Source organism: Hydra vulgaris, chromosome 08 (genome assembly GCF_038396675.1).
Source record: "Hydra vulgaris chromosome 08, alternate assembly HydraT2T_AEP".
Lineage (NCBI taxonomy): Eukaryota > Metazoa > Cnidaria > Hydrozoa > Anthoathecata > Hydridae > Hydra > Hydra vulgaris.
Genome location: NC_088927.1, coordinates 11,899,704 through 11,971,792, shown reverse-complemented (window position 1 = coordinate 11,971,792; position 72,089 = coordinate 11,899,704). Strand labels below are relative to the sequence as shown.

The 72,089-nt window shown below is 27.3% G+C and overlaps 3 protein-coding genes and 1 non-coding gene across 5 annotated transcripts; 1 reads left to right on the top strand and 3 right to left on the bottom strand.

Moving 5' to 3' along the window:
- Positions 1 to 1,871: 1,871 nt before the first annotated feature.
- On the bottom strand, positions 1,872 to 1,958 carry trnastop-uca (transfer RNA opal suppressor (anticodon UCA)). The gene has a single exon. It is a non-coding gene; the product is annotated as a tRNA-Sec (tRNA).
- A 21,165-nt stretch (positions 1,959 to 23,123) lies between these two features.
- Positions 23,124 to 23,663, top strand: LOC136083019 (uncharacterized). Its single transcript, XM_065802431.1, has one exon. It carries the CDS (start codon positions 23,124 to 23,126, stop codon positions 23,661 to 23,663), a length of 540 nt encoding a protein of 179 aa, XP_065658503.1.
- A 414-nt stretch (positions 23,664 to 24,077) lies between these two features.
- LOC100206150 (coiled-coil domain-containing protein 137) lies at positions 24,078 to 29,314 on the bottom strand. Its single transcript, XM_065803083.1, has 6 exons — positions 29,158 to 29,314; positions 28,925 to 29,061; positions 25,537 to 25,723; positions 25,280 to 25,368; positions 25,001 to 25,077; positions 24,078 to 24,805 (listed from the first exon to the last, which is right to left on the bottom strand). The coding sequence occupies exons 1-6, from the start codon at positions 29,232 to 29,234 to the stop codon at positions 24,638 to 24,640; spliced, it is 735 nt and encodes a 244-aa protein (XP_065659155.1). The 5' UTR covers positions 29,235 to 29,314; the 3' UTR covers positions 24,078 to 24,637.
- A 1,077-nt stretch (positions 29,315 to 30,391) lies between these two features.
- Positions 30,392 to 61,904, bottom strand: LOC100203136 (cytochrome b-c1 complex subunit 2, mitochondrial). Of its 2 annotated transcripts, none has more exons than XM_065803081.1 (19): positions 61,760 to 61,904; positions 61,407 to 61,493; positions 60,121 to 60,270; positions 57,120 to 57,184; positions 54,313 to 54,369; positions 52,472 to 52,532; positions 46,679 to 46,742; positions 42,820 to 42,853; positions 42,289 to 42,352; positions 42,115 to 42,172; positions 35,317 to 35,479; positions 35,013 to 35,052; positions 34,880 to 34,935; positions 34,461 to 34,503; positions 33,756 to 33,836; positions 33,588 to 33,664; positions 33,373 to 33,445; positions 30,888 to 30,968; positions 30,392 to 30,541 (listed from the first exon to the last, which is right to left on the bottom strand). In XM_065803081.1, the coding sequence occupies exons 1-19, from the start codon at positions 61,820 to 61,822 to the stop codon at positions 30,452 to 30,454; spliced, it is 1,407 nt and encodes a 468-aa protein (XP_065659153.1). In that variant the 5' UTR covers positions 61,823 to 61,904; the 3' UTR covers positions 30,392 to 30,451. The 2 variants fall into 2 exon arrangements, with proteins under 2 accessions (XP_065659153.1, XP_065659154.1); XM_065803082.1 differs by having other exon boundaries at positions 61,407 to 61,490; positions 61,760 to 61,896.
- Positions 61,905 to 72,089: the final 10,185 nt, after the last annotated feature.

Genomic DNA, 72,089 nt, shown 5'->3' with positions numbered 1-72,089 from the left:
TCGTAGATTACGAATTTCATATTAGTTTTATATAAAAATAGAGCTAACCCTATTAAAAATCAGTTTTTAATAATGCGGTTTAGGCATTTTCATAAATTTGTCCATAGCAACGGATTGTTTATTCCGTTGCTATGTAGCTAAAAAGGAAGTTATCCCACAAAATACCATAAAAATTAAGCAAAAATTAGACAAAAAAACTTCATTTGTGGTGACTGCTACTCTAAAACTACTTTTTTTTTATTATTATATGCTTTTGGTGCAGTGTGTTACATGGTTTTTAACGGATTTCTTCAGTAAATTTCTAATTACTTTACAACAACCACAACTTTCTTCGGCTAACTAATTTAGAAGAATTACAATTCAAATGTAGCTCTGCAAAAAAAAATGAAGATATTGTCATCATGTCAATTTTCACTTTTTATTTATTTACTATAAACAAATATTTAATTAAGTTGATAAGAGTTAAAATTGAAACTAAATCGCAAACCAAAAGAAAAACTTTTTTTTTCATGTGTTTTTTTTTTCATGTGTTTTTCTCAGTTCTTTAAAATTCACGACTTTGCGGTAATTATCTCTTGATTCTCTTAACTGATTTTCATAAAATTTTCAGGAGTTGTTCCTTTAGTTATTATGGATGTCCCTTACCACTTTTATTGCATTATGATAACTCGATAAAAAGATATTAAAGTTCAAATATGGTCAAAAATGCCCCTTTTTTGTTTTCAAAATGTTTTTTTTATTTAAAAAAAAACTGTTTAATGTTTTTCTTTTCTTTTGGTACAGGATCTTTTTCATTATATTAAAAGCAAGTCTGAAAAATTTCAAGTTGTTACCATTCATAGTTTTTGAGATATTCTCAGCAACGAAATAACCATATTTTGGGGTTTTCGGGACCAAATTTCCTTATCCATTTAATAATCAAAAAAAAAAAAAAAAATTGTCATTAAAATGTAAATTTTAATCAACTTATATAAAAATAAATTTTAAAATGTAATTTTTGAAGGATATTTTTTATTAATGGTCTACCACATTAATAATAGTACCAGATTTAATAATAGTATTGAGATTTTCATTTTTAGTGATAATTTGATTTAAAAATTAAGGTCATTTTATAACATAAATATTTTCGAAAGTATTTATTGTGACTTTTTAATGAAAAACATGCCTCCCACCAAAACGTTTAAGAAAATTTTTTTTTATCTTAAAGCGGTCGTCAATTTTTAAGACTTTTAGTTTTTAAGAATTTTAGTTTATTTTTTTTTTTGTAAAACCTTTTTATGCATTACCATGAAATAAAATATTTTTAAAAAAGTACTCTCCCAGAATTATTACATTAAAAAAATGTTGAAGTGCTCAGCTTGATCGCATTTATCTTTATTAAAGACTATACTTGCGGCACGAATTTGATGTCGATAAAGTGCAACTAAGATGGATTTTTGGATACTTACCCATGCAATATTACCTTTCGTATAAAACTTTTTTTGTATAAAACTTTGAATAAAAACTTATCTTACGTATGTCTGTATAAAAAGACATATAGGTGCTTAAAATTTTCTTGGGATAATATTGGTCAAGCTTTGTGAAACATGCAAATGTTGCTTCTTGTTTCAGTATTTAAAAGGTTTACATATGATATTATCATCAGTTCACCAAAAACATAGTTGCATTGATTAACATTAAGCTTTTAAGTTTAATTTATTATTTCTATGAAATCTTTGTTTTAATGTTAAGTATGTTGATATTTTTGCTTTAAAAGCAAACTGCACTTTCTGTGCGATTGCAGTTTTTAACGTCACATTTAAAACTTCTTATTTTGCAGGGATTGTTTTTTGTTAAACTAGTTAAAATTTAGATGAAAATATCGATGGGAACGCCCCAAAGGTGGAATTGAACCACTCCGACTCTCATCGGCTACGGGTTTGAAGCCCGCACTCCGGACCACCGAAGATCATTGAGGCAATTGATATAAGTTCCTAATTGTTATATATTGTCGCAATAAGATATAACTACATTACTTGTGGTTTTACTTAAACTGAACAAAATAAAAACGATTTCAAAACGTTATCAATTTTATATATTTGTCATAATTTTAAGTGACAACAATATTTATATTAACTTATATAAATAAATTTTTTGATTGTTTTTTAACATCTACTATGCATTTATTACAGTTAGAAACATATGTATAATATACCGTTACAACGCTTTAAGTCACGTTTTTTAATTTTTATCTTTCTGGGGCCGTATTCTCATCTCATCATCTCCGTTAAACTTAACGGAGCGTTAGTCAAAAACTTATTATTAACTACATTAATAAAAAAATTCTTTAAAAATATAATTTTTTAAACATAAATGTTTTTTTTTGGTATTAGTTTTATTTAAACGAATTTATTGAAATTTTTGTCGTTTCTTTAATTATAAATATTGTAATGAAATTTTAGACAAAAGGTCCGTTAAGCTTAAAGGAGAGACGTGAACACGGCTGCTGAGTAATATAAACAACTATATCTTTAATTTAAATCGTAGAAATAAAATTTTTTGAATTTACTCATTTTAAGGAAAAGATTACTTAATATTTAAAAATTAAAAAATTAAAAAATTTCTAATATATATAATAAACATAGTGACTCTTGTTAAATTTGATCATTTTATTCAATACTTATACAGGTTTAATAGGTTTTACAATAGGTTTTAAGAGGAACATAATTTTAAAACTCTTTGTTCTTGTAAACTTTTAATAAAATATTGTTTACTAATTATCGTGTAGTTTTTTTAGAAAAATATAATAAAAACACTAGTTATATTTTATTGCAGTGTTGATAATCGGCGTAAATCTTCTCGCCTCCACTTTTCTTCCGCAGAAAGACGGCTGCTGCCTCCCGATCAATTTTTAGCGGCAAAATGTTCTTTCTTCCGCAGAGTTCTTTTTTGGAGGCAAAATTTGTTTTGGAGGCTGACGCTAATAGAGAGGCGGAAGCCAATAGTAACCACCTCTAGAAAAAATTTTGGAGGCAAAGCCATTTGAAGGCCGCCTCTAATGGCTTCTGCCTCCTAACTGGCTGCGGCCGCCAAATTGGAGGCGGAAATACTTGCCTTCCGCCAGCGGATGTAATAAATAATAGTTGCTCGTTTGCTTTAAAGCAATTAAACATTAGCTAGAGACAAATGTTAAATACTTGACATCAAGTTTCATTTTATATGACTGTTTTCAAAAGTTTTAAATATTAAAAAAAAAATTTTTTAAACTAATAAATCAATTAGAATAAATTAGTCTTTTAATTATAGCAGGCTTTGTTACGAGATTTCGCTGCGTAGCGAAAACGCGTAACTCAACTCAGTATATATATTTTTCCATCGTTAGAAGTTATATTGCGTCACTAGCGTATTTTCAAGTACCGCATTGTAATTAAAGTTATTTTATTAACGCGTTAAAAATCATACAGTTGGTTTTTGGTTATTTTATTAACTGTTAATAAATTTTTTCTTATTTAATTTGTGAAAACTCTTTTTAATAATGTTTTTAAACAATAAAGAGTTTTTTTTTTGTTATTTATCAGTTACCAATAACATATTCGTGATCATAATTTATTTTCATAAATTAAATTAACGTCATTAAAACTTTACCCTATTGAATTAACAATAAACAAAATATCTTATTAATAAAATATCTTATTAATAAAATATTTACATCAAAATAAATCGTGCATTTTTTTTACTATTATGACTAAAAATAATTTTTATATTTAAAAGGAATTTATATATTTAATTCCTTACGATAAAACTTAAAACACTTTACTTTTTTTAACTAATTTTTAGCAACAACAACAAAAAATTATGAAACAAACTATTTCGTTAACAAAAAATCTATTAGTTTACAATTGCGGTTAAATGCTTTTACTTAAGACTTTATTTCTTCCGAATAAACCTCAAGTTAACGACAATCAAAAGATAATTTAAATATTTTAAATTTTAAAAGATTAAAGTTTTTGCGTAGCGCAAAACTGCTGAACGCGTAGGCAAATCGCCTTTTCGCAAGCAAAATGCGAGCTGCGTAACGCTTCTTAACAAGGCCTGTTATAGAAAACAAAAGTTAAAAGTTGGATCATCTTAATTTTCCGTCTTTTGTAAACCGAATACTTCCAGAAAAAACATTCGTATTGAGACGAGACGCTGAATCAAACATTAATGATGGATATACATTTTCTATGTCTTTTCCAATAATTTCATAAATTTGATTAGCAGCTTTAAGAATAAATTCTTTTACGGTTCCATGTCACACCAAAAGTTTGAAAAGCTTTTCTAAATATTTCATTCTACCCCATGTCATCAGCAAACGTCATTGACTTTATATAATCTCTTATTGTATTGTTAATATCAAAGTCATACTTGACCGTTCTACGTGAAACAAAAAACTTTTTCAACGATATCATGATTTTTGTTTTGAACTCTTTTCTTTTAAAAAGTTTTATGGCAATATATCCATGGCAATATCCTTGTGCTTTGAATGCAAATGATTTTCGAGGTGAGAAATATTACCGGCAAGACTTAAGTTTTTTTCCATCCACGCTTTGCATTTTCTTTTCTTATTTTCAGTCACTTCAAAATATTCTTTACCTCGTTCTTTTTGCGTCTTACTCTATATGCAGCTTAAATTGTTGTAAACAAATTCTCAGAAAAAAAAGTTACTTTTTAGAAAAAGTCATCCTTATTACTTTTTATTAATGACGTTATCTATAATTATAGACAAATTAATGTAATTGTTAAAGGTTGCATAATAATATAATCCCATGGAATCTTAATTATCAATTAAAATTACATTCAAATCTAAAGCATAATTGTATTTAGCTGTGAATATGACACGGTTTGTTAACGGTATATCCAAATATTTACGGTATATCACGTCAGAGTCACGTAACAAAAAAACAGTATTAATTCGATACTTTTAAACATTTTAAAGATTGCTGTTTGTTTCAACCTATTTACTAAAACCAGGTAGTATTTATTCAATGCTATTAAGTCAATAGTGTTGACAAAATACAACGTGGTCGCAAAATACATTGTTACGTGGAAGTCAGAATCTCAAGATTGAGAGTAAAAATTAAAAAATTACAAGTTTTTTACTGTTGAATAAAAATAGGTAAAAAATAGCGAAAAAAAAGTGATAAAAAGAAAAAAGGTGAGTCAAAATATAAAATTAAATTTTTTACTGGGTAATAAAAATTTATCAATAGTAAAAAACAGAGTAGTAATAATCTCATACTACACCGAAATTTAAAGAAGTAAACTTTTTTTTTTATACATTTTGAAAAGAAGTGTTTATAACAAATAATTAAATATATGTCGGTTAGGATCAAAAAATATTTTTGTTACAGGATTTTTGCTTAAAGTGGGTATTAGTTCTGCAATTCTTTACTTCAATGACGGTAAATACGGTCTTAACAGAGTTTTTAATTTCCTTAATGTAAAACTTGACTTGAAAAGTTTATTGGCGTTTCATCAAAAAGATACAAATCGTTTAAAAATTATGCTTATAAAATATGATGTCAAAATTAAAGAAAGAATATCATGCTTATTATACTTAACAGACAATTGCTTTCAAAGTTTAAGCATTACTATAACTTCAAAAATCGTGTTGCAAGTGTAGTTATTAAATGTTTATTTCAACGCGATTTTGACAATTTTCTGCTTTTTTATGAAAGATCCGCATATTTAGCGATATTTACGTTGTAAGATTTTTTTTTTTTTGTGCATGCTTTCTTCATGAGCAGACGTGTTTTTTCAGTGTAAAATAAAAAAAAATAAAAAAAATAAAAAAAGTATTTTTTTTTTTTTTTTTTTTAAGAAAACGTTGAATATATATTATATATATATTGATTAATAATGGCTATTACAATGGATCAAGTAAAAAAAACGATACAAAAAATGTTTGAAGAATTTAAGAACGAAATAGACGAAATGATGAAGCAACATGAAAAAAACGTGTTAAACATATTAAGCGCAAACACGAAAATCATATACGATAGATTAGATAAAGTAGATTTGAAGGTTAATCAGCATGCAAAACAAATAAAGAAAATGGAAAAAGACGTAGAAGAAATCAAAAGAAGCTTAAATTTTCACGAACACCTTTTTGAAGAAAAAATTAAAACAGCTATTACTTCTCAGGAAAAAAAACAAACATCTCACATTGAAAAGCAAAATCATAATTCCGACTATCATAAAATAAAAAGTAAACTAAGAGAGATGGAGGATAGATCTCGCAGAAACAATTTAAGGGTAGACGGGATAAAAGAAAACGAAGGTGAAACGTGGATTGAAAGCGAATTAAAAGTCAGTAAAGTTTTTGAAGAGCATTTGGGGTTAACAAATATTAGGATTGAAAGAGCTCATAGAACTGGTCAGAGAGATTTAAACAAACCCAGAACAATTGTATTAAAACTGTTAGATTATAAAGATAAAGTTGAAATTAAAAAAAAAACATCTTAATTAAAAGGTAAAAATATTTATATTAACGAAGATTTTTGTGCCGAAACTGTCACAATTAGGAAAGCGCTACGGTAACAAATGAAAGTTGAACGAGCAGCCGGAAAATATGCATTCATCTCTTACGATAAGTTGATCATTCGGGATTGGGCTGCGAACAAAAAGTAAAATATTATTTTCGTAACATTTATTTTTACTTATTTATTCATATTTTGTTTTACTTTCTATATGTTACTTTGCTTTATTAATTATTTTAAATTTTACTTATAAAAATGGAGGTCAATCTTTCATTTAATTTTAGTGATGAGAATGCTAGTGATAATAACTATTTTAATGGAAAAAATTTAGAAAGCGAGTATTATTCAATTTTTGAATCTACTCAATATCTCTGTCAGAACAAAAAAAACTTTTCTATATTACATGTAAACATTCGAAGTATTAACAAAAATTTTGAAAATCTTAGACTCTTATTGCATCAACTACACCACGAATTTCAAATAATTTGTATTACGGAAACTTGGCTTAAAACCAATGGAAAAAATTCAAAACTTAAATTAAGTAATTACGTATCAGTTCACCAACCGGGTTTTAACTACGCTGGTGGTGGTGTTAGTATTTTTGTTCACAAATCAATAAACTTTATTTTACGTAATGATCTTAATGTTAATGAAACAGATTGTGAGTGATCTTAATGTTAATGAAACAGATTGTGAGTCGCTGTGCATAGAAATCATAAACAAAACCACCAAAAACATTGTAATCAATTCTATTTATAGACAACCATCTGGTAGTTTAAAATAATTTAAAACTTATTTAAGCAGTTTTTAAACCAAAATTAGCTTAACACGGAAACATGTTTACTTGGCTGGTGATTTTAACTTAAACTTGCTTAATTATGCTTCAAATAAAAATGTTCAATATTTTTTAGATACTTTAACCCAATATAATCTATTACCAACAATAAATAAGTCAACGAGAATAACTAAGACTACATCTTCATTACTTGATAATATAGTTACTAACAATTTTCAAAATTGTCGTTTAGGTTCGGGCATAATCAAAACTGATTTAACAGATCACTATCCAATATTCTTAATTACTGATAACATTACCCAAACTAATCCTCCCTCGAACTCTACAATTTTAATGCGACAGATCAATGAAAACTCCTTATTGTATTTTCGAACTCTTTTATCAGAAAATCTCGATTTGAATCTTATTTTACGATCCCATGAAGTCAATAATGCGTATGAACTATTTTTAACACAATTCTGTAAACAGTATGACATAGCATTTCCTGTTAAAAAAATAGTTATAAAATGCAAGTCTCTTCTAAATCCCTGGATGACCAAGGGTCTAATAAAATCGTCTAAAAAAAAACAAAAACTATATGTTAAATATTTAAGGCATAAAACATATAAAAATGAAATAAACTACAAAAAATATAAAAACTTATTTGAAAAAACAAAAAAACATTCTAAAAAATTTATTATGCAAAGTTGCTAGAAAAAACCAACGGCGACACTAAAAAAACGGGGAATATAATTAAACAAGTAATTGGTAAAAATAAATGTGTAACAAATAATCTCCCCCAAAAGCTTTTAATTGACGGGGAAATGACTTACGATAAAAAAAAAATAGCTGAAAAACTTAACTCATTTTTTCTTGAAGTAGGGCCAAACTTGGCGAGTAAAATTCCACCAAGTACCATAGAGTTTGAATCTTATATCAAACCGTGTAATACTATTATGGAAGAATCTAATTTAAATCTAAGCGAGTTAAGAAATGCTTTTAATAGTCTTAAAAGTAATAAAAGTGCCGGCATTGACAAAATTAGTGTAAATGTTGTTAAATCAGTTTACGATATCATTGAACCGTCATTATTTCATATTTTTGACCTTTCATTAAAACTAGGTGATGTGCCAAAAAAACTTAAAGTTGCCGTAATCACTCCAATTTTTAAATCTGGTGACGAAACTAATATTTCCAACTACAGACCAATTTCCGTCTTACCTTGCTTCTCAAAATTATTGGAAAGAATTATGTATAACAGACTTTATAACTATTTGATGTCAAACAGTTTGCTGTACAGTAAACAATTTGGGTTTAAAAAAGATAACTCAACTAACCAAGCGGTAATTGAACTGATTAATCATGTAACAAATGCATTCAATAATGACTATTTTACCTTAGGAGTTTTTATTGATCTGTCAAAAGCCTTTGACACTGTTAACCATAAGATACTTATAAAAAAACTGGAACTCAATGGAGTAAGAAAGAAAAACTTACTTTGGTTTGAAGATTATCTAGCAAACAGGTCACAATGTATTATTTATAAAAAAACTGAAAAAAAAAACACATAACTTGTGGTGTGCCCCAAGGTTCAATCTTAGGACCATTATTATTTTTATTGTATATAAATGATTTGTACTTAGCATCAAATATTTTAAATGTTATATTGTTTGCAGACGACTGCAATCTTTTTTATAATGACAAAAACATAAAAGTTCTCTTTAATATATTTAATGAAGAACTATTAAAAATAAACGAGTGGTTTACAAGTAATAGGCTTTCGTTAAATGTAGAAAAAACTAAATTTATCTTATTCTCCAAACCTAGTAAAGGTGATGATGTTCCTCTAAAATTACCTAATCTTATAATCAATAAAACATTTATTAAAAGGGAACCAATCGTTAATTTTTTAGGAGTAATACTAGATGAAAATTTGTCATGGAAACCACATATAAAATACATAGAAAATAAAATCTCAATAAATATTTCCATATTATATAAAACTAAACCATATCTTAACACTGCTTCCTTAAAAAAAATATACTTTTCATTTGTTCATAGTTTTATCTCGTACTGTAATATTGTATGGGGTAGTACTAATTATAGTAAATTAAAAAAACTTTATAGTAAGCAAAAACAAGCATGCAGGATTGTATTTGGTGCACACAGAACTTTTCATTGCGAACCTCTTTTAAGGAAGCCCTAAGTATCTATAAACTTAATATACACCAGGTTCTACAATTCATGTTTAAAATAAAACGTGGGCTTTCTCCTATTGTGTTTCAGTCTTACTTTAGTGAAATCTCGCACAAGTATCCTACTAAATTTTCAATTAACAACTTCATTGTACCAAAAACTAATTTAAAACTAGGTTCTTACCAAATTCAATATCGTGGACCGTTTCTGTGGAAACATTTTTTTAAATTTATTACAAAAAAAAAATAATATTCAAAACATCTCTTTGGAACAATTCAGGAAAGAATCTAAGAGTCTCTTATTGCAAAATGACCTTGATTTAAAATATTTCTTTTAAAATAAATAATATAAATTATCTAAAAAATAGTTATTGACACTACTTCTCTTTTGTTGCTGTTTTATTTATATTTAACTTTTGTTAATTTTTGATATATTGCATTATATTTCAACACTTATATTTATATTGTAACTAACGTGTAAAATGCTTATTATGTACTTTGCTACTTTTCTTTTCTTTTTTGTTATATAAGCTGACGATTTTTTTTTCAATGTAAATGGGGCTCGATGATAAGACAGTTTATGTCTTCTGCTTGCTCCAGCTCTCTTATTTATTAACACGATTTATTTCATTGTAAATTTTAATATACGGCAAATATATATTAAAAAAAAAATTAAAAAAAATTAAAAAAAAAAGATATATATTAACTAATTTGAATCAAATGGTGGTTTTTAAATTTTTGATACAGATGTAAATTTTTTTTTTTTGTGGTCATCCTTCTTAAATTCTTAATTTTAATCATTTTGTATTGTAAAAATAATTGAAAAATACCATCTTCATAAAAAATTACAAATTTAGTTTAGTTTGATGTCAGCTTGAATTATATTTTTTTCCAGTAATAAAAACTTTTAGAAAAGTTACATTTTTTTTTGAAAATCAATTTTTTTGCTAACGAATTTTTAGCTTGTGTTCATATGAAGGGTTTTTACCCCGCCTTAGCGGGAACCAGGTAATTCATGGGCAAGACCTCTCCTATGTAGGATAATAATTTTACATACGATTTTACATAAAATTGTATGAGTTTTAAAGGAGAGGCTAGATCTCAGTGGTTTTTTTATCCCAGTTAGGCGAGATGATTTTTTCCGTATGTACAGCCCCTAAGGCGCGTTTTTTATTTTCAATTCTGTAGCAAAAAATTTTACTATCTATAAATAGGGAGTTTAGGCAATATTTATAGCAAATGTAAATATTTTTTATATTAAATGCATTATATTCCTTAATATATTTCCTTTTCAAAATGGTTTCAACCACCTCTGTAGCTTATTTAGTTCCAAAGATATACGTGTTTTAATATTTTCACTTCATAGACTTTTTATGAAATATTTTCTTAAAGTATCTCGTTCAATTTTTGGCACCGAAAAAAAAAACTTTTTTATCTTTTTTTTTTTTTTGCGTAAAAAGTTGCGTAAACTAACTTATAATAAAATTTTATTAGAAAATAAATTGTAAATCTAAATTATTTGAACAATTCATAAGTAGAAATTTTTGGGGGGTTAACGCAGACGTACCATGAAGTAGTCAAATAACTGTATAATATGTTTGAATATGTTTTAAACCTTTTTGACACAAAATAAATCTTCAAATGTTTTAATTTATAATACGTTGAGCGTAACAAAACTTTGATGATAAATATTAACTTAAATTAATTTTATTTTTCTTTAATAAATTATCAATTGAACAACGTGGACCCAAATAAAACACGCCGAAAACGTCAAAATACGTACAAAATAAAAATAAATCTAAAATTTATTTTTACACAAACAAAAAAAGAAATTAGTCAAAGACTTGTTAATAATTTCAGTATTGCTGTAGATTCAAAAAAAGATTTAACCACTTATAGTCTACTGATTCGACTAATTTATTGTTTTCAGCACCTATCATAATATAAAAAATGTTATATTTTTTAATGGGGTTAGGGTTTTTAACTTTTTAAAAATTTTGAAAACAATGAATGAAAAACTCGTTGAATTGTTCTATTTCATTGTGTTTGGCTTTATTTGATTGTGTACTCTCGAGTCCTTAACTCAAGGGGGGGGGGCGTTTATTATTTTTGGGAAACTTTGCCACCCACACTAAGTTATTAAGACCCCCTCCCGTTTATTAATTTTTACTTGTTTTAACAAAAAAATTATATCTAAAAACTAAAAAAAAATCAGTGAAAATCAGCTTTAAAAATCAAAAAATACATACTAGTTACTGATAAGTAATAAAACTTTCAGTGTAAATTCTGACCCTCCCCTCCCCCGGTTCATTAAATCTTGACTAAACCCCCCATCCACTTTTATTACCCCCCTCTTGTATTAAGAAATTGAGATTACATAGATAAACAGACACATGGAAATACTTATACGGATTATCTTATCTATCTATTTGTCTTAAACTTTTTAATATATGTTTTAAATCGTTTTGTCTTTGAAATAAATTATCGCACTATTAATGTACCCAAATTTGACTATATGTTGCAAATTATTTGAACTTTGAATTATTTGAAAAAAATATTTTAATTATCGAATTTCAATTCAAACTTCAGAGTAGGCTGTGTGTGTATTGTTAACAAACAATTTTATACATAATTTGCCTTGGCTATTCCGTTCATAAATTAGACAAAATTGTCTAACTTACTTAACAAAGTGCACCAACGAGAAGGTAAGCCATAGGACTTTGCACTCCATCCGTGAGCTGTCATGTTGCCTAAGGTTAGCCCTCCATTTCTGGATTCTTTCCTTTACTTGATAGGCAGTTCATGTAAAAGTAATAGTAAATTAGCCTAAGGTTAGCCCTCCATTTCTGGATTCTTTCCTTTACTTGATAGGCAGTTCATGTAAAAGTAATAGTAAATTAGCCTAAGGTTAGCCCTCCATTTCTGGATTCTTTCCTTTACTTGATAGGCAGTTCATGTAAAAGTAATAGTAAATTAGCCTAAGGTTAGCCCTCCATTTCTGGATTCTTTCCTTTACTTGATAGGCAGTTCATGTTAAAGTAATAGTATTTTTGCATAAGCTTTTTTTTTTTAATAATAATAATGTGCAGTTAAGCTGCAAATAAACAACAACAAATAAACAAAATTGGTACAGATAAACATATCAGATATGATTCATACTATTTGTAAAGATAAAAACCACTGAACTCAAATGCAGTAAAAACAAACTATTGGAACATAACAATAAAAGAAATAAGATTAATATATACTGTAACATAATTCTAAATTTACATTAAATAAAATTACCTCGCAACCCTAGCTACAAAGAATAAGATCACCTTTTTCAAAATCAATCAATAAAGGAAATGACCATACTTCATCAGGTTCGTTATCATACTTAACAAGGTATGTAGTTCTTCTACCGTTTAATTGATCAATTTGAACCACTTGCGCACGTTCCCAAGATACTTTAAGAGCATCTTCTTCTCTAACACGATGTTGTATAGAAAAACCTACAAAATCAGATGGATTGTTAATAAATTTTGATAAGGAGTGCTTTTTTTGTTGCTCTATTAGATATAATTTCCATTAATTCTTTTTTTTTGTTTTCAACAGCTGCATCACGTATTGTACAAGGCTTTAAATTATTACTTATATTATTACTTAAAGATTGTTTGTTTGGTGTTAAATTTGCTTGAATAACAATAAGAAGATTTTGATATAATTCCTCTGAAGACAAGTTTATTCTTTTGCTTCCTTCTACTTTTGTTTTACAAAAATGTTTTTAGTCGCATTCAACACATAAGATTATGCGATAAAAATTAAGTTGAGCAAGGAGTACTTTTGATTTCAATGGCTCTTCTATATTAGAAACTGTTTTCTCTGCTTCCTCTAATGATATCCATGCCCTTACATTTAAATTTATCAAATCATTACAAGCTGCAACCTTTTTATGTTGTAGTTTAATTTCTTCTCGATTTTTTTCTTCTTGCTTTGCTAGAAGGTGCATAGCTTTATCTTTTTTAAGAGCTTCTTTTCTTTCATCATATTTGCTTTTCATTAATGTTACTTTAGTTCTTGAATATTCAAGCAATTGTTTTCTTTCTTCATCTGATTTACTATTAAGCCATTCTAATGTTTGGTTCTGAGACCACATTGTCAAAGCCTGGATAGTTTGAACATTTGCATTGGGTTTTGTGCGAACCATTAAATCCAAAATGGCAAAGTCGCTTTCTGATGCTTTATTAGTGACAGGGACATTAGAAGCAGCTTCAGAAACAGAATTAGATGGATTCCAATATTTACCACCTGGTAATTGATCAGTACACTGACGTTCCAAAATAACAAGAATTGAGTGGAAAATAATTTCAAGTGATTGAACAGTTAAAGAATCAAACACATCTTGATGAAGAAGATTGGTATACTCAAAAATTTTTCCATTAGCAAAAAATAAAGAAGATGCATCGATACAAAGAGATACAAAGAGATACAAAGTCTAACTTTCAAGCGAAGTAGGTAGGGGTTTAAAAATAATATACTATCAAGTGGATCGATAATTCTCCACATTGGACCAGTAAGTAGTTTGTCAATAATACCTAATGCACGGACTTCAGCAATGAATACAAGATTTGTGATATCTTCCTTAATTGCTTTTAATAAATTATTAGGGTTAGGCCAAGCATTAAGAAATTCTGTTATAGAATCCTTATGATAGTATAGGGCAGCTGCATTGTAATACAAAATATTAAATCGATTTCCAATAAATGGAACAAAATGAGATTTATTGTTACGAGAGGAAAGAAAAGAATTAAACCATGATGCAACACCAGCTTCCTCACTACCCCTTGAATGAAATGCCTTACATGTAGTACGAACTAACCGTACAGCACCACATTCTTTACCACTAAAAGCAAAACTACTATATTAGTAAAGTTTTGCAAAACAGTTGCTGCATCTTTGCCAACCACTTCTGACAGACCATAAGATAAAGTTTTCCCACTAGTTGTAGTAATTTGAAAGTTTTGATAATGCTTATGGTATTTCTGAGTACCATCACCATGCAAACAATTGCCTATATTAGAGTTTTTATTTATCAAATTATTTTCAAGCATTGCTTCCGCAACTTGAAATTGACCTAAAATTGAAGCTTCCTGCATTAACCTACATTTTACAGCGGCTGATGGCAGTCTAGATATGTTCTTTTTGGCTAGTTTGTTTAAAACTACTTTTATGACTTCGTTGACACTATTCATACTCATGTTCATTGAAAGAAGTTTCATTGTTTCTCGAATGTCATCACTGTATCTGCCATCTTCAAATGTTATTACTTCTTCATCATCCAGCAAAGAAAACAATTTTTGAAGTTCTAGATTCTCCTCTTTTAAAATGTTTGTCTTACTATATAACGAAACAACTTCCTTCTCTAAACTTATAACATCTTTCATATTGTTGTCATTAATATAGTTGGTTTTATTTTGCAAAATAACTTTTAAATTACTCACTTTTTTTTGCAGCTTTATTTTTTCATTTTTAATTCAGAAATGTTTATGTCTGAGTTTTCAAGAATTGAATTAATATCTGTTATTTTATTTTTTAATTGCAATATTATTTTTTTTTTTCTTCATTTTTTAACGAATTTATTTTATTCTTTTTTATTACCAGCTGAGTATCATGATATTTTATTTTTTTATTCTAATTTCTAACATTAAATGATTCTTTTTTTGACTTTAATAGCTCTAATTTGTTTTCGAAATTATTAAGCTTTTCTCCTTTTTCGCAATAACACTTTTTAATAAAGTTTAATTCAGCTTCTATTAGAGAGTTTTTTGAAATAAGTATTTTTAGATTGTTTGACATATCTTCAAATCTTTTAGATGTGTAAAATAATTCATTTGTAAATCCATCATAGATTCCATTTTCTTTTTTAAAATTTTATTTTCTTTTTTAAGCATTTTATTTTCGCTTATCAGTATTGTTTCTTCAAGAATTTCGGATGCATTCACTGTATTATCAGAAAAATTTGCCACAGGTGGAAAAAAGGCTTTACCTAATAACAATGCTAATTTTTTATTTTTTCGTTGTTTCTTTAATTTTCTGATGGTGTCAACTAATTTATTTATCTTTTTGGCTAAAGCTTTCTTGCAGCAGAACAGTTCAACTTTAAAATCCACACAATATCTACAATATATTGCATCATAAGATGTATCTTTTAAAGCCAAATACCAATCATAAATACTTTCATTTATCATTTTATCTAAATAAATAAAGATTTTCCAGTCATCAATTCGAAAAAATATATAAACATATAAATATATTATTTTAAGTCTTTTACTTATTTTATATATATATATATATATATATATATATATATATATATATATATATATATGTATATATATATATATATATATTATATATATATATATATATATATATATATATATATATATATATATATATATATATATATATATATATATATATATATATATTGTGATATATGTGTACATATATATATATAAATATATATATATATATATATATATATATATATATATATATATATATATATATATATATATATGTATATATATATATATATATATATATATATATATATATATATATATATATATATATATAAACTTAAAAACTAAGTAAATTGTATAAAAAGAAAATTGTAAGTTACAAATAAGACTTACTGATAAACTGCTGTGATTCAATTACCAAATGGTTAGCAAAAACCACATTAACAACACAAAACAAACTCACTTTAGAATACCTTTAGTAAAAATTTATAATAAAATCTCAGCTATATAAAATATTGAATTCAACGTGTGCAAAAATCTTTAGTCAAGTAAAAGAAGAAACGGCAAATTTACCAAAAATATCTAAAAACGGGGGAAATTATAATAATCTTTACTTAGAAAACAAAAAACCCACCCTATAAGACTACAAAAAAAAAAAAAAAAAACTTATTCACTTTATAAATAAATAGTTGCAGAATTTGTTTTTACGTGGGGACGAAAGAATTATTTTAACAAAACTGAAAGATTTAAAACTAAATAACTTTATCAATTCTAAACCAAAACGTCGTCCCCAAACAAATTATTGTAGTACAACCTTTTCTAAAAAAAATAACATCTACATGTACGTATATACTATTTATTTTCATGGGTGGGTTTTTATTCTTCAACACCCACATAAAATCATTTCTGGCGTTTTTTGAACGAAGTTTTTCAAAAATATATTAACGATTTTTTTCCGCGATAAAATGTCACGTGACAAAACTCCCTACTATGAAAAAAAATTTTTGTTAAAGTTTGGATTATTGGAAAAAGTTCAATTCTAACCGACATCGAAATAAATTAATTTTATTAGTTTATAATAATATTAAAAGATATTGTGTTTTTCAAATATTTTTACAATATATAATGACTAAAATTAATAATTTAATGTTATTGTCCAAAAATTAAAGTTTTAACGTGACGTAAGGGTGACAAAATATCAAAAATTGATCAAAAACTGATAATTTAATAATTTGTCATAAATTTTTTTTTCCGACTTTTTTGCTTAAAGCATGTAAACAAAATTTTCAATTTTTAACATTTGGTTTTGAAATAAAAATTACAAACTTATTCGATAGTCCTAGAAAAACAACCGCTCTGACAAAATTATAAGTTTTTTTTCAAAAAATTTTTTAAATAGTCAATAAATCAAATAAAACAAAACTTTGATGTAGTATTTAGCATTTGTTTCCTGTTTGGACGCAAAATGTTTTGTCGGCCTCCAAAACATTTTGCCTCCAAAAAAGAACTCTGGCTGCAGCAGCCAACAGGAAGGCGGAAGCCACTGGAGGCGGAAGAAAGAACATTTTGCCGCTAAAAAATTGATCAGGAGGCTGCCGCCAACAGCTTCCGCCTCCCAACATTATCAACTCTGTTTTATTGGATAGATACTTAAAATGACAAATCAAATCGTTGGCGTAGCGGAGTGTACATTAGGGTTATGACTTTTTTCAACCTCATTCTCCTGTACTGTAAAAAGCACGAAATGAAATATTATTTGCATATTTTTTGAAAAAAGTTCACCCCGCCATTGGAAAACTGATTTTATGACAAAAAAGGGTAAGGGTCATAAATTCATCAATTTTTTTTTTCAAAAATCAAACAAAAATAAGTATAACATTTTATTGATTTACAAGGATGTTTAGTTTTCAAAACTTTTGTATATCTTATTTGATTGAACTTATTAAAATTTGTTGCTTGGTAACTAATCTATCTTATAAAAAATTATAAACAAACTGTGCGTTGAAATGAATCAAGAATTAGAAAAAATTTCTGGATGGTTTAGGGCAAATAAACTTTCTATTAACTCAAGTAAAACGAAGTTTTCTTTATTTCATCCTTCTTATAAAAAAAGAAGTCGAATCTTCTCTTCCGAAATTATTTATTGAAAATAGAGAAATAAGTAGGGATAATGTTACTAAATTTTTAGGTGTTTTTATTGACGAAAATCTAAATTGGAATAAACATATCGCCTATTTAGGTAGTAAAATATCTAAAAGTATCGGAATAATATACCGATCACGCCATTTATTGAAAAAGTCGCTACTCAAACAAATCTACTATAGCTTTGTTCAAAGTTATTTGAATTACGGTAATACAGCGTGGGGTACTACCTATAAAAGCAAACTAGAACCTCTCTATCGTAAACAGAAGCATGCTATACGAGTAATTAATTCTAAAAATAAAAAAGAACACACAAAGCCTCTTTTTGAACAGATGTCTTTACTAATATTGTTTGAACTAAATATATATAATGTTCTAATGCTCTTATGTATAATAGCAAAATGCAAAAAACTTCATCAATTTTCTATAGTCTTTATAAACAAAAGCCAGAGTATAAATACCTGTTGCGCACAAATAGTACCCTTTTAGAGCCTTCATGCATAGCTAAGCTTGAGCAATTTAAAATTACTTATTGTGCACCTCATATCTGGAATAAGTTTTTATTACTTAATCAAAATACTATTGACTTTGAAAACTTAAATGGCTTTAAAAAAACTATTAAAAAGAGTATTTTAAAGTATAAAAGTTTACTTACTGATTTTTTCTAAATTGTTCACTGCTAGCTTCTTATATAAACTCTTATTTTTTAATATGCTTAAATATATTTTTCAAACATTGCGTTAGCAATAAACGTGGTAATATTAGGATAAAGTAACGATATATGTTTGTATAATTGTTATCTTACATTTTAATACATATATAATGAACAATTTGACGTAAAAATTTTGTAAATATTTTTATTCTTATATATGTATATATATATATATATATATATATGTGTATATATATATATATATATATATATATATATATATATATATATATATATATATATATATATATATATATATATATATATATATATATATGCATGACAAAGTAAAGCGGTTCTTGATGATAAGACCTTTTGGTCTTCTGCAAGTTTCCCACGTTCTTCTTACAGTTCGTATTATAGAAGTTTGTTTATTATTTATGTTTGTGATTTTTTATATTTATATGTATATTCTTAACGAATCTTTATTATGTAATCACGAAAATGAATATTATGGAACAAAAATAACTGATCTATCTTCTTTAAGGAGGAGGTCAACGTCAAATCATACATGTTAAGCCTAATTCAAGAATTTATTAGCAAATAACAAATATTGTGTATAGAGAGCCACGTTATTGGGGTAAATGAAAATTTTAATAATCTTGAATATTGGCATTTAAAACGTGACGATTACAAATTGGAAGAAACTCTATAACAATTCTCAATTTGCTTTTGGTGCTGCATTTTCTCAGGTTAAAGTTGAACGAGATTTTAGTAGTTTTGTAATGGTCGACACTCATTTGAGAACTCGACTTTCGGATGAAACATTAAACGTGATATTAGTCGTGAGACAAAATTTGGATTTGCTTGACAAAGTAAAATTCTTTTAACAACGCACTATGTGCTAATGTCTTAAGATTCTAAAGAGTTATACACCAATCAATAACAGAATAATGAATTTATCAAAGTTGTTGTCCTGCGCAAAACATGTTGACTTGTACAGAACAAGAACAATAAGGGTGCGTGTGGCCAGAAAGTCTTGTCGGAAATAATTCCAGCAACTTGGTAGCGCATTTTTAGAATATATATATATATATATATATATATATATATATATATATATATATATATATATTTGTTTATTTTGCCGTTTAATAACTTTTACAATTTAAAAGTTTATAAATAAAAACACTGGCGGAGCAATTAGAAGACATTAGGGATCGTCCAAAAAGTACGTACGCTCGGAGGGGAAGAGGGGATCTGCAGATGGCGTATTTGAGATGTGAGGGCAATGGGTTGATTAAATATGAAAGGAGACTCTAAATTAAAAAAAAATATCATAAAATGTTAGATAAATAGGTTAACAGCGTAGGTATTTTTAGTCAGGTGGAGGATACTCAAAAAAGTCTATTGCAAAATGTGGATGGGGGGGGGGGGGGTTGATGAAAAAAAAGTGTACGTACTTTGGACGACCTCTTATATGGACAACCCTTTATTTTGTCTTATCACCGAGCCCCAATCGTACGTATTTTCAATAACCGTATAATATATTTACACTTTACAAATTTTTTATTGAAAATTATAAATGTAAAAATAAATAACAGTTACTTTAAGAAATACTTCAGGAACAATATTCATGTTAAGAGTAACAATCAAGTAAACAAGAAAAACTAAAAGAAAAGTAAAAAGAAGAACAAAAAATAAATTAATTTATTAAAGAGTACGTGTTTACAAGATCCACACTATATACGTATATTATACAAATTATTTATTGAAAAATATGAAAATAAAATATATAACAATTGGTAATAAAGTAATATTTGAATAAAGAACGAAAAATTTAAAATTTGTGCAGCCGTGGCGCAGTGGTTAGAGCACTTGCTTTATAAGCAGGAGATTCAGGTTCGAAACGAGCTTTGGACATATTTTCGCGTCACGATAAGGAAGGAGGCGTGAACTTCCTGGTTAAATGTACTTCTGCGGTGCTCTGTGACAGGACCGTTAGGACTTCTTAGGGCAACTAAAAAAAAAAAAAAAGCGTACTTAATTTACTTTAAAAAAAATTTACAGGAGATTTTTTACCTAAAAGTGAAAGTTTAATATGAATATTTTACATTCTTATTCGGTAGTATATAAAAAGTAAAAAAAAACGCTGGAGTAAAATCATACTAATGTAATAGCCACCCTAGTGGACACGGTACGTTTTTATTAGGTTTAAACCTAATAAAAACGTCCAAAGAACGTTTAAAAACACTGTGCCCACTAGGAGAGGTAATGCTGTAGCGGCCTAAATAAATTTATTTTTGCGCTCTCGTTCGAAGAGACTTCTTAAAATCATCTTAAAATACTTTGTTTGAATATTATAACTATTGTGCATATTTTATTTATTCATAGCATTAATAATAATAGTTATTATTTGTATTATAAATATATAAATTATCATTACGAAATGTTTATTAAAAATTTCTTTGTTTTTATTTTTCAATGTTTCTTAGAATACATATACATACATACGTCGACTAATATAGCCGTAGTCACAGAATAGTGTACATAGATTGACTGACATAATTAGAGTGTTTAGACTTTGGCAGCCATCTTTAAACTAAAAGCATTTCAATCTTTATTTAAATAGGATTTAGTGGTTAATAAGTTAATCAGATTTATATTAAAAGTTACTAAGTTAAATTACAGTGGATTTTTTGATGAAATAACCTAAATAAATGATCAAAATTTATGACCATTGGTTTAAAAAAAATTTATAAATAATTATTCGAACACGCAAATAACAAATAATGCTTACAGACATTTTATAGTTTTAAACGTACGACAAGAAATATCGCTGAAGCAATTAAAATATTTAATAAGCTCAATTTAAATATTTTAAAACTTTATAAATTCAATTTTCAATTCTACCTTTTTAAACATTTAAACGTTTTAGCCATTTTAAAGTATAGTGTCAATTTATGAATTTTATTAGTCAGTTTATAAACTTTTTTGTTGTTGTTGTAATTTGGCAAAACTATTAGCGTAATACAGCATGGTCGCATATTTTTAATAAACATTCGCATATTTTTTTTTTTTAATAACTTTTACAATATCCAATTATTAAAAATAAGTATCTAACGTTATGGTGAATGATAAAATAGATAAAAATTTTAGCATGTCGACTTGTTCTAAAAAACTTTTACCAAAATCAGTCAATTTAATTACTTATTATAATTTTTTTTTTTTTTTGTCAAAAAGATTTATTCGCTTATTGCATAGAAGTAAAATTTCCTACTATTAACTTTTGTTTTGTATTATTAAAATATTAATTTATTCTAATTGATTTATTAGTTAAAAAAAAAATTTGAATTTTTTTAAATACTTATAACTTTTGAAAATAATCATATAAAATGAAACTTGATGTCAAGTATTTACCATTTGTTTCTAGTTAATGTTTAATTGCTTTAAAGCAAACGAGCAATTATTTTTCATTACATCCGCCGGCGGAAGGCAAGTATTTCCGCCTCCAATTTGACGGCCGCAGCCAGTTAGGAGGCAGAAGCCATTGGAGGCGGCCTCCAAATGGTTTTGCCTCCAAAATTTTTTCTGGAGATGGTTACTATTGGCTTCCGCCTCTCTAATGGCGTCGACCTCCAAAACAAATTTTGCCTCCAAAAAAGAACTCTGGCTGCGCCGCCAATAGGAAGGTGGAAGCCACTGGACGCCGCTTATCAACACTGCATCAAATAAAAGAAAAAATATATATAATAAAATCAAAGTTATTTACATAATAAATAAAGTTTTTAACAAGTTCCTCATTTTAAATGTTAAATATAAGTTACAAACACGAATATTTGGCCATGCAAGTTAAAACATTTTCATATTTGAGTAAAACAAACAAGTATGAACGTTTTTAATATCTCGTACAACCTCAAATATTCAAAGATTTCAATTTTTACTTGAATATTTTAAGAGGAGCTATTTTTATCAGATTCGTTGAAAAATTTAGAATTCTTTGTTTGGAACATGGTAAGCAATTTTACTATTTAACGTTCTTAAAAATTGCATGTTTTCAGATCTGTCGTTAAGTGTATGGAGGACGCACTTTTTATATAATGATAATGGACTTTATCAGACTTTCAAAATAACAAACTTCAATGAATTCAAAAAATAAAAATAAAAATTTTAAAACCTTAAAACATTTTACTTGTAAAAAAGATGAATACAAATAAAAGGGTACAAATCCAGAATCGACCCATCAAACTACAGACCAATATCCCTTATCTCGATTCCGTGTAAAATAATAGAGAAACTAGTTACGAAGACAAGTTTTGATTGTAGAATATAAAATCAAACAATCTTTTATCAAATAGTCAACATAGATTTTCAGAGAAAAAAGCATGCATTACAAATCTCCTTGAAAAATGGACTTCTTGACAGGAAATATAGCCAGAAACTTGCTGCTCAACTTCAACATGATGTTGACCAAATTATTCATTAGACTACATCTTGGCTCATGAAGCTAAACGCAAAGAAATGCAAGTTCATGCAGTCTGGCCAAAAAAATTAACTCCTTTTAAGTACACAATGGAGGAATTAGGCCCTTGTTCAATAACGACTCGAACTACATTGGAAGCAACCACCTCTGAGCGTGACTTGGGAATTCAAATTACCAATGATCTTAAAGTAGAAATCCAATCCATTATTGCTTCATGTAAAGCAAATCAAATGCTAGGCATCCTCAAACACACTTTCCAATCTTGTGATGCTTCTTTATGGAAACAACTCTACTCCACCTACATCCGCCCTTTACTTGAGTTTGCAATTCCAGCTTGGAAACCTCATTTGGTGAAGGATGAACAAACTATTGAATTAATACAGTGCAGTCCCAAAATACCAGACAAACTGAAAAAGTTCGACTACAAGTCCAGATGTTTACAACTTGGCATATCTTCTCTAGTTGAACGCCGTAAACGAAATGACCTCATCCAAAAATATAAAATTATTAATAACATCGACATAGTCAAATGGCACTTTCCCCTCATCACAATTCCACCAAGAGCAAATCACAGAGAAAGATTCACCGCGAATAGTACAGCGACAATTCAGCTCGTTTCCATTTTTTAACAATCGCATTGCCAATGCATGGAAGATGTTACCAGATAAAGTAATCGGTTTTCCAACTGTCAACAAAGGTGAGCCTCGATAAGTTCTAATGTTACTACAGCTCGCAGCTTTCCTTAGTGAAAGTTGCAATATGAGCTTCACAAAAACTAACTGCAATCTGACAATCTATGATTTGTATTTTGTCAATTATTTTTACTTTTGTTGTAACAAATATATACTACTACTGCTACTGCTACTGCTACTACTACTACTACTACTACTACTACTACTACTACTAATAAATAGACTACAAGGCACATATCGTTAGATGATCAGACAGTAGTTTTGGCCTTGCTCATAAAATGTATTATATACGCAGTAATATAGTGATAAAACGATAAGCATGGTAGAGTAAGTTATAAGTAAATAAAAATATTGTTATAAGAGTGAAAATTTTCAACAATAATTATTTATTTAAATAAATTAACATAATTACAAATATGATATCACAATTCCTATGAGGTGAAAGTGGCGCAGTAAAGTTTTATTACAGATTTTTTAAATGGATAATACATTTTTTTTAAACAAATACTTGTGAAAGAAATACTTTATTACAAGTAATTCCGATTATAAAACTAAAATTCTTTATTTTATTTTTTTCTTTCTTCATAGAATCAACATTTTCACTATTTTCGATAAGCTTTCGATTAACTTGTTTCTTATTTTACTGGCATTTCTAATACATCATTCTTAATGAACGGTTTAGACATAATAAGTTTTCTTTTCGTTTTTTTTTTAAAAAATAAAGATGTCATAAAGTTTGGCTCAGCTATTATGTTATTGGTATCTACTTCAATTTTACTGCATCCTTTGCACATCTTCCATGGGGAGATGCTAACACTTTAGAATTTCGATTAAATTCGAAAAATACGATTATTCTGACAGTCTGTCAAAATAAACTTGATTAAAGTCGAGGCTGATTCTGCTACATTCGATTATACTTTCATTTTCTGCTTCTTTATCATTCTGTATGCGTCAATGGCTTTTTGACGATCATTGTCAAACTTTTGTTGCTCCACAAAAGTCATATCTTTTCTCTTTTTTACGCATTTAACATCACTTTTATCATCCAGAAGTGAAGTAAGTTTAAGGTTGTTTAATTTCTGAAATAAATAGAAAAGAACATTTTTTTAATTTTTTTTTTTGTAACTAAAATATTAAACCGTTGTTTGTAGTTACATGTAATTTAGACCATCATTTTGGATAAACCAGGTCTAATTCATCTTTAAAAAAATAAATATTAAAATCATAACTTATTATGATTATATAAATAATCTTTATAACTTATAAATAAATACCTTATCCTTTGAAGCTCCTCTTGGAACTGCAGATAACGTTGGCGGTCGTTCTGCAACTTCACCAAACTTTATCTCATCTGAGGTATTAAAAACAACCGCTTATATTATTATCAATCAACTCATAGTTTTTCCATTAAAAATAGCAATCATAATAAATACATTTTGATTAAAAAAAAACATCAATAAACTGTTAGTTGCAAAAAAGAGAACACAAAATAAAGTTGATGGGATATTTTTGTAAGTAGCGAAAACGACAGAATACGTATTTAATAAAAATACCTTTAAATGAAGAAAAATCCTTAATTTCAACACTTTGGTCCACTTTCTTTTTTTTCTCTTTTATCTTTTCATCTCGCGCTTTTAGATGTCTGAGTAAAATAGTCACAATATTTTAAAATAAACCGTAATAAGATGATAACTACATAATATTGTTTGTTGTTATTAAACTTTGCTTTCGTAGTATTATTTATACGCAAAATTAGGAAATATAATAAAAATTAAATGCATGTAAATAAATAAAAAAAAACCAACCATACAGTTTTCTTTTTTTGCGCAGAGTTTTTGTTTCCATCATGGTTTTACTAATTGCTTCCTTTATGTTTTCATCTAAACGTTGGAAGTATTGCTTTTTTGTTTCATTTGGTTTCATCACAGGGATACCATTTTTAATAGCATCGCCCTTCACAGGCTGATTACTTTTCAACAATTTTTTTACTGATTGATCTAAATATATTTTTCAACATACATTTTAATTTATATATATATATATATATATATATATATATATATATATATATATATTCTTTTTCTTTCAAAAAGTACACAACGGATGCTCCCACTCTTATCTATCTGCTCTTATTTTTTTCTTCAAAAGTATATCATGTTGGGTCTCAAACGGAGCAAATTTTTTCTTAAATATTTTGAATTTTTTTTTTTTTTGAGACCCTAAAAATTATAAAAATGGTAAAATTGTAATGTTTCAAAACAAAGAGAACTTTTATCTTAAAACAGTTTATTAGTAAAAGTTTATTAGCAATTAAACTTCATTTTCAAAACACTTGAATGGCTCTAGTTTACAAAGATGTTTTTAGTTTGTAATAAGTACTTTATGTTATATTAACTAACTACAGCCTTGCCTAGCAGAAGTTTATAAAAATATTGAAGCTTAAAAGTGACGAGATGGCTCGTAATGAATATAGTAGTATTTTTAAACAAAAAATCATTGAACATTATAATGATGAAACTACACAATATGATTTATGTAAAAAATATAAAACTAGTTAATAAAAATACAACGAAAGGAATTGTTGAAACTAAACATTTAGGCGGCCAAAAAAAAGTACTCTACATACTGATCGTAAAATTATTAGGTAAATAATGTAAATAAGAACCCATTTGCTAGTGCAAGAGATAGAATTGATAAATTTCCTTTATATATTTCAGAAATAACTGTGCAAAGACGTTTATATAAAGCAGGGTTGTATAGCTATCGTGCAGCAAAAAAACCATTTATATCTGCAAAAAACCAAAAAGCGTTTAGAGTTTGGCTCACAAAATTTGGACAAAAGATGAGTAGAAAAAAATATTAAGGTCTGATGAGTCTAAGTTTAACATAAATGGATCAGATGGTAAACGAAATGTTCTGAGGCTTTTTGGTAAACGATTAAAACCAGTGTACACTGTGGAAACCTTAAAACATGGAGGTAACCTATGTTAAACCTATAGAAACTTTAAAAAAGTGCAATGGTTTGGAGGTGCTTTCCAGCATTTTCTGGATTGAGACCACTATATCGCACTGAAGCAATAATGAATAAACACATAAATAATAAAATTCATCACATGTTAACTTTTGTAGAAAACATGCCTCTGAAATTGACATTCAAACAGGATTAATGACCCAAAACACACATCAAAACTAGTTAAAGCATGGCTCAAAACAATAAAAGTTGATGTAACCCAATGGCATGTGCAATCTCCTGACCTAAATCCTATTGGGAATTTATGGAAACAGCTTGATAACAATTACATTTGCGTGGCAAGTTTTGTAACGCAGAAGTATTGTATCAAGGACTTCATAGTGCCTGGTCACAGATAAAACAAGTTCAAATTGTAAAACTTATAGACTCTATGCCTCATAGATGTATTTAGGTTATTAAAAACAATGGATATGCCATAGATTATTGATTTTATACGCTTATGTTTAGCAATCAGTTAACAGATAGTAGTACAAAAATAACAAAAGAAAAAATTCAAACTACAATAAGTAAAAGTATGAGTAAAATCAATAAAAATATTTTATTTTTTATAAACACAAAAGGCTTTTCATAAAATTTTTGTAAAATATTTTTATGCAAAACGTTTGTTTTGCATAAAAATATTTTACAATTATATAAAAATCTTTTGAACAAAAGTTAAAAAGGAAATTATTAGGACTTATTTAAGAAACTATTAATAAAAGAATTGAAATCTTTTATTATAAATAGTTACTTAAATAAATAAGATTGTTTTATTTCTCTACTTATATATTCATCATGTCATGTTTATGCATGTGAGATTCATATACAAAAAGTAAATTCTAATTATTTTAACATAGGAATAATTTGAAAAAAAGTTTTTCTTTATGGGATATGTAAACATGCTGATTAAATTTATTTGACTTGGTACCTGTTCTGCGTGTATGGATGTGTAAATTAGTTCTAAATCTCAGGTTGTTAGTTTTTCCTATATATGTTGTTTTTCCACCACATCCATTACATAAATAAATCTTTTTTTTTTGATTTTTTTTTTGAATTACAAGACATTGATGTTTTAATGTTCAATACTTTAACAGATGATGCGATTACTTTAGCAAAGCCCAATACTTGTTTTGTTTTTAACCTAATAAAAAATGAAAATCAGACTTCAACAACTCAAACATTTTTTAGTTCAATGCAATTACCCAAAAATTAATAATGAAATTTTTTAAAGCTCGACTACAGGTAACAGTACCCTAAGAAAATATACACACATATATTCCTGCTGATTTAGGTTGGCACTGAATTAAAATATTTTGCTCAATTTTTAAAATACTGACTTTATTCCAGACAGTTGTTAGGAAAAAAATGAAAATCAAAAAGAATAATTAAAAAAAAAAAAAAATTTATTGTAATATACAAATGTTAACTATGCTGTCATGTCGATGCCAAAATTAATGCCAAAAACAGAAACATCGAGATTAAAATCAATAAAAAAATAAAAAAACTCAAAAAGTTAATAATACAGTAACACAATTTAAAAAATTTAAACAATTGAAAAGATTCTTAAAAGATCTAATAGTTTAAAACACATTACTAATCTTAATGCTGAACGTGAACATTAAAAAAAGTTGAAGTTTCACATACATTAGTCCACTGCTTACTTTTAATTGGACCTTACAACACTATGACATTTATTATCTTTCTGCCTTCCAATTTTGGTTTTTATATTTATTTTTCTCTATAGATGTGTATGTAAACATGGATTGTTTTTTTTTCCATATATAGCATAACCATGTAGAACATCAACCTGATATACTGTTAGTTCATCGTTTAACTCCCGCTATAAACATATCTTTTTTGTACTATTTATTCAGTTACTTTTAGACTTTACACATGGGTGAGTTTATCAATTTTATTGCATGTGCTGTGTTTATTTTCTATTATTGTTTTTTATAATACGCTTAACTATATATTATTTTACTATGTATTTATTTTGTTTTGAATGTCTGTTCAATATATATTCTTAAAAATTTTTTATCCTTCCTTTTAAATTTTTTCCTTATTTTACTTGGACTTGACAACTCTTTCTAGTGCTTTAAATTATATTTTTGTATTTTTTAAAATAGTTTAAAATACATTAAGTCTTTAACACAAACCTTAATGCAAAATGTGAACATTAAAAACTTACTGTCATTCTCAACATGAACTTTATCTTTTTTTTTTTTAGCAGAAGCTCTATCAATAATTGCCTGATTCCTCTCAAACCTCTTTGAGTTAAATACCTGATCAATTTTTAGTTCACTTTTTTTGGGTGGATTATCAAATCTGAAAAGAAAAGCATTGAAAAACTTGTGAAAATCTCCACATCTAATAATAGGTAAATTTTGAATTATTACTTTTATAAATATATTAAAATCTAACTTATTCACTTCTTTCTTTCTTTGAATTGTAAATGGGTCACACGACTTGTATCTTCTCTGCCTGCTCATTCGTCCCATTGTTTAGTTTTATTAGATTTACTGTTTAAAGATTTGATAACATGATTATTAAAATTAGGATGAGGATAACCATGGTCAAGTTAAGTTTCATTTCAGAGTAAATATAGTAAATGTAATGCAGTAGTTAAATGAGATAAGTACAATGATAAAAATACCAGCACAGTAAAAAAATATACTACCATAAAAATAAAAAACACCACCACAATAATACAATCACAGTAATAAAAACACTGCAGTAATAAAAATACCATCACAATGATAAAAAATACCACCACAGTAATAAAAATACCAACAGTGATAAAAAAAAATCTAAATTTCTCATGGAACATTAAAACTAAAAAAAATAAATGAACATTTCGAAAACATAATAATACACAAAGTTATTAATGTTATTATTCCTATAAATATCAAAACAAATAAACTTTACTATTTGCTATTCTATTTTTATATTTATTTTTGTTGTTTGAAAAATTCTCCTTAATTCTGGTGTTCTTCTCTTTCATAAATATTGCTTGACCATTCTCTTTGATAATTTTTTTGATAACTTTGATATTGCTTGCCAATTCAATACTTGTTTCATTCTACCCTTAGACATGGGAAAGAATGAAAAAAATATCGAAGCAAATCCCCCAAAAACATAAACAGTGAGATCAACTATAATAAAACTCAAAAACTTAAAAGTCAAAGATTTATAGAAAATAAAATGCTTAAAAAGATTTTATATAAAATCATCCAATAGTTAAATACATAAAATATGCAATAGTTAAACACATAAAAATCATTAACAAAAAAACTTATTTTGAAAGCAAATATTAAAAAAACACAAAAAAACATCATACAAAAACCTTTGAAATTTTTGTGTATAATTACTGTCATTTTCAAGAATTCTTTTACTTTTTATAATAATAATAAAAAAGTAAATAAAACTAGAGTTGAAAAGATGTAAAATAATAGCAACCTATGATTAGCTAAAAAATTTCAGTGCCTGAAAAAAAAAAAAAAATGAAACCCAATTTAAAATGGCTGTGAGTTCTTCTATTTATAAAAAAAAAGTATAACCATTAAAACTTAAATTTAAAACAAAAAAAAATTAAAGATTTAAAAATGACAAATGGAGAGAACATAATATAAATGGGATTGTAAGACAAAAAAATTCCTAAAACAAAATGATATTTTCCATTTAAAATGATTATACAAATTTTTCATAAATTATACATCTAACTGAACAATTCATCAAGATATGGTGGATTCGAAGTATTGCCAGTAACAGCTAAAGTAGGTTTACCACTGAATACTTTTTTAGAAACCTAAAAATATTAAATAAAAAACACAATATACTACAAAATGAGAAACAAAGACTATAACATGTTAACCAAGTAAAGAAAACAGTTTCTTTCAGTAATAAGACACTCTTTCAGTAATAGGACATTCTTTCAGTTATAAGACATTCTTTCAGTAATAAGACATTAGTAGTTATTTTAGAATGGTCGACTCTTTTATTCCATCATTACATTTTCATTACAATTAACACCATTATAACTACAAGTAACATTGGTAGGCTAAAAATATTCCTTTATTGATGACACCAAAACTTTAATGCCGACTTGATTTTAATTATACTAAAAACATTATTTCGAATAAATACCAACTTACTTGAATTAGGCTATCAATGGTTACAGCATCAATTTTGGCTGATGCAACTTTTGGTGATATGTATGAACTACTGTACATGACCTTAGTAAGATAAAGAAAATAAATAATAAATATATATAAAGTTAAAAATTGTTACAGGCATAAATTATTAAAAAACACAAAATTTTTATACAAATACTAAATAGTGATTTTGCCAGTTATTTGTTTGGAAAAATGGTTAGCCGTCCCCATTAACTGTCGGTTAACCGACTATCTGTTTTTAAATGAAGTCCTTATGTTTTGGTAATAGTGTACACATGCATTGTATGTATTATGATAATGTAATTATTTTATTATATATTTTGCTGTTAATCATAATGCATAATAAATAAACTGTTTTTCTTAAATTTACTGAAAATAATATATTACACTAGGCTTGGTCGGGAAAGGCCTGCGATCGCACTCTAATCTTGACCACGCATACAATATTTAGTTGTGACATTGATGTTTTGAGATCATTCAAGTTTAAGTATGTTTCCATGTTTGTCCGCATAAAAATTAATTTTTAAAATATACGCTAAAAAATTAACTTCACAACTCTAATCTTTACTTATCTAATGTTTTTATATTGATTTTTATATTTTATATATATAATTTTTTTATATAAAAATATTTCTATATTAGTGAATGTTTTAAAAGCATTCCCTACTATTTGATTATTTGAAAAAGCACTTGATTAGTAAAGATTAAAGTTGTTAAGTTAACTTTTAGCATGTATTTTAAAAACTAATTGTTATGCGGAAAAACATGGAGAAATAATTAAACAAGAATGATCTTAAAACATCTTGTTGCTAAATATTTGCAAACACTAAAAACCCGCCAAATCTACAAACAAAGAAATTCTATTGGTTAAAAAAAATACGCCTACTAAGCGAATTAAAGTTCCAAAGTATTCCGAAGAATTTTTCTTAAAAATGGTATTATTGATATTTGATAAGTTTTTGTCGAGATTTCTGTTGTAAATTGTTATAAGAATATATAACAAACAAATTTTATTTTATTACTTTGGCTCATTCGGAATGAATGAATTTAATACTTTGGCTTATAACTAATGAAAAGTCAACAAAAATGTTAATGTCAAATGATTTTATATTGCAGACGTACTTCCTCCTTTGCATGATACCGTCTCCCCACATACATCAAACAAAGCAACATTATTATCTGCTTTCTTAAAATACTTCCATACAATACTCTTCTTTTGGCTAGACATTATGCTCTGAACAAATTAAGTATCATATTGAAAAAAGTAACCTTTAGATTATATATGTTAAACCTAAAATTTTCGTAAGAACTTTTACGAAAGTTTTAGCAAGTTGAGTTTATCATTAAAAAAAACTTAAAATAGTTTAATAAAATATTATTAGATATTATTATAAAATATTTATAAAGTCATCATTAATTGCAAAAATTAGAAATATTTATAAAGTCATCATTAATTGTGAAAATTTATTATTAAACTCTTTCGCTACCAGCCACTATAATCCAAAAAAACTTTGCTATAACCGCACATTTTTTACAATAAAATTTGGATGACATTACACTGAAAACTAATTGAAATTTGAATAGTAAACTTCATTGAAAGCTTTATAAATTGACTTAATTTATATAACTTTTTAACATGTTTATTTAACAACAAGATATGCAAAGTGCTGAAAACAATGTTTTTTAAATAATAACTATTCCAAATCCATTACAAAAATAATAAGAATGTTTTTTTTAAAACTTATTACTTACCTAAATTCTTATACGCTTCTTCAAGTTAAGTTTACCGTTGAAATACTAAAGCCACTCAAGGACATAATAATCGATTTTATGTAATGTTATTTATATAAAATCGATATGTATATTTAATAATAATTTTACTATTATTATTTAATAATATTTTATATAATAAAAAATCTTGTTTTATGTCTTTGTGCTTTTTTATTTTAGAACTAAATTTAAAGTTTTTTTCATGTATTTCTTAACTTTGTAAAGTGATTTTTTATAACTACAAAATATAGCTCTTATTTGTTATTACTTTTGTCGAGAATTAATTAAACTTTAAGAACAAAAAAATTGTGTCTAAAATAAAAATTAAAGTACAAAAAAGAATATTAATCCTTTTTTGCGAAACATACTCAAAAGTTACTACCAGCGGCTTGCAGTAAAAACTTAACAAAAATCAAAAGCTGCTGTCAGCATCAGCTTGCTTGCAGTTGTGTCAGAGTCTAAACTTAAGTATTTATTTTTTTCATTTTTCGTATTTTAATATAAATTTGTAAATATTAGGACAAATTCGAAAAATTTAAAAGCCGGTTTTTAATATTCGAATATCGATATTTGATATTCGAAAGAAATCCAGATATCCGACTATCCAGCAAAATCACTAATACAAAAGTTAACAGTTTTAATAAATATTTCAATTTTGTAAATACTTTTACGCTTTAACAAATAAATGTCTAACTTGTGTAACAACGTCATCTAAAAGATCATTTTTGTTCTCTGCAACCATCATAATGCTAGCTTTTGCTTGGTTTCTACATTTCATTATATGTAAATAAAAAAATATACACATTTTAAGAACATAAATAATTTTTAAACATATCAAATAAATATTACATAAACAACAATAATAAATCAAGTAACAAGTAAAATCAAATAACAAATGATAACTATTACTTAGCTCTTTCCAGATCTACAACTGAAATGTTTCCTTTTGCAATATTTGATACTTGTGCAACACCTGATTTTAAAACCTTAAAACAAAATAATCATCACAAAAAATAAAAACTATATTATTTAGCATGAAAAAATTTGGAATATCTAAAAAATTTAAAAAACACATACCTTATGGATAGAAGAAGGTGATGCAATCACATTAAAGCCAAACAACCCACAGTCAGAGTAACTCAAATTCAATGCATTTATCTATATATATATATATATATATATATATATATATATATATATATATATATATATATATATATATATATATATATATATATATATATATATATATATATATATATATATATATATATATTGAGGGGAGAAACTAAAAAAGGATTTTGCTACACATGAGACATCAATTGTTATTCTAAAATAACCATCTGCAGAGAACAATCAGTTCACAATCAAGACATTAAAGTTTCACTATATGAAAGAAAATTTTGTGAGTTTTAAAGGTTGCAAATAAAAAAATAAATAAGTAAAATAAGTAGCCTCTCCTGTTCAGGAGAGGCTACTTATTTTTTTTTAGGCTAATTTTTTTTTATTTTTTTATTTGTAACTCCCTCTCAATTTTGAACTTTACACCCACTTATAAGCTAGTAGCCCAAAAAAAAACAACTTAATTTTTTGTACCTAATTACATACAACCAATTATATGTCAAATAGAAAGGGTTGGAAACATGTATACATACATAAATTATGTATCTGTATTAGAAGTTAGAAATATCTATATCTGTATTTATACTACAGAGTAAAAAAGAAAGGACCCACAATGAATATCTGAAATATTTTAAAACAAAAATAAATCTTTATCCTCACTATGAAAGGTGTATCAGTTACTGCAAGAGCTGCCTTGTTTAATCTAAAAACAGTGTTCACGATCATAAAATTATTAATCACAAAACCTTTGTAAAAATTTTTTAAAACTTAAAAAAAGAAAAAGAAAAAAAGAATTCCATTAACAGAAATTATGTTTGCCAAGTGCTGCTAACTTATGCTTCACTTGAGGAGTTTACTCTACATTTTTAGACTTATAATTTTTAGTTTGTTTGAAAACATTAAATTTAATTATAGATATATAAATATAATTATCCCTAAAGTAGTTTCAACCAAAATAATAAAAATTGAAAAAACAATTAACAAACAAATTATTTTATAAAATAAAATTAAAAAAAAAACAAAAAACATAATCAACATAAATTAACATAAACAGTTTGCTTTTAAACATTTAAAAAAACCTTGATGATACAGTATTGCTTCCCCATTTTATATATGGACCAGATCCAAGAACTTTCTAAAAAAAAAATTTAACATTAATTAAAAAACATGTTTACTGTTAATAATATTTCACTAGACTTTAGTTTCACAAACCTGAAGAACCAAGAGAGTTGGCAAATCTTTATGAAACAATCTAAAAAATAAATTGTTAACAATAAGAGAAAAAAAAAATTTTTTTTGTTATTATTATTTTTCTACATAATAAGTAATACTTATTAAAAATATAATTTAAAATATACTTATTAGCAAACATTGAAGTTAAATTATTAAAAATTCCACTATTATGTTTAACGCTTTGACCATTACATAAAAAATCTTTATGTATCATCATTATGTTTTTAACAACTTAATAGATAAGCAATTTATATAATACTTGTTAAAATATATAATAAATTACCCTGCTCCTTCTGCAACAAGAGAAGCATATGTTAATCCAGCACCAGTAAATGTCTGTGCTTCACCTCCATAATACTTTTGTGGAGCTGGTTTAATAGGTTGTGATTGTGGTAATGATCCAAAAAGTTCTCGAGCATATGTCATTAGATCATCATGGTTGACATCTGAACATAAAATAATTTTGTGAAGAAAAACTCCAATAACTTTTTAGCGCATTACAATTGAATTATTTGGCTAGTATAATATAATAATATAATAGTTATATAACAGTTATGTAATATATAATATAATAGTTACACGAGTAATAGTTAAATAATAATTTATATATATATATATATATATATATATATATATATATATATATATATATATATATATATATATAAAATTACATATATAAACAAATTAAATATACATAAACAGTGGCAACAAATATAAAGATTTAGAAATTTAAGAATGCTATTATCAAAAAAAACTTTTATCCGCATTAAAAACAGAACTAAAACAAAAATATGAAGTGTTTTATAAAAAGTATTTCTTCAAAAATTTGACTTATTTAAAAACTTCAAGACTATGAGTTGAATTTTAGCAACAAAACTTTGCCAAAACCACATGTCTGCCCAAACCACAATTCTTTTTTTTACACTTAATTATATAGTTTTGTATTCAAAACCTTGAATGTTAGTATTTTATTTAAAGTCTTGATCCTAACTTGATCATTGGTCAAAGTATTGATCGATGATTTTAGTATATATATATATATATATATATATATATATATATATATATATATATATATATATATATATATATATATATATATATATATATATATACACACACAATGCACACACACACAATGCACAATGTATGGAACCAAAAACGATTAAACTTAGACTACTATGAGCAAAATTCATATATTTAGATCAAAAAAAAAATTTAAAGAGAAATGCAAAACTATCTTAAGTCCACTAGACTCAAGCAAGACTACCGCGCATTTATATGGATTTTTTTAAATGTTATCCTAAACTATTTTTAAAGGTACATTATCTTTCAAGTTTAAAAAACAAATTAAACTTATTACGATGGTGTAACTAAATAATATCTAGTAATTTTCTATAAGAGTTCTACTTAAAAATATTAGATGCTAAAAATCTTTTTTTCTTCACTTTCTTAAAAGAAAAATGTTTATTAATTCTACAAGAAAAATGTTTATTAATAACAGTTTAGTGAACTTTATAAGTTGAAAACTCAAAATAAAATTTGAATAACTTATTTGTAGGCAAGAAGTTTTGAGTGAACTACAGTACAATTTTAATTTTAATTATACATGCTTGATGTTGTTAGTTACAAGATAATAATCTGTTGCAACAAGTAATTGTATTGATCAAGTTAATGGAAATGTCTAGTTTGTTAAACATGTAGTTTAGTACACACTAATAGTTAAAAGCAATAAAGCAGGTTAAATAAATATAAAAAAATAATATATATCGTAAAGTAATACAGTATATATTATTTATTAAATTATAGTAAATATTTACAGTAGTAATTTATTTTAATGCATGACTTATGCTTCATAGAAACTATGCTTTTGTCACCTGAATTAATTTTCTCGCCTGATCAATTTGTAAAAACACGATTATTTCAAAGAGATGACTTCGTTATGTTTAGGGTTTTCAATCTGGATATCGGAATACCTGATTATCCGCATAATTCACTTACTTTTGACTATTTGAAAATCTGGATAATTTCTATAGAATATTCAACAATCCGCATACTTTTTAATGAAACAAAATGTTTTTGTTTTTTCTCGCTCAAAAGGGGGAAAACTACCCAGCAAACATTCTATAGCAGATTTTCAGTGGAACTATTTAGATATTTTAGGTGGTTCACTGTAGTTTTGCTTATCGGTTACTTAGTAGACCATTAGTCCACCAAGTAACCAATAAGCAAAACTGCATTATTATTAACAATGAACCGCTCAAAATGCCTATAGTCCACTGCACTTATAGGTGCACCCCACTTATAATACATAAGTGCAGTGCACTTATAGGTGCACTATAGACACTAGGTCCACTGCAAATCTACTACAATAATGTTAGCTAAGTATAAACATAAACGATAAACGAGTCATTAAATGAATATCATAAGAAGGAAAGCTTAGCATTATAGTTATTTAAAATAATTAACTTTCAAATAATTTCATTACATTTACGAAAAGTAAAAATTTATTTTTATTTTGAGCTTTTGACATTGCAGTTGATGTTAGTGTCAAAACTTGGTGGAATTCATTGAAAACTAGACTTAAGCAAAAAAAAAGACCTACAATTAAAATAACAAAGTTTTTTTATTTGCAGGTTATACTAAAATAAAAATTAGAACTTGCTTAAAACTTCAATCTTTCAATAATATTTCTAATAATTTTTCAAAATATGCATTTTTAAAAATGAAATAAATTTAAATAGTGTATTTGTTTTATAATTTTTTAGATTTGGATTTTTAATGTATACAACTAAAATACACAAGTTAAATTTAATTATTGTGTTAAAAACACCATAATGAGTGATAAGTTTAATCTACCATTTCCATTTCTTTTTAAATTGGTATCCCAATATATCCGAATAATTTGAATTTTGAGTATTTGATATCCGGATAGTCATTACTGCTGGATAATTGGAAACCTTAATTATGTCTTAGAGGATGCAGTAAACGATCCAATTTAAAATATGACCTATCTACTGTTCCAATGAAAATTTTGAAACAAGGCTTGAACAATGGCAAAGAATTCTACCTGACATATAATAGAAATTGTATTTTCAAGTTAGTCAGAACTTTTGAAACTACTACGGAATGAAAGATGTTGATTCTTGATGTTAGGGGACATTGGAATTAATTTATAATTTAAGAGCGTACATGAGAATATATATATATATATCAACCCTTGAAATCGGGGTCAGCATTCGGCAATGCAAACCTAAAAGTGTTTGAGGTCGGCATTAAATTGCCGACCTCATTTTCCCTAATTTCGAGGGTTGATATATAAGTAATAAAAAACTTTAATAAATATCCAAAATTCGATGTTGATAAAAATAGTATTGGTGCAGCAATACTTTGGATAATTTAAACTTAATGACCTTGAAAAATCTGAAGATTTTAACTCCCCAAAAAAAAAGAAGGACCCATCACAATGGATTAGAAACGTTAGAAAATTTAAGGTAAATACAAGTCACAGATTTCCTCATATAAAAAAGAGTGGTCCAAATAAAGGAAAGGAAGTAGTGGTTAAGGGTAAGAAAACGCGAAAATGATGTGGCAATAAATGTTTTTTCAGTGTGTAGACCTCATGTGCAGAAATAGTAATGGTTTCAAATAAAAATAAATTGCTTAAATTTTATATACAAATTTTTTTTTTAAACATCTTCGCTTCCAACAAGGCTGCAAGCAACCACTAATTAAAGTTGAAAGTTACTGGAAGAGAAAAGATGAAGATTGAAGAGCAAGATAACGATTGACGGACAACTTAAAGGATTGCAAATTATGAGTCACAAAAGCAAGATGAAGGAAGCGAATTCCAAAGAACTGATGCTCGAGGAAAAAAACTAGACAAATAAGAGTTTTCGGAGCACTTAAGAACAGTTACAGAAAAAGGATAATTGAATGACGAGTAACACGAGAAGACGAGTAACACGAGAATGAATTTTAGTAGATGGCACAAGAGACGCTAGCTCTTTAGAGCAGTGCTCATTATAGAATTTGTAAAAAAGAGAAAGAGAAGCAACATTACGACGATGTGTTAATGGTTGGAGATTGGCTGCAAGAGCAGGTCCAACTATGTTTACAATGCGTTTTTGCAACTTGTCTAAAAGAGAAAAGACATCATTAGAAGATCCGCCCCAGATACGGCAACAGTATTCCATACAAGGCCAGATTTGAGATTTATAGAGTATTATAGAGAGTAGAATTCAAAGTAAGAAAGTGCCAAGCTCGATAAAAAGATGCAACCTTAGCAGATACTAATTTTGCAACTGATTTGATATATGGTTTCCAAGAAAGATCGAAAGTAAGAGTTAATCCTAGAAGATGAAGAGTAGATGACTCAAGTACATCACCGTTCATAAATATAGGAAGATCTAACTTATTGCGATAACAATTGGCTGAAAAAAATTGAGTTTTATCGATATTGAAGTTCGCTAGCCACTGTGAGCCCCATGCTGTAGCAGAAGTGAGATCCTTTTCAAGCTCAAATGCAGTAGTGGTGTAGTGGTAGAGCGCTCGCTTCATAAGCGAGCGCTCTACCACTACACCACTACTGCATTTGAGCACTACTGCATTCTGAAACACGAACCTTGTTTGTCAAGGTTCGTGTTTCAGAGTTAGAGAGGGTTATAATCACAAGTAGCCTCCTCATCTGTAGTGGCAGGGCTTGTGATGAAGCGAGCGCGATCGCGCTCTGCTCGTAAAACGCGCCCGTAAACGGTATTTTCAAAACGTTCTAGGCGCGATAAACAACGCTCGTTCAGCTTATAACATGCGTATAAAATAACGTTTGTCCAATAGTTCGGGATCATTTTTTTATTTTCATAAAATATTTAAAAAAGATTTTTTAATTAAGATATTCTATTATCAAAGCACTAATATAAAATATAAAAAGTCGTTCTCTTTTGCACTAACGTAATTTTCTTTTGCACTTACGTCGTTCTCTTTTGTTTTAACGTAATGAATGAGCAGTTTGAAGTCGTTAATAGTCACTAGTTTCAATTATGGAATGTGCACGTGGAAACGCAATGTGAATACAAAAATGCGCAAATAAAATAAGAATAGACAATTAGAAAACCGCTATAAGAAAATTGAAACTGCAGAGTATTATTAATCTTGTGAAAATATCAAGTAAGATTTATTTGATTTATTGTTTGTAATATTCCACACATCGTTTATAATAAAAATAAATATTAATAATAGAGTAATTTTTAAATTAGTTTTTGTTTATAGAATAGGTTTTTTATTAACTATTATTTATTTTAACTCAAATTTAAAACGATTCTGTTGTTTAGAATGTTCGCAATCGCATTCAAAAAGGAAACAAAGTAATGACGTCAACATTTATTAAATGGAAAGTTATTATTCTAATTTATTATTATTTCAAATTATTCTTGTGTTATTTTTTTAAGATAAAAATAACGTAATTTAAAAAAGAATTTTTAGAAAAAAATTAAATAATTGATTTGAATAAAAAATATCAAGAAATATAAAAACCATTAACCGTTAATTAAGTTTACAGCGTAACGTTTTAAAATACATATATCAAAACAACGAAGCAAAACTAAGTCACTAAATTATACTTCAATACTAAATCAAGAAGAAGTTGCGTTTTTAGTTGATATTATTTTTCTATTACATAAATAGTTAAAAATAAAATCGCAATCTGACAATATACAAGAAGTTTGGAAGTATAAAAATCTACTTCGTTGAAGTAGTTTCATGAGTATGATACTAATTCAAACATTTTTTTGACGAAAGAATTATGTAACAAATAAAAAAAGATATAAAAAAATAAAAAGCTTTTTATAAGCATCACCTTCAGCAATTTTCATGATCGCACTCGCCGACGTTATTTCGAGCGCACATAATCACGCTCGATGAAAACATATTCTAATTTTACGAGCGCGATATAACACGCTTGACGATTTTCTTCATCACAAGCCCTGTAGTGGCCTTCTCGGCCTTGGGAAGGTGAATTATAAAAAAAAAAAAAAAATTAAAAAAATGCCCCTTCCAAGCAATAAGAGTGTTGGTTTCTTATCACAACAAGAATAAATGGTAGTATCATCAGCAAACAATGCCACCTTAGATGTGAGAATATCTGGAAGATCGCTAATATAAATTAAAAAGAGTATAGGGCCAAGGATAGAACCTTGAGGAACCCATGAAGTTACAGAATAAGAAGAAGAGTGCTGTCCATCGAGGACAACTTTTATACTACGATTGGAAAAGAAGGATTCAATAATCTTAAAGCTGTTGCCATATACAACATAAGAAGAAAACTTATGGAGAAGACCAGCATGCCAAACTTTATCAAAAGCTTTTGAAATGTCAAGAGCAATGGTCTTAACCTCTCGACTTTTATCTAATGCACGATAAAACCTATCAGTTATTACTGTTAGCAAATCAGCTGTAGAACGAGAAGATCGAAATCCCTATTGATGATGAGAAAGTAAGTTATTAGATTTAAGATGAGAGATTAAGTGTTTGTTAATTAAAGATTCAAAAACCTTGCTTATGATAGGAAGAAGACTAATGGGATAGTAGTTAGACGAATCAGATCGCTCTCCAGAATTTTTGAAGATAGGGATAACAGATGCCGCTTTCCAGCAGGCTGGAAAACAAGACATTGATAAGCACTTGTTGAATAGTTTTGAGAGTATAGACGACAGCTCCGGAGAATATTTCTGCAAGACAATAACAGGTATGTTGTCTGGGCTACAAATAGAAGAAAAAGAAAAGATTTGGGTGTTTTAGAAAGATGAAAAAATATTGCTGATATGAATTGTTTGAGAAATCTATCCAATGATAGAATGATTATTGATTTAAATAGTGTGATACTTAAACATCTCATGTTAAATGCAGTTTCAGTACATTCCACCCTTATAGGTTAGACAAATAATATTAAAGCTAAAAAAAAAAAGTCAAAAATGTCAAGGTAACACAAGGTTTGTAAAAAAAAAAATAATAATTTGCGCAGAAAACAAAAAGTAGCTAAACAATTAAAATAATAATTTAACTAAAAAGATTTCATTATTACCTACTCCTACAATAACTAGCTGTTCGCCATTATAATTGTTTTGTGTAAAATTTTCTAGCTGAAGAAAAAAAAAATTAATTATAATAACAAATCAACAATAACTAAAACTAAAACGTATACTAAACATAAAAACAATATACAAAAACATTTATATTTCATCGGCAAAAATACTACCTGATGAGCACTAAACTTTCCAATCAAAAAATCATTGCAGTACAACGAGCAACCAATACCATTTCTAAAAAAAAACCTCACAATTTAATGAGTTTTTAAATTTAGGAAAGATATTTTTTTTATTAAAAATTAGTCAACTAAATTATTCAGCATAATTTTGTTATACTTGTTACAGAGTTATGAAAAGAAAGTTGAAAAATGGGCAGAAAATCTGGGATTGATTTTAACAATCAATAATTTTTACTGGTTTTACACTGAACTCACAGATTAGCAAACCTTTTAGAGAGGCAAGCCTGACTGAGTTGAATTTATCTATTAAAAAAGATTTAATTATACGGTTTTGTTTCTTTTCATTTTACTTATTCAGACCTAAAGTTTACATTACTTGCAAACTCTTATTACTTGCAAAATGCTGGCAAAACATTACTTGCAAATTGCTGCAAATCATTTGCAAGATAATCAAAATAATTATTTTTTTAAAAAAACTCAAAACATATTCATTTTCTATCACGAAATAAAAAAATTTCATACCTAAATGCTGCTTTATGAAGCAGTTCAAGATTGACTAAAAAGTAACAGTAAATATAATTTACATTATATATATATATATATATATATATATATATATATATATATATATATATATATATATATATATATATATATATATATATATATATATATATATATATATATATATATATATATATATATATATATACACACACACGCACACACAAAGACATACACACACACACAAAACTTTCTATGTAGCACAAAATGTAAGTACTTTTAAAATTAAGACAAATTTTCTAGTTTTGTTTCAAATTATTTTAATATTTCCAAGATATGTCTTGACTACATTTTATAGCTATTTTCAGCTAAAATTTTAGTAAAAAATTATAGTAAAAATCACTAGCCAAAAACAAAATACAAGTAAGAAACACCCACTAAAAACCAGGGATGTGGAGTCCCAAAAAAGACTCCGGATTTGAAAGTCACAAAAAGATTACTTTATCCTAGTTTTTGGTATCCAGGAGCTCTAAAAATATAAATAAGTTTATGGGCTACTAATAGGAAAAAATTAAGACTTTTAAGTCAGAGGAACAATCATTTTTCGAGCCCGGAGCCCTTAGGTATAATGGCGGCAAGGACTCCGGGACTCCGGGCTTAAAAACAGTAAGTTTCAAGTCACTAAATCTCATGAATGTTTTTATTATAACAGATAATATGTCAACAAACATGTTTAGAGCTTCTGGACACTACAGACTTGGAAAAAGTAGAGATATAAAGCCGGAGTCCTTTTGGGACTCCGCATCCCTGCTAAAAACTGATATAAAATATCTTAGTTATAAATTTTCAATAAATACCAACAAATTAAAATAGTTTATCCTATCCATAATATCAAACATAACACCAAACAATCCATAGCATCTCCAACATAACAAGAGAATGAGAAATTTTTTTATGAACTAAATGTCATTTTAACACAGTTTACTAGTTTATTTGTATTGAGTTTTTTAACCCTTAATATGCATACTTTCTTCAAATTCTAATTTGCTGAAGACAGAATTCAAAATCAAATCATGCTTATTGATATATTTTATAATGCTTAATAATATATTTTATAGTTAGTGAAACAAGATTTGAGTGCAAATGTTAATAAATATGAGGTTATATAAATACTTACAATAAATTTTAATTTAAAAGCTTTAAATTTCCTAACCTTTTATGAAATTATGAAATTACGCTTCTTATGAGATGACTTTTGAGTGCAAATGTTAATAAATATGAGGTTATATATATATATTTACAATAAATTTTAATTAAAAAGCTTTCAATTTCTAAACTTTTATGAAATTATGAAATTACGCTTCTTATGAGATATACTTTTGGAGAGAAATATTTTTGGCAATATATGGTACCCACACATGTTGTCAGGTGCCTTGATGCAGGAACATTTTTATGAATCAAATAAAACAAATGTGATTTTCTTAATGAGTATTAAATTTCATTTTTTTTCTATTACAGGCCTAAATTTTTTTTTTGTTATCATAACCCTAGTGTTCAAAAACTTGTGCTTTTACATGGTCAATAGTTTTGCCTTTTTAACAGTATAATTAATTATACAAAATTATTAACAGTATTAAGATCCTGTACAAACAAGTTGGTAGACAACCAATGATTTGAAATCTACACAAAGAGGATCTAAATGTGAAGAAAAGTTAGAAAGTTTAGTGAAGTTAACACCAATCTTACAATAAATGACTTACAATGTCTCTTGATAACTGCATGAAATCTGCACGTTAGCTCAGATATTTTCCCAATATAAAAAAATTTATTACAAAAAAAAAAAAAGTTTGCTTGGATTTTATATGATAACAGAACATCGCAATTATCTTTTTTCTATTAGCTAGATGGGAACAGATTACCCTTGAAAACTTTAAAAATATTGTTAATATTGAACTAAAGATCAAAATATTATTTTAAAGGTTCTATCATTTGAACATTTTATGAGACTTGATGAAAGAGAGATAAAGCTGTTAAAGTTGGTGTATAATCTGAAAAACATTTGTTTGTTGTCAATGTAAAGACAACAACAAGAACAAATATGCATGGCTTTCTGATTTTATTCTGTTATAAGATTTAATTCATTTTCTTTCAAAAATTATCCATAAACAAATTGGGTGCTAAATGAGAACTTACAGTCAGAGCTATCTGGAGCTGGTGTTTTTACAAGAAGCTGAGCTGGAGCAGAAACATTTTCAGACAGAGCTGGCTCAGGAGTCAGTTTTAAGCTAGCTCTACTCTTTGATAATATGGAATATCATAGTATGAATATTTTTTTATTAAAGGGATTCCTAAATACTATAAAGTTGCTTTTCTTTTATATAAAAAAAAAACTTTATTTTAAAAATTAAACTGTAATTGAAAAATGTCACTAAAAATGTCATTTAAAGTTTTATGTCTTCTAAATATAGCATTTATAATATTTTGATATTGATATTATATATAAAGATTGATTGTTAAATATTAGATGCTCTCTTTAATCTAAAATCTAAATAATTGTTTAAACTTGTAGTCTATGTATGGCTGTCTCGCAAGCATGTTAAGCTATTTTCTGCTCTTTTTTTTTTTAGATTTGTTTTACACGGAGTTGCTCAAGAGCTGGAGTAGGTGCCAAATATTATAATGAGGCCAGAGCCTAGAGCCTAAACCATGTTTTAGCCCTCGGCTCCAATACCTAACCATAGCAACAACATCAGTTTGGTTTTAAATCTATCATTCGAAAAGAATGTGTTTGAGTCAAAAGAAAGAAAATTTAGTTGCATCATTAACAATCCAAATAAATTTATACAAAAAGACTAAAACTTTACTGTCTGAAGGCTAAACAAACTTTTTTTTTAAAAAAAAAAAAAAAAAACAAACTAAAAAAGCAAAGATTGAATAAAATCTTTAAATCTTTAATAAATACAAAATGATTATTTTGTATTTACAGACAATTTATAATTAAAAAAATTATACTGTTTTTAGTAGATGATTTTTACTAAAATCTTAACTGAAGATGACTTGAATATGAAGATGTCAATACAATAAACGCAATAAACCGAAGAACTAAAATCAAAGTTAAAAGAATAAAAATATTCGTGAAAAATTCAAAAATAAAAAACTTAAACAAGTTATTAAAAGAAAACAAAAATAACATTCTTTAAGTTTTATTAATTTATGTTGTTTGGATTGTTTATTCTGTATTTCTATGTTTTGCTTATACTGTTATGTAATTTTGTGTATCTTTTATATTGACGTGTGTATTGTTTATGTTGACTTTTCTTATTTTTTTTGTGGTCTTGTTGCTAACTATTTTTATTGTTGCTTTTTATGTTTGTTGCTATTATTCAAGTTATTTCTTATTTTTTGTCTAATAATATTTAAAAATATCCTTTTGTTTCTTATTTATTTTTTCCCTTTTTTGTGTTATCTGTAATGCTTTTTTAAATATTATTATTCTTTTTTTATTTTGTTTTATTTTATTTATATAATATCTATATTACTACTTTTGCTTTATTTGTTTATTTTATCAAGGTGTCACTTCAATGACTAGTTTTTAACTATACGAGTGACACCAAACCTAATTTTGCGAAACTATAAATAACTTTGTAATTTTTTAAACTTTATGGTTAAATAAATGGATATGTAGTCAAAACATGTTTTGGAGATACCAAACTGGAAAATTTGTCTTAATTTTAAAAGTACTTACACATTTTGTGCTGTGTAGAAATTGTGTGTATATGTGTGTAACTATCCTAACATATTGAAAAACAATTTAAGCTTTTGAAACTAAATTTAAAATATAAAAATGTAATAAAACTGTAAAACTAAAAAGAATAACCAGCATTTTCATTTGCAGCATAAGTAGCATTTTCCATACGACACATCTTTTTAACTTCCGACAACTATAAAAGAAAATTATTTGTATATCTATGTATATGTACATATAAACACACACACACACTCACACACACATATATATATATACACAAATAATTTTAAATATATTCTAAAAAATAGAGCAATAATAAATAAGAAAGTCACAAATCAAATTTTTTTTAATTTTACGCTGTGTTTCATCTATTAAAACTCATCAGAAATGCTGACAACTCTTTACTAATTTATATATATAAATATATATATATATATATATATATATATATATATATATATATATATATATATATATATATATATATATATATATTTATACAGTTTTAAAAATCTCTGCCATTTTGCTTCTTTTGAGACTGACTCAGAGTACGAACCACAAAATAATTACTATATGAATTTACTTAACAAATATATATAACTATACAACTTATGCAAATATATATTAAATATTAACAAATATATAACTATACAACTTATACAAATTTACTTAACTAATATATATATAACTGCAAAAATAAATCTATGATTTTATTTACTATTGTTTCTATAACTTTTGCATTTATTGTTGTTTTTTTATTGGTACAATTTGACTTAAGCCTTGGCAGGAGAAGCGTGCAGTTTTTTGTCTTGTTTGTCCAGCATAAATTTTTTATTTAGACAACATGGTCACTGCCATTAGCAAGTTTTATTATATTAAGTGTTTCTATACTTGCAGAAAAAACTAAGTTTCAAAATCAAATAAAGAAAAAAAAATCAAAATTGGAATAGGTTGTTTGTTTTTTTAAGCAATGAAATTGTATAAAGCAAAAATAAAAAAGAAAAACAGTTTTAAGTCAACACTAAAAAGGCTGATTTCCTTATATTTTCTTTGTTTTTTAAAGAGGAAAGCAAAAATATAAATTGCTATCTGTTTGAAAAATATATTTGTATAATTTTAATGTAACAAGTATATCTTGTCCCTACATAAATACCTCTACTAATACATGAGTATGTTTATATACACTCATATGTTGGTTCATTCATGTATGCATATATATGTATCAACCTCCATAGGCTTTAATTTCTACATCATTTTTCCATTAAATTTATTTGCTCATCACTGTACGCACATTTAGTTTATTTGGATAAGGCATTTATTTCATACACAAAATGGCCATGGTTCAAACCCTACCACTAACCAATTTTAAATTGTTTTTCTTTTAAATCCTGCTGCTCGTACATTTGCTTGATAACCTTATCTTTTTTTTTTTGTATATAAAAAAATCTTTCTGTGGTATGTTTTTGAATGATACACATCTCTTCACATTCAGATTTCTTATTATTAAAAAATTTTTAAAAGGTGTTGGATATCTGTCTAACACCTTTGAATAATTTTTAATGCTTATTCTAATATAATCTTTTCTCCTTCACTGAGGGCTCCTACAGCTGTATGTGTTCCACTAAAGTAACTGGTTTTCGAGTCCAGTTGCGAATGATATATGTTAATGTAACAAGTATATATATTGCAAAAAAATACCTTTTAAAATACTAAATTATAAAAACAACAAACCGAAAAAAATTAAAGTGTAATCAGTAGACAAATTATTTTAATTTTCTATTATGTTAGTTTTGCTTTCGTTGTTTTTGCCGCTAAGTATTGAAATGCTTAATATAATAAAACTTGCAAAGGACCTGGACCAAGTTGTCTAAATAAAGTTTTTTTGTGGACAAATGAGACGAAAAATTGCACACATCTCCTAGGAAGGCTTGCAATTGATTTTAAATGTTCCTTTATAATTTCTGCCCCGTTCTCTTCCATTTTGATGTGTTGTAGGCTTAAACTACTGCCAATTATTTCAACTGGTTTAAGCCTACAGCACATCAAATAATGGTTTCATTACTAGAATTTTTTTGTCTTATTTAGGCAGCTGCCACATTTTGCTATAAAAGAAATTTGATTTTTCCCACATTTACTTTTATAACATGAGTATGTCTTTTGATTCTGGGTAAACCTATAAAATTTTTTGTAATTTTCCACACTGTATTTGGTTAAATAAAGTAAGCAAAACCCCCAACCTTAAGATTAGTTTTTTCATGGAATCAATTTTTTCATAAATCTAAGATTAGAATCTCATAACCATCTCACCAGACAAGAAAATGAAAATGAGAAAAAGCTTCTGGTGTTGTTGCTAGCGCTCGATAAATTAGAAGAGTACTACAAACACAATTACATGTGGCGAGCTGCTTGCAAAAAGCAACGTTTCATTTAAAAAACATCAGAAAGCAAGAAAAAAGTGGTGTTTAGCTTATAAAATTGGTTTGTGAGCATGTGGCACAACATTCCTTTTAGCAATGATATAAACGTTGAGATTGATTCAAGAAAAAATTCAATATTGAGAATAATGTCACATGAAAAAAAGGACACAAATTTATATATGTATAGAACAAAATAAGGTAGTGCAGTATAGACCTGCATGAACTATGAAGCATCTGGACCTGCATGAACTATGAAGGTGTCAGTTGATTCAAACTATTCAATGGATAGCTTGATTTTTAAAGATATTTAGACATATTGGATAATTGTTGGATGCCTTCTATTGACATTTTCCAAAAAGACACAGGAATTACCTTCCAACAAGATAATGCTCCATGTCATACAGTTGAGATTTGCAAGCAATAGTTTGAAGAAAATAACATTAAAATTACAGGCCTTGTTTTAAAGTGTAAAGTGACGCGCCATTTACATTCGTGTGTAGCCATTTAAAATAAGTGGTAAGCCATTTCAGTTAAGCCAACCTTTATTAATTTTTAATATTTAAACAAGTCTAAAGATAACGTTTAAGTGGTAAGATAAAAAAAGCAATTAACTTTATAAAAACCACTTATGAAGTCTGAAAAAAGATTATGTAAAAAAGTTTGAATGACACATTTGATATTAGCGCTACAAATGTAATAAATTAAGAAAAAGCAAATAAATTTTTATTTTTATCAACCTAACTCTTCCATCAAAAATGTTAATCAAACAACAAAAAAATGCATAAAAAAAACTCATAAAAGAAATTTAACAAAAAAACTTTTTTTTATCATCTTGCAAGCCAAGAATATTTATTTAGGACAATTTCTCCTAACAAACAATAACAAAAATAACTATTGAAGTTAAAAAAAAACAAATAGTTACACATTAAATTTAATTTTATGTTAGCACCACTTTGATATATATATTTTAATTTGTTTTGATATAATGATTGATTTTATCAACAACAAAAAAATAATGAAAAAACATTAATTGTTACAATGACATCTTATAATGATTTTTTTTTTTTTAATTAAATAGAAAACTTCTTCTATGGATAATTCTATTATTAATTTTTCAAAATAATATTTCGAGGAAGTTTAGATTGTTATCAAAAGTAAATATACTTGATGTTATCAAATAACTTATTGAATATATTTATATTTTTATATTATACGGATCTAAACTACCTGATGTATTGTATAAAAAAATTAATAACAGAGTTATATCTATAAAAGTTTTTTTTTTTTAATTAATATAAGTATTAACACTTGAAGCAATATAAATCTTGCAATGTCTTCATTTAAATTTATAAGAAAAAAATAGTTTAGAAAAATAATATTTTATAATAGCATCAGCTTTATATAAATAACAGATTGTGCAATATCAAAAAAAAAAATGAAAACTGAAAATACCTTATAATTTATAAAAAAATTTGATTAAAAATTTAAAATTCTTGTAAACATGTTATAACACTGCATCAAAAAATATTTATAAAGCTTTACATATAACTTTTTTGTCGCAAGGCAAGTGAAAACGCAACAGTATTTATTTTTTAATAAATTGTTCTCGTAAATTTAAATCTTGGAAACTTAAATCTTTGTTCGTCACAAAAAAAAAGTTCTGGTAAAGTAATTAACTTTATTTTTTTTTTTTTTTTTTTTTGCAACTATTTTTGATTTATAATAACTTTTTATTTTTGCTAAACTTTTTAAAAGAAAAAAATTATTATTTGCAAAGCCGCAATTTTAGGATTTTAATGAAAAAAAAAAATTAACATATTTTAATTCATTTACACAAATGTAAAGAAAAGAAAGAAATTAATTTATGTTAAATGACAATAAAAAAATTAATAATAAACTTATTACATATTAAAAAAAAGAAAAAAAATCAAAACAAAATAGACATTCCACATTTACGAAATAACACTTCTAGATTCGTTTTTCTTAATTATTAAATTAAACTTCATTTTATCGCGGTAGTTTAAAAACGTTAATGTCCATAAACAAAATAAAAACTTAAAGATAATTTTATGACGTCTAAATCATAATGCTAAGACGTTTTTATTTAATAAAAGGCCTGAATTATGTCTCAGCCTTCCAATAGTCCAAATCTAAATTGCATAGAAAATTTATGGACTTGGTTAGACCACAATATTGGTAAAATTGAATTAAAAGATCTGGACCAGCTAAAAGAAGAAGATATTACTAAATAAATATTTCAAAAGAATCAGAATTTAGTAAATTCCATGTCAAAACAGATAAATGAATGCTTAAAAGCTAAAAGATTGTCAAAAAAAAAAAAAAATTTATTGCTTTGTGTTTTGTAAGTTTTTTTTCATTATAGTTTGTAAAAAAGTTAAAGTTATTAAACTTTTTAACATTATTTAATAATAAATATTTTTAAATCATATTTTATTATATAACCATTTTAACAATGACCATATAAAACATATATATGGCCATTCAGAAAGTAATTGAAGTTTTGGCTATGTTAACACATTGCTTGTTGTCCCAGGCTCAGGAACCAATCATCAGAAAACGTATTAGTAACGTACTAGCATGTGTCCCCCATGCAATATTTAATTGTGTCTCTTTCATATAAAATAGTTATTCAAATATATTAAAGCTGTATATTGTCATAAAGCTTGAACTTCCTTCTATTAAAACTTATGTTTAAGATTTCATAACAATTAACATAAAAATATAATTTATTTGAAATTTGCAATGGAAAATTATAAAATTCAAAATTTTCAGCGCAAACCACTTATAACACTTAATATTTTTCATGCAAAAATTAATCGCCATGGTTGTCTACCCAACTTTGATAACATTGCCCTAAAAGTACCTAAAACCCCTCCAGCCTGCACTTGTCAATAAAAAATGTCCTTTGCTTCATGATAATGCTTAACTGTATATTTCCAAACAAGTCCAACTAAAAATCAACAAATTACAAGAAATCAACACCAGAAGCTTGATTTGCCTGATTCGGATCCGATTCATAACAACTTTTTCAAGCACCTTGATGCATATTTTGAAAAAAGCATTTAAATTCTGAAGAAGAAATAAAAAATGAAATTTTATCGAGTCCAGAGAGACTTTTATTCAAATGGCATAAAAACTTGTGGAATGTTGGCAGAAGTGTGTAAGTTCAAACAGAAACTATTTTCAATAAATAAAATATATTTTTCTTAAATTCTTTACTTTACCTTATTTACCTTACCTTACTTATATACTTTAACTTATTACCTAAAAACCACTATAATTTTTTAAATGAGCTAATAAATATTATTTAAACATAATTTCATTAGTGCATCCTCCTAATGTCAAACAAATGTAAATAAATAATGTATATTTACAATTAAATATTTTAAAATTAAAAAATTAATAAGTGTAAATATGGTTTTAGATTTTATAGTTGAAATAAGTTAAAAATATTTAGTGCAAAGAATTTTGAATTTTTACTTACCTCCCAATTATAAAATAATGGTCCATTAAATGCAGAAGCCATAATTTGCATCGCATTAACACTAAATTTTTTTTTGAAAAAACATAATAAATAAAAAATAATATTTGAACACCTTATTTACCTCTAAATACACCCTAATATCTCTTGCAACACCCTCCTTATCTCTTACCTCATATTTTAAATTAGAAATAACAAAACATTCAAGAGTTTTAAATAAACATTTTATGAGTTTATTTAGTTGTTTTCAAAAATCTTTATGTGCTAATGGAAATTCTTATTTATCTAAAAAAATTTATTATTATGAATTCTGAGTGAATTCTTGTTATAAATAAAATATTTTTTTAATTTTTTTTTTCATAATTAAAATTTTGCATTAAAGTGTACCGCTTATGCAGTTCAAAGCATTTGGTTCAAAAACTTTTAAAAGATCATTTACAAATGTTTGGGAACTAATGGAAAGCCTTTAAAACTCAAAAAAGATCATTCACCAATGCTTGGGAACTAATAAAAAGCCTTAAAAACTTAAAAAAGATCAGTACATTTACAAATGCTTGAGAACAAATGAAAAGCCTTTAAAGCTTAAAAAAAATCAGTACATTTACAAATGCTTGAGAACAAATGAAAAGCCTTTAAAACTTAAAAAATAATTAAATTTGATTTGCTTCAAGAAACTTAATTTTAATTTAACTTAATTTGATTTCAAATAATTATATCACAATATATATTAAATGTCACAATAACAAAAATAACCATATCAATAACTATGATCACAAAATAATTTAATTTGATCTGATAAATTTATATTTATTTTCACTCATTCAGGATACTAGTGGCAACTCAAGCCTGCCCAAGGCATAGTTAAAATAATAAACACAAGATTGCAGCAATAACAAATCAACTCATAAATATAAATATAATTTATATAATTGGATAATTTGATGAAGATAAATATCTTCATCAAATTATCCAATTAGTGGTTTGGTAAAATGTATACCAGTTACTGACTATTAGCAATACCATAGTCATACTCATCTGTTTTCCAATGGTACACCAGGAATTACAAGTTTTTAGCACTGGTGGAGTCATAAGTTGAGTATAATTGGTTTTTACAATTGATAACAGCAAATAAATAACCAATTATGCAGTTAGAAATTGAATCAATGTTGCTGGTCTTATGCCTTAAATCATTTTTAAATTAAAAAAAAAACGTGCGTACCAAAGTTGGTGCTCTGATCCAAAAGATGCTGCATATACAATATATGCCTGGATAGATAATAGATAAGCAATTTATGCAATGGCTAATGGGTGTAGTGTACAGTAATAATATTATTAAACTAATATTACTCTAGTGTTATAATATTAAGGCTTTTTCTTATAAAAATCTTTATAATATAATTTTATAATATTAAGGTTTTTTCTTATAAAAGTTAAAACTAAAAATAGGTTAGTTAAATTAGTATTTGTATTTTTTAAGTTTTCACAATTAGTTTTATATGAAGGCCTAGTTGAAAGATACAAGTAAAATATTGGATCAATGATCAGGATTTCTAATTGTTTCATATTTGCTAAACTCCTTTAGACCATCGCTGGCATTTACCACTTGATATGTATTTTTTTTTTTATGTTTACTTCTTTTAAATAAAAATAAATGAAAAATATTCCAGATATTTGTGGTAACTCAAACCTTACAAATAAGTGTAATTCAAATTTTATTTTTTATTACTCAAACAGATTTTTATTTATATTTATATCTTTTTATTTACATTTATACTTTCACATTTATATTTTTTTTTAATTTTGTTTTTGTTTCAGCTGCCTTTATGTATATAAAAAAAACTTACAGTTTATTACGCAAGAATGATGCTTGTCTTGTTATTGCTTCTCTTGAACTAGAGCATCTATAGAAACATAAAAAAAGTAATACTTAGTTTAATTTAAAAAAATAAAAAAATAAATTAAATATTATAACTATTAACTCTTAATTTATATAACGCATGTTTTAGTAACTTGTATTATTAAAAAAATTGTTTAAAAGCATGGTTAAAATAAAACTGAAAACAGCTGGAGTACTATATATATGGTACACTTGTATAAATGTAAAGATTTGTAAAATAAGTATAAATTTAATTTAACTTTATATCTTTTAAAAAGAAAAAAGTAGAAAAATATAATCTAATTTTCTTTTTATATCTAAATATAAAAACCAATCTAACTTGCTTTTTTTTTTTTTAAATTTATTTAGACTTTTGCCAATAAAAAACTTATAAAAAATAATTACATTACCAGGACAAGAAGAAGGCAAACTTAGTCTAATCACCAAACCCTAAGTCTTATCACCAAGCCCCTTTTCATATTTGAATATAAAAAAAATAATAATCAGTAATTGTCGAACAATTTATTAAAAACATGATTTAATTATTTAAAAACTTTCCTAGATACCTCATGTGAATCAAGCTTATAGATAAAACCAGCATGCCAGACTTGATCAAAAACCTTTAACTTGCTGCCTCTGTTCTATTTTCAAAAACTTGGGTGAACATTCTGATCACTCCAATTACCACCCAATCAATCTTCTTTCTGTTATTAGCAAGGTCTTTGAGTCCTTGATCAACAAATTTTCACATCCATCTTGAGTCAAATAACTTACTGTCTGATACCGTTTTCCGATCCTCTTACTCTACGGCTGACTTGCTTAATGCTATGACTGAAAGATTTTATCGTGCATTAGATGGAGCCGGAGAGGCTAGGGATATTACTCTTGACATATCTAAGGCTTTCAACAAAGTTTGGCATGCTGGTCTTCTCTATAAACTTGTTTCATATGGTGTATCTGGGAAAGTTTTTGAGATCAAATGCTTTCTTTCTGACTGCTTTTTACTAAAGTCATCCTTGAAGGCCAACACTCTTCTTTATTTCCAGTAACTTCTGGGGTACCTCAAGGTTCTATCCTTGGTCCTGTTTTTTTTCTAATAAACATTAATGATCTTCCCAACATCCTTACATCTAAAGTATCTCTTTTTGTTCATGACTCAACTTTATACTCTTGTCTTGATGAAAAGTCTTCTTATTTTGATGGCTTACAACAGGCAGCCGATCTTGAATCTGATCTCCTTTCTGTAAGAGATTGGGGCTTACAGTGACATGTTACTTTTAACTCCAACAAAAGTTATTAGTTATTGCGATAGTTATTTACTGCAAATATCACAATACTGTTTACCTATATTAATGAATGGCAACCCTCTCACTGAGTCCTCTACTTTACGGCAATTGTTTACTACTGACCGTTCATGGAAACTATATATACAATCAATTGCTAAATTAGCATCTGCTAAGCTTGCTTATCTTTATCGTGCTCACCATTTTCTAACTCCTGATTCCATTCTCAACCTCTACAAACCTCTTACTCGCCCCTGTATAGAATACTGTTATCATATTTGGGCTGGTTTTTCTTATCATGCTCTTAATCTTCTAGACAATGTCCAGAATCGCATTTTAAATATTATTGGACCCGCTCTATTTGCTAAGCTTGAGCCACCATCATCGTAAAGTTGCATCTCTTTCTTTTTTCTACAAATACTACCATGGTCGCTGCTCAAAGGAGCTATCATCTCTAGTTAATCAATCAAACTTTCATTTTTATACTGTATCTGTCCCTAAATGCTCTAAAATCTTCTATTCATCTAGTTTTTTCCCGCACTTCAACCTATTGGAACTTTCTCCTATCATCATGTTTTCCTGGCTCATACAACCTACAACTTTTCAAGTCTTCTGTCAACCTTTTCCTTTCTATTCTTTCCCTAGCAATTTCCAACTTAATAGTGGTTGCCTGCAGCCTTGTTGGGAGTGAATCAGAATATTAAATAAAATAATAATTAAAATAAAAAAAATACTGAACCTCTATTTTTATATTAAAATATTTTCCAATAAGCATGTGACAATAAAGTCTTTGCATAGCCACTACAAAGCAAGCAACAACCCATAAGTAGAGGCAAGGAGATCTAGAATTCGTTATCCTAGGCAGGAAATAACAAAATACAAGTTTACATCTATGCTAGCCTATTAGATAAAAACCAGTGAGAATGGTAAGCCAAAATTTTCTGCTTACCCCTAAAGTCTTGACTAGAAGGCCTTCTACAAGACAGTAGCTGGATGCAGTTAACATCTGTCCAGAATGAATATTTTATTGTAACACTATTGCCTATATTCCATTAAAAGACTTTTATTCAACCTAAATCAGAGTTAACTTCTTCTCAACTTTGCCTACGAAAGCAAATAGTACAAGGTAGCAGGACATAAAACAGATCATATGTTATCAGTAGCAGAGTGATTATGTTGATTCTAATTCTGACCATGACATTGCATTTTTACACAAACTTACAAAATAGTCAAAATAACAACCAAATATTTTTTTAAAAAGAATGTGAGAATTAGAAAATATGTTTATTTTAAGAACTTCATGCTTATGAAGCGAGAATTCTACAACTACACTACAACCACATTTTACTTCTTCTAAAAAGGTTAAAAACAGATTGATAAATAACTGAATATAGAACAAACTTTTTAATTTGAAAAGTTTTTTACATACTACAGTTTTAATTTAATATTAAAATTGTATATAATTTAATATTAAAATTGAAAAAGAATTTACTCCAAGCTGCCACCAATATCTTGCATTTCACGAACAGTACGAAGTGCACTCCTGTCTTTGTTTGCCTGAAACACAAAAAATAAAATACTGCATACTATTCCTTTACCAAGACAGCAGTTTTTTTACCAACAATAAAAAAGCATCACAAAAGACACATCAGAAAATTTTTTTCTCATTTTTAGGAATCATCTAGTAATAGAGAGATCTCTATTACTAGAAAGTAAAAAGAAATAAAATTGCTATAGAAAACAAATTTTGATTTTCTAATTTATGGTGCGTTTCAAAATACTCCAAATTTATATACAAAAAGGATGGCAAATTAAAATGGTCTAAAGGCATTTTAAAAATTTTATTAGAGATCTTTTAGAAACAATGAAAAAAAGTAAAGATGCTCTAAACTTGTGTTAGTTATGCTAATAATAACTACTTACATAATGACAATTAGTCAAAATACTTGCATGCCTGGTTAGAAACAAATATTACCAGCCAATTTTTATTATTATTATTAGATAAAAAATGCTTGTTTTAAAGTTTATATTTATGTGAATACTTTTGAAATTGATTAAAGTAGTAATGTACTTTTATTTAGCTAATGCCTATTTCTGTAACATTGGTATATTTTATATTTTGGTAAATAATAACAAGTATTCTAATCTGGTGTATGTGTGTATATATATATATATATATATATATATATATATATATATATATATATATATATATATATATATATATATATATATATATGTATGTATGTATGTATGTATGTATGTATGTATGTATGTATGTATGTATGTATGTATGTATGTATGTATGTATGTATGTATGTATGTATGTATGTATATATATATATCAGGCTTGAACAGGAATGTCACACAATAACATGCTGCAACTGACCACGTTTATAATATTTTTTCTTTACAACTTGACCACTTTTAATTGTTGATCTTTCCTAAAGATCAACAATTAAACCTTTAATTGTTGACCTTTCCTAAAGTTTTTATTTCATGTGAAGGCTTTAAATAAGATAAAAAAGTATTTACAATGATTGTTTCAAATAAACGAATTTTGTGTAAACTAAAAAATAATGTTATATTATATTAATTTTGCGTTGCAATGGAATTGAAATATGATTTAATTACTTTATTTTTTTATTTCTATTTTTACAAAAAATTGTTTAAAACTTTTTTTTCAACTTACTAATCATAGCACAAAATGATTAAAAAAAATTTTTTTTTAATATTATATTTTAAATTGACTGGTATTTTTTTAAACAAACTTTTTTTTTTAGCAACTTTTTGAAAAAAGTAAAGGTTTACACAATTTAAAAATAATATATATATATATATATATATATATATATATATATATATATATATATATATATATATATATATATATATATATATATAACACTTAATAGTAATTTAAATAAAATTTGTTCATTCATTAGACAATCACTAATAGTAATTTGTAAAAGAGTTTTGTATAACTTTAACAAAACATTTAAAAAGATAAATTTTTAAGTAATTTATTTTAAATGCAATTAAAAACGCAAAAAAAGTTTGAACATTTGAGTTTTATTTAGTGCATATTTATTTTCTTTTTCGAAAGAAATTGTTTTCTTTTTTCTTTAATACTTTTTTAAATTTCTTCCTAGTTTAAGTTTAGCTAGCATTTCTTTTTTTAGCGCATTTCTAAAATGTTTCAAAATCATCTAAACAGACGTGGTCAAATTGTCAAAAATAATATTTTATTGTGTGGTCAGTAATAGCGCTTGATCACATGCCATTCCTATCCAAGCCTGATATATATATATATATATATATATATATATATATATATATATATATATATATATATATATATATATATATATATATATATATATATATATATATATATATATATACATATACATATATGTGTGTGTGTGTGTGTGTGTGTGTGTGTGTGTGTGTGTGTGTGTGTGTGTGTGTGTGTGTGTGTGTGTGTGTGTGTGTGTGTGTGTGTGTACTACCTATATTAACTTTGTCCATACCAGCATATGTTTATACATGTAACTTATGAGTCTCCCAGTGAAATTCACTATTATTGTTGTGCAAACTTGTTGTGTTTTTCTAGAAGCTTTCACAATCTGGCAAATTTGAGTTAATTTGTCCCTTGATATATTAATAACTGCTTTGTTCATTATTTTGTTGGTTGTAAAACAATTGATACACCTGTCACTTTCTTATAATTTTAAAATTATACATTATCAAGGCCATTTAATTTTTTATACATTTTTCTTGTCTTAACCATTAATTTTGCAGAAATATTTGATGGAAATAATCACTGATTGAAAATATGTTAAATATAAGCAGGACTCGGCGGAAATAAATGAAACGAGAGTGGAGAAAAAATCTCCTAAAACGAACTTGGCGAGTTGTGCGATTTTTTTTTTTAATGACATTGTGTTTTTTATTTTAGTTACAACGATAATAATACTTTCGTGAGAAAAATTATACTTTTGCGAGAGCCATAAATTGCTTGCATAAACCGTTTTAGGGAAGTGTAGCTGAGAGCAAGAGCTAAAGCTCTTGCTTCCCGCCAAGGCTTGAATAAGACTTGTTAGCATTTTTTTTAATGTTTATAAAAAATTAATTCCCATAAAAAAAACAAGGACTAATTTGTGACTTAATTTTTGTCTGTGCAATCTGTATTTAGTATTGTGATTGTACCCTTAACCAGTAAAAAATAGAAACCTATTAGTAACAATTATACTAATAGTAGCTAGTAACCTGTTATTGGTTATCGTCATCATCATAATCATCATCATGACGATGAGTGTCATAAAGCTAATAAACAAGACCAAAGAGATGGAAACTAAATTCATCTTTAATTTTTTGAATTATAAAATTATATTTTTAGGTGTAATACTTATGACTTAACTTAGAATCTTCTTGCTATAAAATTGTTTAGAACTTTTCAAAATTTAATATACAACAAAATTAGAACTGACCATAAATGCTGCATTTTTTACTAACTGACTGATGCCTTGATTTGGAACCGACTCATAACGACTTCCACTTTGTAGTGAAATTGCAAGTTTGCTAACACTGCCACCATTATCAATACTTGCAACACGAATTCCATTTTCAAGTTTTGATATCTATAATTTTTTTTAAGTATTAAAGAAATAACGAAAAATGAAAAGAAAAAAAAATTTTAATATAATATTTTACTTAATATTTTTTCACTCTTATATATTTTGAATTATCTATTGCTTTTTGTTAAATATGTACATTTCAAGAGTAAAATGCAATTATTAATTTGTATATGTTAGTAATATCAGTAAACATTTTAATTGAATTTTAAACATTTTAATTGAATTTTATATATATATATATATATATATATATATATATATATATATATATATATATATATATATATATATATATATATATATGTATATATATATATATATATATATATATATATATATATATATATATATATATATGTATATATATATATATATATATATATATATATATATATATATATCTTTACCATGTTAACACAACACACAAAAAAAGGAAACCATATCAACTTTGAGATATGCGAAACATAAATAACCACATACCAATTAGTTGATGTAACATTTAAATAAATTTTCTTGACTTTTTTTTTACAATATTCAATTACTCCTGAGTGTCAAATACACGAAAAGGGATGTTTATAAATTTTCGGAAATTTTTCTCACCCACCCCAAGCTTATTAAGACCTCTCCCCCCTTATTAATATCTACTTGTTATTAATCAAAACAAAGTCTCAAAACTAAAACAAAAAATATATATATCAGTCACTGATAAGAATAAAAACTTTTTAATGTATTCAAGCTCTAAAAATTGTTGACCTTTAACCAATCTTGTAAATTTCGATTTGTCAAAAATTAGATTTTTGTTTATTTCTCACTTTCTGTTTATGCTTAAGTTCTATACTATGTATAGAACTTAAGCATATATATAAGCATATAAAATCCTATTTAAATTATGACAAAACAGCTGTTAAAATATGCGCATTTGACTGCAGTCACATTAGAACTTGATCGGTTTATTCATGTTCTGTAAAAAATGTCAGGTTAAATACTAGATTAAAATTATTTAAGAACTTAAATGATGAGTCAACATGATAACAGAATCAATAACAAATTAGTATTTTAGTAAAGCAAACCAAGTATCTTGTAAAATCTTTTATATATAAAATATTTTTTGTTAATAATTTAAATAAAAAATTTACAACCTTTACATCTTGTGAAGATGGTCTGGGGTATCTGCTAGAAACACCACTTTCAATGGGATCTGTAAGTGGTACTGAACAAGACGCCTGCTAAAAATATATATAACAGAATTAAATATAGTTCTCATAAAAAATAATAATATTCTATACTGGTATTTCTTTAATAAAAAAATTATTTCAAATTTGTAACATAAAAGTTTTATAATTAATTACGTTGACTCGAGTCTTTTAACAAACAACTTTTTAGGGTAATTTAACACTATTTAAGTTTTATAAAGCTATATAAATTTGTTAGAGTAATTTTGGGATTAACTGCAACTAATACATAAATTATATTTATAAGAAAAAAAACTTACTGATACATTTCTAAAGGATTTTGAAACAAAACGAGCAATATTCTGGCTTCGCATTGGGAGCATCTTATAAACCCCTTGTAAACTAGCAAATCTTGTCTTCTAAACGTCCGTCTAAATGTTAATAGCTTAAGAGAACATTTTTTCGACTCGACTAGTCGGCTCAAGTTGTATAATGTAAAATAGTCTTAGTTCGGTCATTTCGTATTTTTCTAAGTTCGGTCACTTTCGTATTTTTATCTGTGAGAAACTATTATTTTATATACTATTACATTTTATATACTATTATCATATTATATTATGTAGTATTATATTATATAGAAGCGTACCCAGAAATATTTAAAAAAGAGTGCTTGAAGAAAAAAAAAAAATTTTAACTTTTAACTAAAATTAGTAATTATTTTAGTTTTTTTTTTTTTTTTTTTTTAAAACATCTTCGCTTCCAACAAGGCTGCAAGCAGCCACTAATTAAAGTTGGAAGTTACTGTAAGAGAAAAGATGAAGATTGTAGAGCAAGATAACGATTGACGGACGATTTAAAAGATTGCAATTTATATGAATCAGGAAAGCAAGATGAAGGAAGCGAATTCCAAAGAACTGATGCTCGAGGAAAAAAACTAGACAAATAAGCGTTTTTGGAGCACTTAGGAACAGTCACAGAAAAAGGATGACACTTAATTGAATGACGAGTAACACGAGAATGAATTTTAGTAGATGGCACAAGAGACTCTTTAGAGCAGTGCCCATTATAGTATTTGTAGAAAAGAGAAAGAGAAGCAACATTACGGCGATGTGATAATGGTTGAAGGTTGGCTGCAAGAGCAGATCCAACTATGTTTACAATGCGTTTTTGCACCTTGTCTAAAAGAGAAAGGGCATCATTAGAAGATCCGCCCCAGATATGGCAACAGTATTCCATACAAGGCCGGATTTGAGATTTATAGAGATAGAAAATAGAATCCAGAGTAAGAAAGTGGCGAGCTCGATAAAGAGATGCAACCTTAGCAAATGCTAATTTTGCAACCGATTTGATATATGGTTTCCAAGAAAGATTGGAAGTAAAAGTTAATCCTAGAAGATGAAGAGTAGGTAACTCATTGAGTACATCACCGTTCATAAATATAGGAAGATCTAAATTATTGCGATAACGATTGGCTGAAAAAAATTGAGTTTTATCTGAATTAAAGTTCACAAGTCACTGTGAGCCCCATGCTGTAGCAGAAGTGAGATCCTTTTCAAGCTTAAATGCCCCCTCCAAGCAATCAGAGGGTGCTGGTTTCTTATCACGACAAGAATAAATGGTAGTATCATCAGCAAACAATGCCACCTTAGATGTGAGAATATCTGGAAGATCGTTAATGTAAATTAAAAAGAGTATAGGGCCAAGGATAGAACCTTGAGGAACCCCTGAAGTTACAGAATAAAAAGAAGAGTGCTGTCCATCGAGGACAACTTTTATGCTACGATTGGAAAGGAAGGATTCAATGATCTTAAAGATGTTGCCGGATACACCATAAGAAGAAAGCTTATGGAGAAGACCAGCATGCCAAACTTTATCAAACGCTTTTAAAATGTCAAGAACGATGGCCTTAACCTCTCCACCTTCATCTAATGCATGATAAAACCTGTCAGTTATTACTCTTAGCAAATCAGCTGTAGAACGAGAAGATCGAAACCCATATTGATGGTCAGAAAGTAAGTTATTAGATTCAAGATGAAAAATTAAGTGTTTGTTAATTAAAGATTTAAAAACCTTGCTTATGATAGGAAGAAGACTTATGGGACGATAGTTAGACGAATCAGATTGCTCCCCAGAATTTTTGAAGATAGGGATAACAGATGCGGCTTTCCATCAGGCTGGAAAACAAGACTCTGATAAGCACTTGTTGAATAGTTTTGAGAGTATAGACAACAGCTCGGGAGAACACTTCTGCAAGACAATAACAGGTATGTTGTCTGGGCCACAAGCTGTAGAAGAGTCTAGGCAGGAAATCACTTTAGATACAGATGCTGGAGTGATATGAATGTCAAGCAATGGATCAACCTGTTTGTTGGCAATATCAGGTAGAACGCAATTAGTGGAATCAAGAGATGATATTGATGAAAAGTTTTTAGCAAACAGTTCGGCTTTGTCTTTAGGTGAGGTGACAAAGTCTGAACCATACAAGAGTGGTGGAATTATAGATTTGCCCTTATTATTGATATTATTAAAGATTCTCCAGAAGTCACGAGAGCCTAATTTTTGAGATGAGATACGAGATTTCATGACCTGAGAATAGCGGGTTTTGGCGTTTGACAAAACCTTTTTACAGTTGTTTCTAGCAGTAATAAACAGACGTCTGTTTTCTGGAGAATTGTTTTGCTGATAAATATGGAAGTAACGGTTTCGATTGGCAATCGCAGCAGCACAGTGTGAGGAAAGCCATGGAGGAGAGTGAGGCTTGACCTGGAATCGTCGAGAGGGAATAAAAGATTCCATGCCAGCCTGAATCCACGAAGTTATGTAAGAAGCACATTTGTCGACAGGAAGTTGAAAGATTTCTACCCAAGAGCCATCACGGAAAGAATCCCAGTCAGCTTTACTGTAGTTGTAAGAGGTTCGATAATAGGGGTATTCAGGTGATGAAGAAGAATGAGATATTAGTTTTAAAGAGATCAAACTGTGATCAGAAGCACCTAAGTGTGAATGTGGAGAAACTGAGCACTGACTAGGATCAGAAACAAGACATAAGTCGAGTAAAGAAGGTAAATGATTAGGGTTGTCAGGAAAGCGAGTTGGAAAGTTGACTATATGAGTTAGGGATTGAGAAAGACAAAAGTTGTGGGCTTTAATGCCTGCAGAGTCACTGACACTAGAGCCAAGCCATTCAGAGTGGTGAGCATTAAAGTCACCGACAACAACTATATTAGCTGATGGATAAAGAGAGAGGGCTTGGTCAATATGATCAGAAATAACATCAAAAAGAGTGCAGTCTTGAGATGAAGGAGAGCGATGTAGAACAAAGAGAAAGGCAATAGAGTGAAGTGGTGCTAAACGAAAGCACATGAAAGAATAGTCTGTGGATTCAAACCTAGTTTCACGACAAACAGGTGAATTCTTACGAATGTAAATGCCCAGGCCAAGCATGTGACTATTGGAGTCTTTACGAATCAGAGGAAGATAACCATCAACACTAAGATCACAAGATGAGACAGCCGAACTCAAATTAGTCTCACAAAGAGCAAGTAGGTCATGTGAACTTTGCAAGAGATAAGACTCAACAGAAGAAAAGTTACTTCGAAGACCACGAATATTAGTGAATGATAGGTTTAGAGAACTTGGTGATGATGATGGTTTTTTGTGTTTTATAGTTTTTGGTACTTTATTCATTTTTAAATTAGATTGAAGAACTTGACTCAAAGCATAGATAGTACTCAGAACACCGTTTAATAGCCCAAGCAATTGCCTCATTACTACTAATAAACCCTAAGCCGTAACAAAGGACTCCAAATGTGGCCTCCGCAATGCACACCAAAAGTACAAACAGGGACACCATCCATGCGCAACATGGCACTGTTAATACTTTGATATTTTTCAGCTGTTGATGGAATCAGCGTCTCTGAGAGCTGCCACAGAGTTCGGGAAACCTGACTACCTGCCGGCCTCAGAACCATAAAACTGAGTTTTAGAGCTGTACCCTCATAAAGAGATAATAGAATGAGTTGCCTAGTCATAAAAACAGTGACACAAGCAAACCCATGCATTGAGTCAAGAAGATCCAGCATTCAACATCCTAAACTGGAAACAATGTATTAAAAATACATCTGCGCCAGCCTAATAGATGAAGAAGGGGTGCGAAGCTGGTCAACAGATAGAATCTGTTTACCCCTTAAGTCTTTGCCTAGGAGGCCTTCTACAAGACAGTAGCTGGGTGCATTTAACATCTGCCCAAGATGAGTATTTTTATCGAGACACCATCTCTAGCCTTTACTCAACCAAGAGCCCCAAGGCAGGGGGTGTTTTAAATCGGAGTTGGCATCTCCTAGCCTTTGCCTAAAAAGGCGTATCCTACAAGGCAGCAGGACATGAAGCAGATTGTACTGGGTTACATGTTACCAGTAGCAGGATAACCTGATCTGACAAGTTTGACTAAAACTTAGCACTGGAATCTTATAACATAAAAACAGCACACAGGACCGACAACACGGTTTTCGAATTGGAGGGCTACAATCTTCATTTTCTTAAAAAAAGTCCTCTTATCTAAAAATTTCTTAAAAATAAAAAAAGTTCTTAAGAAAAAGGGAGACAAGTGCCCCCCTGGTCTATCCCCGTTATCGTCAGCTCTGGCACGCACTTGGGCTTTTATACAAGAACGTTTTAACTTGTTCCCCTTAAATGCACGGTAGAACGAAATTATTTAAAGATAACGTAAAAACATTATGAGTTTGAATTATTATTTAATATCGGGAGTATAAAACATTACGATATAATCATAATAATCCAGCCGGTGCTACAAAGTGACTGCAGGCTTCACCCTTGCTTTTCAGGGAAGTTTTTAAACACAGAAGTACATTCACAAAAACCTTTTAAGTCCATACGTATATAAATAAACTCAAACTTTTATGAATTAATGCATATAATTTTAATAGAAAGTGTATCTCGTCGATGTGTAATAGAAAGTATATCTTTTCAATAGTAGAAAGTATATCTCGTTGATATGAGCAACCGTGGCGCAGTGGTAGTGCAGTTGCCTCAGAAATAAAGGATCTGAGGTTGAAACCCCACCTTTAGGCAAGTTTTGCGAGGTCGCTTAGGAAGGAGGTGTGAACTTTCTATTAAATGCTCATCCGCAGTGCTCTGTGATAAGACCGTAAGAACCTCTTGAGACATCTAAATAAAATAAAACTATTAAATAAATAAAAATAAATGTGTGTGCATTTGTTTACGCCTGTACCTAAATAATTCAGTTCCTGATTTCCTTCTGAAATCCTGAAATCTTGAACCATCCCATTATTGCTCACCTAATCTACCGTTTAATTCTGGAATTTTCCCAGCCTCACACAAGATTGCCCAAAAAACACCGGTTCACAAAAATTCAAGCTTAACTAATTTTGATCTTTCCAATCTACGCCCTATATCAAATTTAAATATTGTTTTTCAAAATTCTTGAAAAAAACTTGCCTTGTCTGACTTCTTTCGCATGTAACATTCTCTGTAAACTTAAACCCTTTACAATCTGGTTTCGACTCAACCAAAAAAGCGCTCTTAAGTATTTGCAAAGACATCCTATCAAACATTGATAAAGTATCAACTCAATATATCAAAGTATTCTGCTCCCTCTAGACATATCAGTCTTTGATACTATTGATTACAAACTTTTAACTAAGCGTGCAAAAATTTGGTATTACAAAAACTGCAATATAATGGCTGTCGTCATATCTTTGCAATCAAAAATTTTTTATTTCTATTGTAACAACAAAATTTCAACTGGAGTACCACATTGTAATGATATTGGTCCAATTGTATTTTCCATGTTTATGTCTCTTATTAATCGCATCATAACTAAACTTATACATAATCATTATAAATATGCTGATGATACTCAACTATATACTGCCATCGGTCCAGGTATTAACCACATAAACAGTTTAACTCAATGCTTAATCCTATTAACTATTGTTTAATAAAAAAAAAACAGAAGTTATCGTATTTGGATCTAGCAAACAAATATACAAGTTTAAAGATAAAGCCTAATTTGAATTTTCAGGTGCAACTCTTTCCGTATCAAACCTGGTAAAAAATATCTTGGTATTACCTTAGACTTAAGGCTCTCTATAGACCAGAACCTAAAGAATATTTTAATATACTGCAAGTATCATATTCACGCACTTCATTATATTTGTCCATATCTTATTCTATTTTGTCCATATCCGTCCATTATTATCTGTTGCAAAAATAACTTGCAAATACTGTGGTATTGTAAATTCTGGTATAGTAATCTACAAGATATCTATCATAATTTAAAAAACTATGTCAACCAAATCTTTTGCATATTTGTTCGATCTCTTTAAAATCCAATCCTCCCACCTGAACACAAGATTGTCAAACAGTTGCTAACTTGCACGTCGTCGAGCAAGAATATTGCTCGCTACAAAATCTTTCTACATACCTACATACATAAAAGCGTAATTCATGATCTTTAGAAACATTTTAAAAAGACTAAAAAGCAAACTTTTCAAAGTTGCTTACTCTGCATAAATAAATGCTTACTCTGCATAAATAAATGCATACTCTGCATAAATAAATGCTTGTTTCACTTTTTGTTTTTATTGCGCTTCTAATTAAATATATTCATAAACAATTTAAAAATATTTTAAAAACTTTAATTTTCGAGTATGTAAAGAAAATTATTTATCAATTAAACTAATAATAAAAATTAAAAAAACAGACCTTATAATGCCGCAAATAATTCTACGCTATCTCTTCTATTAAAAACAGAACTTGTTACATTGAAGTCCTTAGAAATTGTTTTGAACTCGTGTTTATGTAAGACAATTTTTTTAAAATTAATTTCTATTTTATTTTTTTGTTTCTTTGTTTTGTAGTTTATTTTGAGTTACTAAGCTTGACAAAACCTTTTAAGGGTTTAAATAATATTTATATATCAGTTTGCAAAGGATGGCGGGTTTGTTCTAAATAATGATTGTATTTGCATTATTTAAAGCAATATAAATGTTGTCTATGCATTTCTTAGTTTAAGTTTTGTTATAATTGTAGTAACGTTACATAAAAATCTTTTCTATGATATACTTCAGCGATACTTGAAATACTTCAGCGATATATCTAATAGTAGATAAAATTGTCTGAAAGCGTTTTATACAACTAAAGGAAAGATTGGAAGACAGGAGCCTAGGACAGGGTACAGGAAACTTTTGAGGTAAGTCTAAAAAAATTATGCTTCCTACGATCATGTTGTATATCATAATTCAATTTATGCAATTATATTTATAATATTTAGGCGATTTGCATCCCATAGACACCGTTTTTTATGATTGGGGCCGTAGATACACAGATCTTTCATATATACATTTGAATCTGGTGAAGGTGCATATAGACAATTAAAAAATTGAATTTGTATTTTGTTTGAGCAGTTGTTTTAAAATCAAAATTTATCACATAATCCAAATTCGTTACAAATTCAGAATCCCAGTTGGCACGCGACGTCGATCCAACGTTGAAATAACGTCGATCAACGTCGATTAACGTTATTTTAACGTTGGATCGACGTCGTGTGCCCACTGGGATATTTGAAACTTAAAAAAATTAATTTATGGAAAATTTATAAAAATAATTTATGTTAAGTGACAGATTGATAGCACCCCCTCCTCTTCATAGCCCTCCTGTTTAAATAAGTTATATTAATAATATAACAATAATAATAATAATATTATTATATATATATATATATATATATATATATATATATATATATATATATATATATATATATATATATATATATATATATATATTTACATATATTATAATTATATATTTACATATATTATAATTATATATTTATAAATAAACATACATTTATAATTAGAAATCTAACCACTACGCCACGGCTACGTATCTAAACAATTAAATAAACAACAGTTTGTAAACTATCTTGGATACCTATTACTTGTCCAAAACTCCAAAGAGAATTTAGGAAACATCAGAATTATTTACATCAGCTCCCAAGTTGAATAAAATATTATGTAACAACAAAACAAAACTACCACTGAATTAAATACGGTTGGTTACCATCTTCAATTCTCTTGCGGAAGTATATATTCTGGGGGATTGAAAAAAGAAACTTTTTTACGATGCTTTTTGGTTCGGGCGGAAAAGCTGCCTTATACATAAGTAACTTTGTTCAAAATTTCACCACCATTGGATGTCTTCTGTTCTGGCAGGGGACGTAAAATTTCGAAAGTCTTATAAATTATTTTAATGTCACAGCACTTTGCGGTAGTGTGCTAAAGTTGCACCTATGTATGGTCAACTACTGCGCGAAAGTTAACGCGCCACCGACAATATGATCTGTTCTAGCAAGTAGTCTGAAGTTACCCAAACATCGATAAATAAATTGTTTTTTCATTATTTAACTAACATTTATTAAACATAAACTAGAATTGTCATACACTCTAATACTATATTATATAAGAGTTAAGAAATAAGTGTTAGGTCTTTAGGTTTTGTACTGCCTTTTGCACTTTAATTCAGGCATAAATTTTCTCGATTTCAGAGAAGAACGATTATTTTGATCACATAATTTCTTTGAGGCCTCCGGCATGGGAACATTGTAAAAGTCCAATCAATTGGTATTGTTTTTTTTAGCATTTTTTTCAAATCTTCTGGTATCAAATTATTAGTATTGGTGGTGTAGTTACTTTGCTGGACGCCTAGTCAATTAGTTCGATGTAGCCGTTTGCTTCAAAGTTTATTTCTGGAGTATTAAAATTTCTAATCCCAATGTGTTTAACTGCCTCACTTAATTTTCTTGCTTTTATGGCTCTTCAAATGCCAAGAGCTCTCTTATCTTTCAGCATCGCGAGCAGAATGTTTTCTCGAGATGCAGAGTAAGTATTCCTATAAATCACTGGGTCATTGACGTTACAATTAACTTGATCCAAGTATCAGGATAACTGAATGAAATGTTAAAAATGTAAAATGGTAAAAAATGTAAAAAAAATGTAAAAAAAAAAAATGGTAAAAATGTTGAGCTTCATCCTTAATTGAATCATGGATTTTGATGCAGTAGCACATACACCCTGATAACAAGTTTTACTCTGGTTCCGTGGTAGAAACATACAGTCCTAATATCCTATTGGCTGTTGTCAACCAGCAAAACATATTTAGGGGATCTGGGTTACGCTTAAGTTGCCATTCTTTTCTCTATACCTTTATAAACAGACGTAAAATCAAAATAGTTTTTGTGATATGTATGAATCAAGGACACGTTTCTTTAAAAATGCGGGAATGGAAGCATCAGCATTTGCAGCTTTACACATTCTTGCTCTGCAATAGATAAAAATGAGTGTTCCTCATTTTTTTTCCATTGCAGTTGTTTCAGATCTAAAACGCCACCTTTCGTAAATGTAGCATTTAATAAAATCCTCTTTTATTAGAAGCATCCTGGCAAAATCTATCGGTGATACGAAAATCGGGCAGTCTAGTGCTTCTTGCTTCGAAAACTTTAAAGTTTTTGCCATTTAGAACAACCAAAAAGAAAATTATTTCAAGAAGTTTGGAACACCAAAGAGTCTGTAAAAATGAAAAATAAATAGTTCAAGAGTTACTGAACATTCTAATGAATGCCGTGATAACTTTGATTGGATGAATCCTAAGACTTTAGCTGTCATTCCAGAATGGAGGATAAGAAAAATTCATAGCTCGACATGAGCTATGAGTTGTAAAAATTGTCCTCAATCGAGATGACCGGAATAATGTTAAAATAAGAAATTGGGGACAAATTTTGACAAAAGTTTAAATGACGTCATTATTTTTATATGGTTTTTATATGGTTTTTATATTTGACGCTTTTTAATGTATTCTTTTTTAAACGGATTTTTTTATAAAATTTTTAACGTTTTTTTAACCTGATGACGCTGACCACTAAAAGTCAGCGAAGTATAGTTAATATATTATTATATCAAAATAAATTTAAAAAATAGTTTATACGCAACCGTTTTTTATCAAAATCAACTTATATATTTATACATATCTTATAACAAGAATATGACTTTTAAAGATATATATATATATATATATATATATATATATATATATATATATATATATATATATATATATATATATATATATATATGTATATATATATATATGCATATTTTTATTACTAATTGATTTGTTCACTGGTTTCAATGTTTACTGATTGATCTGTTTGCTGTTTGCTTGATACGTTGTTTGTTTGGTTCTCCGTTCGCTGTTTTCGATGCTGATTTTCCTTTTGTTTATTTAAATCTAAAATATCTACATTAAAAACTTTTCGGAATACAGAATGTATGTAGGATAGGTAATATTTCGATATTTTTTTGTTTCTGAATAAATATACTGCTGCATTAAAAGCTGAATTAAATTCGCATAAAAAAGAAGTCCATACAACAATCACCATTTCATTTGGGACAGATTTAATTCCGTTTGAGTATATAACTGCAGAAACTTTATATACTGCCAAGGCTGCGGGCAAATAAAAAACAAGATGTGATAATGATATAATCATTATAGTAAAAGTAAGTCTTCGTTCTATTGTTTTATGTTTTAAAACTTGTATTTCTTTAGTTT

Bases quoted from the DNA above. Each gene is read 5' to 3' on its own strand.
- LOC136083019 (XM_065802431.1), top strand. From the start codon at position 23,124: ATGGAGGAATTAGGCCCTTGTTCAATAACGACTCGAACTACATTGGAA.
- LOC100206150 (XM_065803083.1), bottom strand. From the start codon at position 29,234: ATGGGACGAATGAGCAGGCAGAGAAGATACAAGTCGTGTGACCCATTT. The intron at 25,724-28,924 runs GTAAGTTTTTAA...AAATATATTTAG, and splicing joins AGTTCATGTTGAGAATGACA to ATCAATCAGTAAAAAAATTG. The intron at 25,078-25,279 runs GTATTTTTATTA...TTAATACCTCAG, and splicing joins GGATTTTTCTTCATTTAAAG to ATGAGATAAAGTTTGGTGAA.
- LOC100203136 (XM_065803081.1), bottom strand. From the start codon at position 61,822: ATGCTCCCAATGCGAAGCCAGAATATTGCTCGTTTTGTTTCAAAATCC. The intron at 52,533-54,312 runs GTAAGTTTTTTT...AAAAAAATTTAG, and splicing joins TCATTCTTGCGTAATAAACT to TGTTAATGCGATGCAAATTA. The intron at 34,936-35,012 runs GTTTGTGAAACT...TTTTTTTTTTAG, and splicing joins CAACTCTCTTGGTTCTTCAG to AAAGTTCTTGGATCTGGTCC.